Raw genomic sequence first — 60,948 nt, forward strand, 5'->3', positions numbered from 1 at the left:
AATGCGTAGATGAAGCTAACAGCCCAGTTTCACCCTTTGGGTGAGGCCACTAAATCCAATTATCATATAAGGTGGCATCACCCGAAGATAGAACCGCAATATCAAAGGCTAGCTCACTTCCCCTCTCCCTGAGAAGTCTATTTGACTGCCAAGTTGTTCCCTCCGTTAGGTCTGCAACCAACAAGTCCTTATTGAGGAGAGAAGGATGGATCACTCTTGGCTATTTGCACTAAGGAATTGGGAAAGTCCACACCCAGAATGCAATGGCTGTCACCTTCGACTCTCAAGTATCTAACTCGCCATACTTGGCCTTAAGAATTCGTACTCATGAAGCCTCCTCCTTGTTTAGCACATTGAAAATTATGTATCGTTTTAAGACTCCTAGGCCACCATCCTCCTTAAGGCAGGTGATTGTCTCGCAGTTAAAAAAAAAAAAAGTGGAGCCCTTTACCCTTTCCTTCTCCCATAAGAACGCTGTAGCCAGCTTAGAGATGGAATTAAGGATGACATCTAGTAGCCATGTACACCCTCAGCCAGTAAGTGGGGATGGAGAGCAATGTGGCGTTGATGAAGGTGAGCTTGTCGCCGTGGAAAGTAACCTGCATTTCCAATCGACGAGTTACTGACGTGCTCGATGAGACCATGGTGCTACCTAACCTTGACCTGATGCCCTGATATCAACATCCCTAGATACGCAAGCAGGAACTTGGCCACTATGAGCCTTGGTTTCCCCCTTAACTGACCACTCAACTCGGAGGTTGGATTATCTAGGTTCACCCATTGGGTTGGAAATTCTAGAGTAGAGCTCAAGACCAATGATCACACACACACACACACACACACACACACACACACACACACTACATTAGCGGTTGTGACCTGGACTGTAAGTACAGCTGACCACTCACTAGCCTACTGGGAACACCATGCGACGTAACGTACCAAGCACGGCCTCCTAACTTACCTTATTGTATTCTTTCTCTATGTCCACCTTCATTATCATCATCAGGTGTAGCTTGTCCATCGTCATCAAGTGCGCCCCTCCTGCACTGCCACAATTAATGTTGCCAGCAATGCTTCGTCTGGCGACAAAGGCCACCTGATTTATAACTTCCAGCTTGCGGAGGAGAGTAGGAGACCCTTTAGCCTTTTAACGGTATATATATATATATAAGCCCCTTTTATTTTGGATAATTTATATAAGAAAAGGTTCAATCGGCCATGCATGGCTTCACCTGCTTTATAACTTCCAGCTGCTTTATATAAGAAAAGGCCACCTGCTTTATAACTTCCAGCTTGCGGAGGAGAGTAGGAGACCCTTTAGCCTTTTAATGGTATATATATATATATAAGGTTCAATCGGCCATGCATGGCTTCACCTTTTGATTTAGATTTTAGAAGCTTCCGGTACTGTGTTAAATAATTAATCAATTCAAAAACTTAAGTCGTTGACTAATAGGCTAATATATATATAATATTTTTTAACATAATTGATCTATTTGATTATTCTTTAATATGATATATCATAAATTATCATGATCATGACCATATGAACAACAAGCATAGAAGTCAAACACCCACTTTGCTAATTAATAATGTTGGTGGAGGCTATTATATCAATATTTTAGAATACTATTTGATATTGGTATGTCCCGTATGTAGAGCTATGTCCATGATAAAAGAAATTATATATATATCTTTAGTGTTTTCTTAATTTCTTGATCATTTGTCTAGTACAGTGTAAATGGTCAATGGAACGTTACTTAATAACCGATTAAGTGGGTTGCTAACCCTCCATGCATGCATCATGCGCATGTGATTGCATGTTTCGAGCACATGAAGGCAGGCCACCATGCAATGCATGCATGCATGAGGTTGCCACTCAACTTTGTGGCATGCAGTACATGGGCTTTTCTAGTTCAATTTTGGCTAGCAATCTCTCTGCAAAATAAACAACTAATTTAGTGCTAAACATCGACCAGTTCTTGGTGTCTAGATTGGTTATGCCTAATAATAAGAAGTTGTATATATATAGCATAACTATCAACAATGTTTATCATGCTTAAAATAAAATTAAAATAATTATTCATTGAGGGTATGCGTAAAATCACACTCTTAAACTTGTATTTGTATATCATCGGCATAAGGACAGATGAGAAAAGGGAGACTGGTTACTACCCAATGAAAAGCCGATCAAAAGTACACGATTAGCCTGCTCATTTAACAAGGAAGGTAAAACTTGAGAGCATAAAATAAAAAAATAAGGCGACAAAGAGCCACCTTGGAGAATGCCACACTAAGGAGAAATCCAACTAGATGAGTGTGCTATTATTAATGAGCAAGGAAAACGTAGGTGGCTCAAGTAGACACCTTGACCCAATCACACCAAACCCGTAATAATCCCATGTTAGCAAGGACAAAATATAAATTTTCATTTAGGTCTGTCATAAGTTCTTCTTCTTTTCAATTAAGGTGTCTAACCTTGCTATTGGGAAGCAGAGAGAGCTAACCCGGATTGGCAAAGGCACAATCAAACCTCACCCATATTCGACCTGGCTCATCCTAATTATTACACCAGGTAAATAGTTTTCCCACAAAACTAAGATCACAGACCCAGCAAAGTCAACAGAATTACAAAAAAAACTTTGGATTGATCACCCAAAACCACATTACAGAAGAACAATTTATCATTTATAGACAACATTGCATTACAATCATTTGAGATAAACCAAGGTAATTAAAGATTATAGAATTTAACTAACTATTGCTTAGAGAGCTTGTTGTTCCTCCGAGTGGTTGCTAGCTTAGACTGCAGAAAACAACCAGAATTTGCTCTCTAAAAAAGTGATATGGTAATAACGTGGGCTATCTACCTGCCGAGACTCAGCCAGCACAGTTTCCTCACCCCATAGAAGTCTTACATGCCACGATTAGTCGAGGGTGCATGGGTTTAAAGAAGGATTAAACATCCTGGATTTTAATAGCAGATCAAGCATCCATCTACATCTATCCATAACTTCTTCTTTTTTCTACTGCTACCTCTAAGTTTCCAAATAATTGTATATATAGATTTAATAAATAAAATATAGAAAACTGAGGGAAATCCTAGCCATCCTCTCCACTCCTGGTGTCCCCCTGGACCGGCCCAGACAGATGCAACGAGGCATTGCCCTTTCCTTTAGAATCCAAGGGAACCTCGTAGGACTGCACATTATCCACCCTTTTGCAATCGATCGGATTCATTTTGGTCGGATTTTGACAGGACGTGGCACGAAAAGTTTTAGATAGTAGTAGCACATTGATTTTTATTTTCTTAAAGAAAAAGAGGAAATATATTAAATTTAGCTACGACCGGAACGAAATGCTTCGTGAGTCAGATATCAAAAACTGAAGTAGCTCAGCCAAAATAACTCTATCCCACGTACACTCGTACCATAGTTGTAACAACTCAGAATTTTAAAACATAAATAAATAAAATAAATAGAAATATACTGTTTAGAATAATGAGGAATTTTACTTTATCTTTTATATTTTAGGATTTTTAGATATATGTTTAAGATATTAGAATCCTCTTATTATATATTTTTTCAGTTATAAAAGGGGGGCATAGAAGTAAACCTAGAAAGATTTTTTAGGGGAGAAATTAGCGTACCAAAAAAAAAGAGAGAGAAAGAGATTATTCTTGGGGGAGATTAGAGAGAAAAAAAAAAGAATATAAAATAGGGGGTTAAAGATTTTATCATACCAAAGAGAAGAAAAGGAAACATAAGACAATCATGGAGCGCTTTGGAATCCGTGCAGATTACGATTAGGATGCAAAAATTAAATTATTTTGGATTGAGCGATCAAAGGCAAGTTCCCACTCATATTTTCTTAAATTTGTATTATATAAAAATATAATTGATGAATTATAAATATATTTATGTTTATTCTTATCTTGTTTAATTTTATAAGATAAAAAATTTACAATATAATGAAGTCAATTATGTGAGAAGTTAAGAAATTCGTTGTTTTAAGGATTTTTAATAAAAAATTAAAAATATTAAGATTTTGTATTTTATAGAAATTTCATATTTATATTTCTTGAAAAAAAATGATTTTATTGTTTATTATTTTTCAGATTTCAAAGTATTTATTTTTATTGCAGAAAATAAGATAGAAATTAGGAATATTTCAATTTATATAGATTTCGGATTCCTGAAAATAATTAATATTTTTTTTTCTAGAAAAATAAGATATAAATTAGAATTACTTCAATTTAAAGGAATTTCTGATTTAAAAAAAATATTTATTATTATATTTTATTTTCAGAAAATAGTAGAGATATTTATGCTAATATATTTTATTTTCTATAAATAAAATATAAGAGATCTTTATTTTTAAAATATGATCAAAAATAAAATATTATTTTTGAGACGTGAAATTTTGCAAGATTAAATATTAGATTATTATTTAATTGTGTTTTCCGACTTATTAAGAATGATTTATATTATATATATATATATTAGAGGAAATAGTAGTATTTGAATTTATGGATTATTCATGTATATATTGTATTTGAAGAATTGAGAATTTTGGTGATCGAAGAATTTGATACTTGAGATTCAAAATGAATCAGTATAGTTGAATATTGATAAAAGTGAGATTTGGAACCCAATTTATTTTCAAGAAGATAAGTCCAGGAAAAAAATACTTGAAATGTAACGTTGTGACGTGCTACCAAGTGACTCTGGCGGGATTGGGAAAAAGATTCATGAATTTTTGTCCTGTTGACTCTAATCTTACTCAACGGCTAGTGGAAAAGCCAGTAAGGCACTGCAGAGTACCTACTGTGACCCTAGACGGATCGACTATCTAGAAAAGTCATGGGCGCCATCCTAATGATGATTAGGTAGTACGATGTGGCCACGGGTCGAGTACCCAATTAATGTGACAATATGATATTTATCAATTTTGATGAGTTTCCATGGTAATACACTTTTGGCGGAGATCGACTGATTTTATATTGATTTATTCAAATTGAGATATTATGAATGATTTATGATTCAATTTCCATGATAGTACATTTTCAGCAGAGATTGATTTGTTTTATATTAATTTATTTAAATTGAGATATTATAAGTGATTTATAATTCGATTTTCATGATAATACACTTTAGTGGAGATTCGTTTTATGCTGATTTATTCGGATTGTGTTAATATGAATGATTTATGATTTGATTTCTATGAAAATACACGGAGATTGATTCATTTTATATTGAATTATTCAAAATGAGTTAATATAAATAATTTATGATTCTAATTTAGTATATATGGATTTTAAAATTCAATATAAGAGACAAGAAAATTATTTATTTTTCAAGTCGACTTATATATTATTATTATGATTTTTTTCTGCTACTATATGTATCATATCTTGATTTTTGTCATTAGACATATTATTAGTAGAGTGGGTTACTTGCTGGGCGTCTAGCTCATAAGAACTTATTATTTTGCAAGAATTTAAGAAGTCGCTTAGTGAGGACTCTAAAGACGAGTAACCGTTTTTACTGTGTCAATCTATTTTAGGATTTGATTACTATTTGTGCTTTCGTGTTTTCTCCGAGTTTTATACTAGAGATTCACGGCCACCGTGTTCTCGGATCGGTGCGTGACAATAGGGTACTACTCTCTAAGACCAAGAGGTCTTTGCAACTGCATTGGATATAATTAACTAGCAAAAAAGAATCTGACTCAGTTGAAACATTAATGAGACCTTTATCTTAGAGACTGAGACAAACTTACTTCGTTAAGAGTTTTATCCATTTAAGCTATGAACAAATCATTCCAATGTTTTCAATGAAGTCTTCCACTGATATATCATATGATCAAAATAGATAAATTAATACAAATTTATCTTCTTGCCCATTTCTGCCGCTCATTCATATCTTGCCCTTGGAATGAGTATAGAGAAAATAGCAACCAACGTGCATTAATCAGGAGATAATAATAAACCAATTCTATAAGCAGGTACTGTCTGCATAATCTCCGCAACTTGTTCACTTTGAGTAGTTACAATAATTTTAGTCATCTCTGCACCCTTCAAAATTGCTTTTTTTCAAGCATTCCCAGAGCCTCTCTTCCTCATTCCATACATCATCTAGCACAAGCAAGAGCCTCTTTTTCCCTTCGCTACTACCTCCAATGTTTGTTGAACTGCAATCTTTTAGCGGAATCGACAAAGCATTCCAGTAACAGATTCGATGATCACTTTGAAAATAATCGAAAGATCATAAGTTTGAGATATGTAGACCCATCCCTTGACTATGCCTGCCATGCCAACTAGTAAGCGGGAGGACGACGCTACGGCGTGCGGCGCAACGTCGCCGAGCGCCGCCGTCGCCGCTTCCTCGTCCACGCCAACGCCCGCGGCCTCGCCGTGGAGACCTGCCGGCGCCCTCGCCCGCGGGGGACGGGCCTCGCCGGCGGGCAAGGACAAACGGTGGGCGTCGGCGGGGAGAGGGAGAGAATAGAAGGGAGCGAAGAGTTGAGATGAGGGGAGGGGAGAATAAAGATTTAAGTTTTCTTCTTTCCAACGGTGCATCTAAGTCATTTAGTAACAGACGTACTTAGATATGACTGTCAACTCGACTAATTTTATACACTAACGGAAGGGGCAGAGAGTTCCGTAAAAGCCGAGTATAGTGTACACATAATTAACCCTTAAAAGTATGCCGAAATTGTTTTACTGAATCATTTTCTAAATATCTGGTATTAAGTAAAGGGTGCAGTTTAACTCGGTCTATAAATTTGGTGGAGGACTGACTGAGTTTGGTAAAAAGAGAAAAATCCTCGTAGTCAAGCCCATCCGAGCGGCGCCGTATTGCCATAATAACTGTATCTTCTCAGACGTCTGCGAAATCCAAGTACACTTGTCATCTTTTTGGAGAACTAAATTATTGAAAGGCTAAGGGCGTGTATATATATATATATACACACAACATTCGGCGGCGTCTCTATTGGCAGGAATTCTTCCTCTCTCTCTCTCTCTCTCTCTCTCTCTCTCTCGCTATTGGTAGCTCGAGCTTATCCCTGGATAAACCCTAGAAATCTCCTCCTTGCTCTCTCAAACTCCTTCGTGGTGAGCTCGGAATCGAAGAATTTTGTACGAATCTGGGGTTTCTCAGGCATAATACTCTGAATTTGGGGGCTTTTCTTGCTTCTTTTGGTATATGAATCTGCTAAGATTAGTGGGAGAGTAATGTAGTAGAGGTTTATGTCAAACGAGCACGATTGCGGATGGAAATTTTACTGATGGTCCGTTTTCCTGAATCAAGCCTGGGTTTGTTCTTATGGCTTTCTTAATTTTTCCAGTAGGCGGAGAATATCTGTTCGTAGGATGTGGGAGTATCACTCTGTTTCGGGTTTCTTTTGTTCCGTGTCGCAGCCTTTATGCTCTTCTTATAAAGCTTTCAAAAATAGTGTTGCTATTGTTTCATTTGCAAGTTTTTGGAATTCTAAATTACAATCAAGATTCTTAGTTTTTTTTTGTGTAAGGATAACGGAAGTATGAGGCCTCGCAGTAAAGTAAAGTAGTGCTATAAATTCTTGTTGCAGTTGCATTACTCTCTTAATTTGGTAGAGCCACTCGCACTTGTTCTTTCCAGGATAAGCCTAAGAGATTAATCCCGCTCCAGTGATTCAGATGAATGTAGCTGCATTTTTCAAGGAGCTGATATGAAGACTTCACAGGTAACGTTTTTGTCAGGTATACTGCTTGATTTGGTACTTGGTTAGTTTCCTTCCTTGTTTTGATCTATTTCTAGGCAACAATCATTCCAGAATCAACTACTTCAGTAGGATGATTGTTCATACCATGACTTACCCAGCCAACATATTTGTGATTCTTTTCTTCTGATATGCTCTTATAATTTGTTGCTGCTAGCATTCATTGCTAAGCAAATTGTAAGAAAGCTAAAAAGTTAAATATGGAACCTTAAGAGATATAAGTCATTTTTGAGGCTTCTCTGTTCAGGATTAAGTAGGACGGTCACTAGATAAGGCATTCTAACTTACACTTTTATGAAGGTGATCATCTTTGGAAGGATAACTCATATTTAGGGAGTTGAACACTTTCAGAGATCCTCATCAAAAAAGTTGTGAGAAACTAATGCCATTTTGCAAGTATAGATCCCATTGAAAAGATTTTTGACAGGACCTACGTTTATCTAATTTAAAATTGTGTCTCGTAATAGTTAGGAAGTGCATGGAATGAGATATGGCACAAACATCTCTAACCAAAGAACCCCATGGATTGGACTCCGATGCTTGCATGTATCTACAGTTCTACACCTAGTTGAATGTGTCTTCGTAAGAAGTGCTTGACAGGGGATTGACACACTACTCTCTAAGAAAACAACCCAATAGAGTTGAAATTCAATGACTGTGTTCATCTCAACCTTGCCAAAGCATTAGTTGGAACCAAAATTGAAAGAAAGATTATTTTCTTAAAGTAATTTTTTCGATAAGAAGCTTTTGTTTATGGAATGTCAGTGTGGAGGAGAGGAGTCTACTTCTATATGAGAGGATCTAAATATTACATAGGCTAATTTGGTTGAAGAAGTTGGGAAGAATTGCACTGAGGTGTGGAATATGCATTAGTTGAATATGAACAATCAAGTAGGTCAGATACAGTTTCATGGTCTAGATTTGGTTTGCAAGCTTTCTGAATATGTGCCTCAAAATTAAGAGCGGATGAATAACTTACGGTCCGATAAATATATACAGACTATCAACATAGTTTGTCACCGTATGCATGATGGTCCAATTCATCTAGACTGTTTTGGAAAGTATTACTCCTGATGAATATCCTTGGAAGAATAAATAGAATACTACATCTCTTTTCGGCATATAGGCCATAGTGCTGACACCCAAGAAAGTGGATATTGCTAATGAATTAGGTTGTTGGAAACCTACAAGAGGTAACTGAAGGTACTGTTGTTGTATTCTGCTTGTTGAGATTACTCTTATTACTAATGGGGATATTCTGTTGTTTCTTGTAACATAATGTCTTGACATGAATAGGGCAGCATTTTGCTTGATTTTGTCAGATATCAATTACTGTACTTGATTTTCTTATTGTCATGATCTTTCTTCCTTGTTTAATTTTACCTTTCTAGCATGCTTTATTTCACATAAGAAGAGTATCTGCAGGGTGCACAGAGCTCAACAGGAGTACAACATTCGGTACAATCTACACATGAAGTACAAGATAACCAGCAAAGTGCCCTGGGTCCTGAGGCCCCTGGAGCAGATTCTGGTAGTCATAAAAAGGTTTCTCATGACGATATTGAACTTGTAAGGTTCAATTTAAGTTACTTTTACTACGTACTCGTGGAAACTAGTTTTAAAAATTTTCAGTTAATTTAGCTAGTCAGTGAAGTTTCTTTTGACTTATTATAACTGTTTTACAAACTTTATTTTTCAGGTCCAGAATTTGATAGAACGTTGTCTACTACTGTATATGAATAAAGGAGAAGTGGTTAGGACTCTCTCTTCTCGTGCTAGAATAGAACCTGGTTTTACCACTCTAGGTGGGTTTTCTATCGAAGGGAACCTTTTCCTCTATCACTCCTTGCCAATATTCATTTATGTCTTTTCCTACATTTACTCACTGGAAAGGTGTATATTGATCGAATTTCTGGGAAACTGCTGTTTTACATGTACTTGCATGGACATGTAGCAAACATGGCATAACAGTGTTACATACACTATTGACGTGTATTTCTAGTACCATTTTCCTTTCATAGGCTTCTCACTGTTTTTGGTCCACAGCACAAAGTTAAACAACTCTTTAGACAGCATGTTTTTTTAACACCTTACATTAAGAAAATTAATAAAATACATGAAAAAGGATCATTCTTAATGTGCTTGTCTCACCATAGGGCTATGTACATAATACCTGTCTGATATTCTTCATCTACTATCAGTGTGGCAGAAACTGGAAGAAGAGAACCCTGAATTCTTCAGGGCCTACTATATAAGGCTGAAACTGAAAAGACAAATTATCTTCTTCAATCATTTACTGGAGCACCAGCACCATTTGCTAAGGTACCCAGCACAAGGTAAGGTTCCATTGTTTCCGTTGCAAATTGAGATTCATTCTATGCTGGGTAATATTTCTCTCTGGAAAGCTTCTCATAGTAACAGGACTTATGCAAATGTTAATCTTTGGGTTCTCTAATCTAACATAAATAGCAATGAGAAATTAACGTTCCTCTTTTGATAAACTGATATTTTGAGAAGCTTAGCCGTGATAAAGTAGTTTATGTGAAATTTGACCACAACATGATAGTCATTCATGTAACTCCAATGCCAAATTTTGATGTTTCTCATTCTTGAGATATTATTGCTTTTGCTAATGAAACTATTGCTTTAGTCAAGAGTTATCTTATGCAGTTTCCTTATGATCTTTATCATTCTTAATCATTGCCAACTTGTCTGCAGTACAGTTAACAACTTGCCTGTTGGATACCCAGCCCTTCACCAAACTCCAATGCCAACTCCAGGTCAGCCTCCTCTTGATTTTACAGTATGTGGGCAATCCGGATATCAGGTAGTGAATGGAATTCCTGCACCAGGCAGTTTTCATCGAGTTCAGATGAATTCCAGAAATGAGTAAGATTTTTTCTCATTTCCATAGCTTTGTCTCAATCCAATTTTAGTGTCAGGTGATGTGGTATTGCATGTCATGTTACGCTATTCTAAGGGTTATAGTCATGGATATTGAATATCCGGAAAGGAGGGTACATCTGCCTCCCAAATCTTAGATAACAGTTTCAATGTTTGACCATATGGTACCCAACTCCCCTCTACCCTCCCCCCTAGGATTGAATTAGTAAGCTTCCTTTTAATTGTAATGAACAAGCTTCTATGTTCTAACCATTCCCTCTCTAGGAATTGCATGCCTGTTCATTTCTTTGAGATTTTAGTTGTTTAATATTTTTGACAATCTTGTTTTTTGTATTGATATTTGATAGTAGGAGAAGACATAATTCACGGTCATTCCCATCTAGTTATGATAACAAAATTAGATTGTTCACTGAGGAACTGTACTGCAGTCTCACGTAGTCAAGCTTTTGCTAGCAGGTCACTGAAAATGAGGCCAGCTCATAGTCTTTGATGAGAGAATCTATAAGAAAAAGTCACCTTTATGTAGTAAAAGGATTACGCCATGATTTATATACATGAACAAAAGTCACTAAATGTCTAATTGGCTACTCAGCTTGTAAGCTATATACATACACTGGACTCACATCCTAGCACAGTCAGCAAACAGTCCCACAGATTTTTCCATTCTTTTGGTTCTAAACTTATCGATATATCTGTAGGGTCGATAAACTTTTGAAGTACTCATTTGCTGATCTTCGAATTAAATTAGTTCCTTCGGCAATTGACTTTTCTTGCAGTCAATTATCACTTGTTTTTTCGATTACAGATTTCTGTTGCATAACAAAATTGTCTTGTTTCATTAAATGTGGTGATCTTGAAGCATTATGATGAACAGAGGCATGCCTGAATCTGCACCTGCTGCCCCTTTGTTCAGTGCAATGTCACCAATGCCAGAGATGGCCGTGAGTCCTGCATCAGTCTCATCAAGTGACCCTTTTCCTTTTGATCCTTCTGAAATGTCAGGGATGGGCATGGATGCATCTACTCTGGATGCAAACTTCTCATCTGATATGGGGAGTACAACAGCTTTGCAACTAGGGGCAGATTGTGGGGATGGATCTTCAAGAGAATCCATGAGATCCTTAGGGCATCTTTGGGACTTCGATCTATCAGAACTGACGACAGAATTGACAAATCTGGGAGGTAACCTTTCTATTTCAGTAATCATGAGGCCTATTCTGTGGTGATACATCCTATAGAAATCTGTCATACCGCTTAAGTTAATACTAAGATTACTAGTGTGGCAGACTTCAGAAAGAAGATTAGTAGATCAAATGGCACCTTCAGTTGAATGTAAATCATTATACTATACCTAATTATCGTATAGATTTTCAGTTAAAATTCAAGTGCATCAGTATTGAAATAGGAAAATGTATGTAACATTGAAGATCTGAGTAGTCTATCTGGATCGAGGAAAAGAACAAGTATTTTTTTTTCTTTACACCATTCATTGTGGCAGGCCAAAAGATTTCATTGTTTTAAGAAGCATGATTGGTCAGAAAGATTGGCACAGGTTCTAATTGATGTGGCATGTCTTGTCCAAGATGTTTTTCTTGTACTGTATTCTTGCCCATTCTGCTGTCTCTCTCGTTGTACCCAGATCAATTAAGTCAGGTTCAGATCAAGGATGGCTGTGCCGACCAGCACGGGGCATGCCGGTCGGCACTTGCCGTGCCGGCGGCGTACCAACACGTGGCACAAGGGGTGCCGCATGGCACCCCTCGTAATAGCTTCGCCATTGACCTCGTTGTCGAGCTCGCTGTCGCCACTCGCCCGAGCTCACGTTGGGTGCCCTAGCTGAGTTTTAACCGATAAACTCTCTCTCTCTCTCTCTCTCTCTCTCTCTCTCTCTCTCTCTTCCCCTCCCTCAGCTAGGGCACTCGACGCGAGCGGCGACGGCGACGGCCAAGGTGGTACATTTTTCTCTCCTTTTCTTACGGAACAGCCGGCAAGTGCTGCGGCACGTGCTGTGCCGTGCCTATGGCACGGCCATCGTTGGTTCAGATTTAAAGATCTAATTCCTTTTGTTACACGAATCAATATTTTTAAGTGAGGGATTTTTAAGGCCAAAGTAACAGATATATTGGTAAATAAATATTGATTATCCCATACCTGTCGAAGGGCCGAAATTTGTAGTTTCACTAAATGTTGATTGTCTAGCATGTAAGCAGACAAATAATTTTAGGGAGTTATATTCAAAGTGGCATGGTGGCAACCTTTTTATTTTTCCTCGGAATTAGTGAAGAAATCCTGAAGCGTTCTATACCATGCAAGAGTTCTTTAAATTTCTCCTCAGAAATAAAACAAAAAGAGTTTATGAAATACTAACTTTGATTCTTTCTTTCTGTTCATGCTCGTATCATGTCTAAATGATGATGTGTTTTATATCAGACCTTGGAGATCTTGAAAACTACACCGGCTCTCCTTTCTTGCCATCAGAGTCAGACATCTTGCTCGACACCAAGGATGATCTAGGTAATTTTGATTTTCACTGCATATCACACTTTTTTTGGTCAGCATGGGTAATTCTTACAAGAAACTCTAGGAACGAACTTCGATTTATTTTTGATATTTAAGATTCTTTGAATTTGGAATGGGTTATCTGGAACTTGATTTTCTTATTAAGTGTGGCTAACTTAGGAAACCCTGACACCATTTGCATTCAATATATTTCAGTTGAGGAGTACTTTGCAGATGCCATTAGAGGGCCCTGCTCTCAGCCAGAAGAAAAGAAATCATAGAGAATAGGAAGGAGATATCTCTTGAAATGTTGCTATTCATGTTTATTTGCATAAATGCAACGGCCGGTACGGCGGTACCTCTACCTTGTTGGCCTACATCTATCATATCTAGTTGGCAATGAAAGCTGTTATTGGTATGTTACTGTTTTAGAATTTTTGTAATCATTAGCAAATGCTTTACAAAAGCAATGAATGTTGATGAACTTTTAATTAATACTTGTTGCGGTATTTTTTTTTACTATTTTTATCTCTATATCTGGTAATTTTGAACAAATTCTTAATAAGATTTGAGGCCAAAAACCTCTTTCTTACTAGCTAAATTAGTGCTATTTGCATGCCAAAAAAAAACTCATTAGGTTTTGGTAATATTAAGAATGAATTTTTAAAACCGAATATATTTATTTTCTATACTAGACACACCATTTTGTATAATAAAGTGTGCATAATTTATATAAACAATGTGCACAGGATACGATCTTTGTTATTTTAAGAATTAAGAATTTGTCAGTGCAAATGTCTCAGCTAAACTATGAAGCATTCTGTAGCTAATTAGATGACCTACCTGTGTGGACTAATCTTCTTGGATAATATTCCAATACTGAGTGCTCCTCTTGAATTACCCCATTCACCTTCATGGGGGGAGATAGAAACGACTACATAATACCTTCTTTAACTTTTGTAGCATCATCAAATAACAAAAAAACTTTTGTAGCATCATCTTCACGCATTTCAAGTTACCAACTTCATGTGTTGGAAATTGATGCCAATTCCCAATCATAGAAAGATTTGTGCAATGAAGGATGCTATCATGAATAGGTAAAGGAAGCATTTCATCAAAGTGGACTAAATATGGAGTAATGATTTAGGTCTGGCTTTCACTCGTCACCTCCTTGCCAAAAATCATATCTGCTTAATTATTTTCAATAGTGTTCATGGCTAACAATGAACTGCTACCTTCTTGTATTCTAGACTTACACTGGACCACTATAACAAGGAAAATCTGGACAAATTCAAATGGGTGCTTACTAAGAACCTACCAATCCCTTTACCATCCATTTCATATGAAATGCGAATTTACTGACTGGGACCCCTGGATGGAAGTGGCAGCTTTAGCATCATCTTCTTCTTCTTCTTCCTTATTGCACGGTTGTGCAGGATGGAGTCCAATGCCGAAACAGCTTCTATAATGTGTTCCCCTTTGTTCAACATGATGCAGCTCACACTGCAGGTTAAATGAGCATTTTTTTTTTCAGATCAATACAGACTAACTACAAACTATTCTTGTTATTGTTCTTCATGAAACTCAATTACCGGCAGAAAAAACTGAGAGCTAAAAGTTTACAACAAGTGAACATATAAATACAAATCGACTAGCAAAAGGAGTGATAGAATAGTTTTGCTAACTTACTTTGTGCCAGTGGCCATGTCTGTGATCTCAGCTCTAGTAGGGAAGCCAAACTTGATAAGAGATTCTAAGACCTGCGTTGCCCATATCACAGGGATGTGAGCAGCATTACATATTGCCATTATCTCATCCTGAATGTATGCCATTTGATCCCATCCACACTCCACCATTAGATCGCCTCTCGCGATCATAACTCCCAATGGATTTGAGAACTTCATTGCCTGGAAGATTAAAAGAGGCAGATTCTGAAAGGCTTGCCTTGTTTCTATCTTGAGCACCACTCCTAGCTTGTCAACTTTTCTCTTCTCAAGTTCACGTTGAACAAGAATCATATCATCAACGTCGCGGAGGAAAGATAGGCCGACCATGTCGGCGTGAGCGACAACGAAATCAAGATCAATGAGGTCTTTTGATGTTAATCCTTTGAGCTGCACCTCACTCTTTGGTATGTTTATGGACTTGCCGGCTCCAAGTCTTGAACCTAGTGGACTAGCATGAGTTACTAACACGATGATCTCATTGGCATTCTTGTCCTTGACTTCCCCCCAGATCTTACCATCATCAAATGCAATTGGCTCACCAAGCTTAACCGCATCGAAGAGACAGTCAGATGAACAAGTGATCCTTGCTGAACCTAAAACTGAGCGGTTGAGTCCTTCAATAGTAGTAGAGAAGGACTTTCTTGATATTGTTAGCAAATCTCCAGTGTTAAGCGTAATATACTGATCAACAGATGGTATCTTTACTACTCTTCCAACTGAAATCTTCCTGTCTTTCTTCTTCAGAAACAATTTTGTTCCGAATCCGATATAGGCAGTCTGGGAACACTCTGCAATATAACCAGAGTTGGCAGCACTTGGAGAGTCTCCCACACTACTACTGCAAGTAACAAGATGAGAGTTCTCGCAAATTTTAAGTGATCTTTTCCTTCCTCTCACATCAACAAAACTTAGTACATCGTCTAACTTGAGGCCATCCAAGAATTCTTGCTCCACACAAAGTACAGCACTTAATATCAAGTGCGAAGGAGGACTACTTCCTGCAGAGCATAAAAAAATAAGAGCCGGGGATGTCACATCTCCCTTATCATCCATTTGTGGAGATATCTTCACCACATTTGCATCCTTCATCACCAAGCCAGTTCTCAGCTTTGGGCCAGCAAGATCCATTAGAATGCGGCACGGTTTTTTGAGAGTTTGCGAGCTGTGTTTCGTGATCCTGATTATGGCATCCCAAACTTTTGAATCATCATGCGCACAATTGATTCGTATTACATTTGTTCCTTCTTTGAGAAGATCAGGTACAAGTGCTTCATTAGATATTGCCTCTCTTCCAACGGTTACCATAATACGGGAGATCTTATCTTCTTGATGTGGACCAAATAGTGCTGCTTCATGTGAGGACACCAAGTTCTTCATGGTAAAAATGGTGCTCTCACTGAGATTTTTATTTTCCCGAGCTATAATATAATCTAGATCATGCATCTTGTAACTGCTCCTTTTGCTGAGATGATTTTTAGATACTAAATTCTGCAGTAGCTTAATGCCAAGATTGGTACTTGCAAGAATGCAAGAATTTATGAACTCCATATTTAGAAGGCCAATGGAAGAGAGATCTTCTTTAAGTTTCTCGACATCAAGGCATTGTAGTGCTAGATAATGAGTTAAATTTGTTGCACTCTGCAGGTATATCCTGAATCCAGAAAAAAAAAAGTGATCCGATACGTAAAACTAAGATCTAAGGCAGTGCTCAACTGGATAACTTAATAATGCAGTGTGCAGAATAGAAAATTTTCCTCACAAAAGAAGAAAAGAAAAGAAAAAAAGAAATCAACGGGCACACCTGTGGCATAATTTTAGTCGTGAAGCATTCCAGTGTTCTGATGCTAATAGATGCAAGTGCACAGCCTTTAGTTTATCGAAAAGATTGACTGAATGGTACTCTTGATATTCAGAAGGAGCTAATTGCTTATGGAATGTGAGATCTTCAGATCTGTAGCCAGATTCACCAATTCGAACTGATGAAATTTCAGGCTGCAGATGATTTACAGAGCTCTGAGCAACTCCATTGATTGCATTGTAACTGGCTGAGATTTTCCATCTATCATTTTGAGCTTCACCTTTCATCTTCAATTTGGTAACATAGATATGATGTTTCTCTGCATTTCCCTCTACATGTATAGGCTTCTGTATACAAGCTGTACATGACGAGAAGTGGCCATTTAGTTTCATTGTTGTCATGTTTGATCGGCTAAACTCTTATATATATTTCCTGCAAAAATATAATGAGTTTGTTACTTCCATTCACAGATTATAAACTAAGAAAAGTCTTTTGTATCAAATCTATCTGATGTAGTAAACAATTATTGAGCATAATTCAATGCTAAGGCAGTGGTAACAGAACAACAGTCTACAACATTGCCATGCATGTAATATATTTGAAAACATTACATCTCCCTATCATTATCATTATTCTTCAATGAGCTTCCTCTGTGAAGAATTACATCCTCCTAAATTTGGATGAAAGACAAAGAAAGTTAATGCATTTGAGCATATACTAATGATGATGAATTGTGTCATACACTTAATTAACCAGCTCTTCAAGATAAATGTCATAATTGACATGTTCTAAACTTTTAAGTGTGATACTCATAAAATCGAATGTCAATGTATAAGTAGTCAAGCAACCCATAGTAATGCCATAATTCTGAAGATACCTTTTATGAAAAGACTTTGTGCATTCTTCAGATGTATTTTGAAGATACATTCTTTAGATATATCAATAAAGTCTTTATTTATTTGCCGTGCATTAAGTGTGTCGTGTCTTACTTTGTAATAATCCTCTGCAAGCTTTTATCATCACCTTCCAATCTCAAGAGAGCAAAAGTTGTGACAACACAATGCCCTCAAAGTTTCAGTCATAAGGTTAATTGTTAATCTCCTGGATTAGATGCTATATCATTGCTAATTAAGCCAAAGAAAGTACTAATGCACTTATCACAATCCTCAGCAATTTTAAAAAGAAACCAAGAGAACAACAAATTTTTTTTAAAAAAAGCTCCAATCTATGACATATTAAACAATTCAAAAGGGGAGAGAAAAGAAAAATTAATGCAAAGTTAAAACCAAGAGAAACATATACATTTGGAACTCTACCTGCTGGAAGAACTAATCTCAACTTCGGCTTTGGGGGCCGAAAGATTAAAACCAAATAGAAGCCCCTGCAGATTTATATAACCAAGAAAAAACCATAACGGTGTGTTCTCTGACGAAATCTATAAAACGTGGATGGATACATGTGTTTCACCTGTCTCTCTCTCTCTCTCTCTCTCTCTCGCTCTCAAATTTCTTTTGTTTTCTAAGTCATGTGGAGGAAGGAGAAGGCCTCCTTCCTCTCCACTTCACAACATTACATCGTTTTAACCTGATATGCTCATAGACTCATAGTTTTCATGCACATAATATGAAAGAACCGTACGTACTAGCTAGATAATATTAGTGTGCAGTTGATCATTTAAAGATTTCTTATTAGGCCTAAAAAAAATCCTGATACTCTTTCCAAAGTTAACTACAATACATAATACATTGAAGAGAGCCCAATAATTTTGATGACATTTATGATACGTTAAATAACATAGCAACAATTGTGATATTCGACAATTGTGTAAGAAGACCCCCCTTTTTTTTTTCTTATTCTCAAATGTACTATGGTATTGCAAGTGTATGATTCCTCTCATAAAATGTCATACATAATTCATTGTGAGTCCATTATGTGGATTGTGGAGGCATCTCCAAACATTTTGATAATCATTCTGCAGCATTATTCTCACTACTGCTAGGTACATTTGGTTCAATGAGAATATATATACAAATCTTCCAGCAAAATGGCAAAGAATCCTAAGAAATAGCTTGTGCTACCTGCAGAGAGAATTTGTCCAAACTACAGTAACAAATTGAGTAAGGCATCCAATTTCTGGCACATTTGATTGACCAATAAGAGACTTTCACTATAAATTAGGGATCTTTTATTTACATTTTGCTATTCCAACTTGAAGTTGGAATATGACATAGAGGACTTAACTATATTCAAGAGTATTCTTAATATTTAGCCTAATACTCCTCCTTATCCATATTTTAATAACCAAACACGTCATTATCTATAGTCACCAAACACAAAAGAACATGAATAAAGATAACTCTTCTCTAAACTATAAACAAAAAGCATAAGTACAATACATAGGTAAATTATCTTAATACTTTAGAGACTTGTAAATCCAGTAAAGATAACTCTTCTCTAAACATATTTATTTTATATACTCGATTATTTTTAAAATTTAAATATGAGATTAAGTATGTTAAGTGATTTAAATAGAACTTTTTTCCTAAAATTTTAACAAATATTTTTAAAGATTTAAAATTTTCATATATTTATGAAACTGCTGACTAGAATAATAATTTTTAAACCTACACCTAATAAAAAAAATTTAGAAATTAGTCAAAAAAGAAGAAGAAAGAAATCAAAAGTAATATCCCATGTACGTCATTAACCAAGTAGAATTCATCTGGTAATAATTAATTTATCTAAGATATATGGATATGGATAGGAGAAACCCCATCTTTGTGACAGCTGTTAGATAGAAGGTTCTTATTCTTTCCCATAAAGCAAGAAAAAGATAAGATATTCATGGTCCCCATGTAATAGATTATTTCGTCACATGCTTATTATTATCCATTACAATTAACTCCCCCAAACTCTTTGGCGATTGCAACTTGTGCGGGGATTCAGGGACACATCGGTCATTATGGTAAAATAGAAAGCCCAACCCCTCCACCGCCGCTATAAATCTCCCCCTGGCGATCTCCAGCTAAACGTCTCGAAGACGCTGGGAAAACTGAAAGAATCTCAAAAGGGGGGCGGAGAGAGAGAGAGAGAGAGAAAAAGAGAGGGAGAAGAAAAGAAAGAAAAGGAGAGAAAGGGAGAGAAGCGTAGTGGTGAAGCTGACCGCCTGACCCCTTCCTTTCTCTCCTGTCTTTTCCTCTTCTGCTCTCCTCCCACCTCTCTCGTCCGCCATTAGAGCGCAGGTAGAAGCTCGGACCTGATCGCTTCTGGAAACTCTAGGTCTTGGATCACTGGAATCTTGATTTTGTTCGCAGAGGCTGGGAACTCTAAGGAAGAGTTGGATCCATGGAGGGAGGAGGCGTCGGAAATGGTTCAGGCACGACGGCGGGGACAGGGGGAAGTGGGGATGATGGCGCCGTGAGGACGCTTCCTCCTTGTTGCCTCAAGGCGAGGGCTTCCGTGCCGGAGACTGATGCCAAGTGTCACGCCACTGTAGTGTCAGGGTGGTTCACGGAATCGCGGTCGGACAATGGTTATTATCTGTTGATTATATCGAGTTCTCGATAGTTTTCGTGATTTAATGATTGGGGTCCATTTGTCTTTTATGAGCATTTTTATGCTCTAATTTCCTTGTTTTTGTGGTTGTTGCAGATAAAGCTGACAAATTTCTGTACTACAATAACCCCATGTGGCCTGGTACTAGTTCTACCTTGTATAGATCTCACTTTAGATAATGATAAAGTATGTTTATTCTCAAACAGTTATCATATCATTTGTGCATATTATTGGATCGTTTCTGTAGGAGAGGTTCATTCTATAAAAGTGGAAAAGATTTTATATCGGGGGAAATCGCCATACCAAGAAGTCTTGGTTTTTGAGGTTTTTCTTGTTCTTTTTGTCTACATACCTATACCTTTGAGTGTGCTAAAATTTTAATCATTTCCCTGAGTTGCTTATTTGAGTTGTTTATTTATGCAGTCTTCCACTTACGGGAAAGTGCTTGTGCTTGACGGCATTGTACAGCTGACTGATAAGGATGAATGTGCCTACCAGGAAATGATTGCTCACCTTCCTTTATGTTCGATTCCATCCCCCAAAACTGTAAATTCACTAATCTCATATTCTCTATAGCTCATCATATTTGATAGCTGATAAGGTATCTAACATCATTGAGTATAGTTGTCTGTTCTTATTAATGTTTCTCTGTATTGGTTTGTGCTTTACTTGTTTTCTGCGGTATTATGTTGATATATTTACTCTGTTTGGTACTTCCGTGTTGATTATTTATGGTAACTGAAATATTGATACATAACTGGTGTGTGAAGGTATCCTTTTGAGTTGATTAGCCCTTCCATCAACTCACTTTGTACAGGACTTGAAAGATGTTCAGAGGCTAGTACAAGGATCCTTTTGAATTGTTGACATGGTTACTAGGTTTTAAGTATAGATGACTTTTTGGATGGCATATTAGCATTAGTGGTAATAAAAGAACTTTTTGCCTGGTATGTGTAGAAGAAAACAGAGAAATGTCTTAGAGGTAGGAAAATTCCATTCTTGATGAGAAGATGTATAGAGATCAAATGGATGTCTATAAGACAATCTACACATCTCAAATACATATATAGGAGAGGAAGCATGCACTGAAGAAAATACTTTTGAAAGGGAGAGTAAAATCTTTATATCTTGTACTATTGGATTTATAGCTTAATATAGTAAACATAATTGAAAACATGTGCTTGCTATTGGGTTTTAGTATCCAAAATAGCACACCATTGGTTCATGAATTCAGTATTTCTGGTTAATTTCAATTTATACAATTCTTCTTATGAGGGAACACACATTCTACCCTTTATTGGCATTGGTATCACAACCAAAATTGCTGATGTATAAAAACATTTCTCAATTGTTTTGAATGCAGGTTTTGGTTATTGGAGGTGGTGATGGTGGTGTGCTCCGGGAAATTTCTAGACACAGCTCAGTGGAAATAATAGATATTTGTGAAATTGATGAGCTGGTCATTAATGTAAGTTTCTTATTGGTTTCTTTACTATCAGATGCCATCACATATATTTTTTGTGTTCAAATATGTATAAATGTTATGTAGGTCTGTAAAGAGTTCTTCCCAGACTTATATTTTGGTTTCCAAGATCCTCGTGTTCGATTGCATGTTGGTGACGGTATGTTGTAACTTTCAGCCATTCATTGTCTATGTAGTATTAGTTGTCATTCAATGACCTACCATTTCTTTGTTTGCTTACATTCGTTTGGACTCCAATGGACTTTCAAGATGCAAATTAGACATAAGTTTGTACTTCTGATATCGTCTTAATTTTATATGTTTCATAAGTTTGTAATGAGTCACATTTGTTCCTCAGCTGTTGAGTTCTTACGAAATGCTCCTGAAGGAACCTATGACGCCATTATTGTTGATTCATCTGATCCGATAGGTGAGCTGCAATTACTTCTTTCCAGCTTAATTTGTGGTATAGCTCATAAGGAGCTTTTAAATTCTGGATGTCAATCCCTTCTCTCCTTGTTAAGAAAAAAGTTTGTTTCATTTCTTAACCAGCACTGCTTAGTATTTAATCGGGGTTAACTGCCTTTGATTCATGTAGTTCAAATACAGAGGTGGAAATTATTTTCATCTAATTTAGTTGGTATATAGTGGTATACCATATGTTATTTAACTTCCAAAAACTTATGACACTACTAAGGATGCTCCATGTTCTGCAACAAAATTTATTAGCAAAATGATCAGTCAGATTTTTAACTGATGTTCATTTATTCTGAATTTGCTATAAAGCTCCTGAGGAATAAAACCTCTACATCTCTTGAGGTCCATTAGCTGGTGTCATTTCTATATGATTGTAGTTGCACAATTTAGGCTATTTAAATTGTATTACAGCTTGCTTGTTTTGTGCCATCTATCTCTTAGGATCCAGCATGCAATCTGTGTGGCTTCTATATCGGTCTTGTGAGAAGTTCCATTTCTGGTGTCATTGTTCTCATATATTATGTGCTTGTAGGGTACACAATTGGAGGCTCTCTTAGCGGTCTTATCATATTATATCTTGCTGTTCTGGTGCCAGCTTACCTCTTTCAATGTAGCATGCAAAATGTGCTTTCTTTAGTGTTTCTTTGATTGTTCGTTTTTATCATATCTTGTCCTCTTTGGATGTAGCATACAATCTGTCTTTGTTTTTCTTCTTTGACCTTAGCTCAGATAAATTGTTGCTTCCTCTTGTTGTTTTGTTAGTGGTCGTACTCTTATGAGTGATTTATTCTTCACGCCTTGCTACTACTGACTGTCTAGTCTATCAGTTCCTTTCTCTCTTTTTTCTGCTTTCTTTCTTTTTTTATTTTATTTTTGATGGACAACAAGAGATATTTACTATTATTCTGTCCCTATAGGTGTCTCCTTTTATCCTTCTTTATCTGAGCTGTGCATATCTGTTTATAAATTTTCTTTGGGTGATAGGTCCCAATGTATTATGGGTTAGATGCTACAAGGGCATTTAGCTCCTTGCTTGATAATAGTCAGATTTTTTTAGAGTTAATTTTCTTTTGATTATTTATCTGTGGAGGCCACAAGTTAGATGGTTCTTCTTTGCTGGCATTATCACCATTGTAAGATATTATTAGTTTTTTAGTATTGACTCGATTAGTACAAGTATCAGGTGTAATTGGTGCAGATTTTTTTTTTAGTAAATTATGTTGACAATGTTCCTAGTAATAATATAGAAGTCATAAGTCATAACTGCCTTGTTTTTTCAAGACTTTGTATTGGCACTATCATATGCATATCAACACTATTATCAATAATTTTTTCAGTATGGCATTGTAAAAGCTACGGTTGTATACCTCCCTCATTTTGATATATTGATACAGGTCCTGCTCAGGAACTTGTCGAAAAGCCTTTTTTTGAAACAATTGCTAGGGCATTGAAACCTGGTGGGGTTCTGTGTAATCAAGCTGAGAGCATGTGGCTCCACACCCATCTTATTCAGGATATGCTTGCCATTTGCCGTGAAACATTCAAGGGTTCCGTTCGTTATGCCTCTACGAGTGTTCCTACATATCCTAGGTTCTTACACTGCTCATCTTATCTGTATTTGCTTATTTTTCTTCCTGCTGGAAAAGTAGTTTTTCCAATTTAGCTCGCCATTTGATTCTATAAAATCATAAATCATTTCTGGGCACAAATCATTAAAATAATGTTCCATTATGTTTCTCTTAACAAATGTGTAGCGGAGTGCCAAGTATCCCTTGAAGCTCTTGACATCAGGAAAAGCCTACTTCAAGCTGGGAGTAGGTAGACTTAATCCTTGGCCAGAAGTTTCTATTACTTTGATAGTCTGCCAGTGTGAGCATTACTTAATCATTTATATGCTTATAATTTGGCAGATTATGGAGGTCTTTGATCACTCGTTTGATATAAAAAAATGTCCTGCCAATGTGCTGCCCAGCATTTAAAATCATGTCTCTAAGTTGAGAACCATTATGGGTTACCACGAGAACCTCCAGATATGGAACTCTCAGTATACTAACCCCAATGTGGTGTTTTAATGCTTGCTTGTTTTTGTCATTTAAAGAGATTTTACTTGAATACCAACCAGCTGAATAGAAGTTAGGAAAGTTAAAATAGTATAGTTAATTTATTAGGAACATGATACATCACAACTTGGTAACTTTGACTTTGATTGTGAATGGAGTTTAAAGAATAAGCATCTTTTATAATGACATGATACTTTTTCTTTACAATTAACAAAATATCATGCCTTAAATCTAGAACTATATGCTTTCTTTACTTTAATCGTTAAGGCCTAAAAGTAACAAATCTCAGTGTTTATGTTCTTAGTTAGGTTCACTGATTTGCCCAAGGTATTAATGTTTGTGGATATTATATTTAGCACCATTTACTTTGAGTTTATTATGTTGTACTAGTGATTGTCGGCGCAATTGGCACCACAGTTTCGCATAAGTCAATATGTATCGTGCTAGTGAGTTACCAATAAGGATATAGAAAGAGTATCTCGATACTCCCTCATGCTGACGCATGCCAACTTGTGTCATTAGATATTGAGCATATCTTACTTCAAAGGGGCGTGGAATTGGGTCTTTTGTCCCTTTTGATACTTTATTGCTTTTGGTCCTTAATCTATACGAATTGCACTTGAAATTTCAGAAATCAAAGGTAATTTATGTTTTCTCCAAGTTATGTGAAATTTTGAATTGGAAAAAGTATAAAGAATTGGGAGAATTGTCAAATTAGAGTCTCAAATGATTCAAGCAGATGTACCATTTATTCTGAGAAATTGCACGTGTTACACCAACATCTTGTTCTAACTTCTAAGACTTCAAGTTAGCCTCTAAAACCTATTTAACTTTTATGGCCCTAAATAAGTTTAAAGATTGTTTTCTAGGCATATTGATTATTGAGATCATCCAATGTCCAACATCTTTTAGCAATGCATGTGTCACAATACGTGCCATGCCCGGCCAAGCCTGATAGAGGAACGACGATTCATGCGTTGTACACCTTATATTCTAAAGTCTAAACCTATCTACTTAAATCCAGGTATTTCATTGTTAATCACAAAGTACCCTCGTTAGTATAGAGAATCATGCAGGGCATATTCCATTAGCTGCCCTTAACGCAAAGTGACCTCAGCGTGCTACATTACTCAGAGGAGACCAAATAAATGACTTTTACACCTGACAATATTTCTAATATGCCAGCGTTTGGTTTTACCTTGTTAATTGTTGTTATGTTAGTTTTCACCTTAGGTAGTTATTAGGAATAATGAAAACTTGAGTAGTCATATAAAACATAATAATCGTAAGGTGTGTGTAACTCTAGTATTTTTTAATTCCTGACCTGACAAATGACCTTTTATTTCTGAAATGTTATTTTTTGTTTCCTTTCCATAGCTACTCTAACACTGGATATTTAATAAGCTGAGTATGTATAGATATAATAGTTCCTGACATAGGCTTGTTGGCTCAGTTTTCAGATGTTTCTATATCTCTTCAAATTGAGATTTCCAATTGCCACTTTGCTACTACATTCCAGGTGCTGAGTAGCCCATAGTTCTGTTTGTACAGACTTATGAATTAAACACTCTTTTGAGAGAGGTTTGAAACCATTTCCTGTATGGTTGTTCACATGCCTACCATTTTTGTTAAATATACTTTCTGTGTGGTATGCAGTGGCACCTACCTAAATACTCCATTGTTGTATTTCATACTAGTAATTTTCAACCAAGGATTGGTCAATTCTTTGCTTAATGCTATCTACTCGGGCATCTGCTGGTGGCAACAATTGGTTTAATGCAATAAATCGTGATGATTTTATCATTTTATCAATCATATGTTTAAAGTTGGATGTTGCTATTCTTGTTGTTGTATATGATGGATGTTTCTTACTCGTATCTGTTTAAATGGAGATGCAGTGGTACTATTGGATTTTTATTGTGCTCCAAGGATGGTCATCCAGTCAACTTCTTGAATCCTATAAACCCTATTGAGAAGCAGGAAGGAGCAATTAAGGGTGGAAGGGAAATCAAATACTATAATACAGAGGTATCACCAAAATTATGCATAGCCCTCACTTGCTCAATGACATTTTCTATTATATGCTTTTATATAATTTATCAGTATATATATGTGAGTGTGCGTGCATGCATACATATTTGTGCGGACGTATGTATGTGTGCATATGTGTTCTGCTGGACACCTCATCTCATCTCTCTCTCTCCTTTTTTAGTTTTAGGCTTCCTTTGGAAGCTGAAAGGCTTTACTTTTTGTAGAATAGATTCTAGGGTTGTCAGGGGAAGGGGGGATCTTTTTTTTTTTTTACATCGTATCATTTGTCTAGAAAGCCTGCCTTCTGCCAATTTAATAGCTGCTGAGAACTGATACAACATTTTCTGATCTTCTGAATTCTGTCAGAATAATTCTAATTGATTTTCTGACATAATGAAGTCCAATTCATGGCCAATCCTCAGATTTGGATGTGTTTCCTTTTTGTACTTTCTCTTTGCATCTTTAATCATTTAGTACCATGTCTTGCTGCATATACACTTGCAATATGCAAGACATATGTAACTGTGCATTATTTTCCTTGAACTTCATCAAATTTAGTAACTAACCAACTGATTCTGCTATTTGACAGATGCATAGGGCTGCATTTGTCTTGCCATCTTTTGCAAAGAGAGAGCTTGCCACTGTTTATACTTCCTGAGCACCGGTATGTATGTAGTAGCTAATGCTTCATATGTCGCAATCTTCCTAACATAAACTTATTTGTCATCAACTCGAGCAATTTGGGTTAGGGAGTCTCCAAATCCCTACAAATGTAGGATCCAATGAGTTGTTTTTTAACATTGTTTTAAAACTTCCACCTTAACGCTTAGGCTTCCACCTTAGATAGAATATAATTAACTAGGGTCCATTTAGGTTCTGCCTAGGTGGTCGCTTTAGCATCTCGTATCATATTTTAGTTTGTAGACAATATTATTGTACATGTTGATGAATTAGTGGATTCTAATGTATACTATAGTTCTTAACAAGAGTGATTAATATACCATTTATATTTGTATATATTAATTTTAATTACTTCCTTAAAGTTGTTTATATTGTTTATTTATTTTTTAATCGTCTTGAATTTTGGACGTCCGCTTAGGCACCCATCAAAAGCTTAGGTGCTATATGATCCGCCTACATTTCTTTTAAAACCTTGGTAGTTACTAATCATCGAAGGTTAGATTCAAATGAAAAGGAAACAAATACTAATTAATCCTTTCCAGCAATCTATTATATTTCAATCTTGCTTCATTGTGTAATTTTTCTTTTCTGAAGCAGAACCAGCTGCCAGTAAGGTTGTATTTTTGATATTCAAATAGGGTTGTCTCGAGTTGTATTTTTGATATTCAGATAGGGTCTGGATCCACTAGATAATGTTATCTCCTGTTTATGGTATGTATGATTATCTTTAATAACTATTCTTTTGGCTTAGTTTTGATTGGCATACTGTGGCAGGATCAACCCAAACAGGGTGAGGACATATTGAAAGACAAATCTAGTGATAAAAGGTGCACTGCTTCCTAGGATCTGAGTGTTCTCTCTGTTGAATGGAAACAATTATGATCAATTTGGATGAAAATAATAAGCCATGCCATCTTGTTGGAGTTATCTCATGAAGAAATATTGTATATCATAAATTTATTGCTGATCGATGAACAACAGAAATGTTGTCTTTTGATGATTGATAAGTTGGGAGTATATGATTTACCTTTGTGATTGTGTGTTATGCAGACACTTGTGATTTTGTGGAGCTTCAAATGAAAATAACAGTAGTCTTCTTGAGTAGCTTTAGACTTTTGGTTCATTTCCATTCCCCTTCTCTTTGTATTGGTTTATTATCTCTATTATGTGTACACCAATTCTGATGGGTCTCAAGGATCTTGTAGAACGATTGAGCAAACTACTTGTGTCAAGAAGCAGGCAAACATACAAATGATGCAGGTAACCCTGGTAAGTTATTGTTTGAACTTTATCTACAAGACTTATGCGGTTATGCTCAGTAAAGTTCATCTACCATTTCTGGTCCTAAGCCTGTCTGCTTACTTTCTCCTCTTGGTCAGGGATTAAATCCCCAGCAGCAGACTCGAACTTCCTACCTCACAGTAGCCAGGGTGGATGAAAGTCTCTATTACGGGGGCAATTAGACAACGAAGTTTAGACTAATCTTTCTTTTTGCTTATCCCCCCCTCCCCCTCCCCCTCCCCCAACAAAAAAAATGTAATGAAATAAGCAAAAAAATTCATTTCCCGGCCCATAGGCGAATAATTTATAAACTAGTTTAAAGCTCATTTCTTAAATTTGCATGAGAAATCTTATACTGGTTTAGATTATTATAGTCTTTAGTTGTAAATCAGTATATTGATGTAGTAATTATATTTGTGATATGACAAGTCATAAAATTTAGAAGATATTTTGGCAAATGATTAAAGTACCTTTTATAGTGGATGGATAAAGAGAGAAAAAGAGGAGAAAAAAGAGAGATTGAAATAATAATTTATTAGACAGAAGAGAAGAGAGAAAAGTAAATATTTATAAACTAGTATTGAGATAAATTATTATTCAGTTAGTAATGAACTACTATAGACCTAGCAAACCTCACTATAGTAGAAATAAGGTTATGCTTATTCTACAACCAACGGGTAGGGTTTTTAAGTTAATCTTAATGAATGATTGGACAAAAGGTAAAATACAACAGTTAGGTTTCTACTAGGGAGACCAGACTCCACAAGGGATGTAACAAGAAATCAGGCGACTCATTCAAGTGATTTTCATATTGTGAACCAAGTCTGCACACATATGTAATGTAAGAACTGAAACAAAAATAAGCTTATCGATGTCTCATCTTAACACGGAAAGATATATAAGAAGGAACAAAAAAAGTTTATACACATAAATGACAGAAGAATTACAGAATAAGCATTACACCATATAAACTCCCTGCTGCTACCCCTGTAGGATTGCTTCCTTATTTGATACTTTTGTACAAGACGTCGATAACACTCTGGAAATAAACCACAAGTATTATATTAAGTAAGCTGGCATGTTTCAATTAAGCTTCAGCAAAGAGAAACCTAAGCTTTCTTTTATTTTCTTTCTGGATGTTCTTTTTGTGCATGCCTTTTTTATATATATATATATTTGCAACTTGACTCTTTTCTTTTTCAGGTAGATATCCAGAAAAAAGAACATCCCCTATTAGTTCACAAGGAACATTATCAGTACATTCAATATTTTCGTCTAAGATAACCTCCTTTCTTTTCCTACCTTTGCCCAAAAAAAGTAGGCATTTAGTCGAAAATTTGAGAACTGGAGGTGATCATTTTCTAATCAATCTCAGACTATAGGAATCGATTTAAAAATACATCGAAAGGAGGATGTTTTTTGCAAAATGGGAGGTCATATATATAGCACTTATTTCCGCTCTTGAACTACAGCGAACCCAAGCATGTGATCAATCGATATAGTGCTCTGACATGAAGAAACTAGTAATGTAGAACAAAGAACCACCCTACTATAATCTACTACTCATCTTCCAATTCAAAGTATTCATTGAAATAGGACTTTTCTCAAAAAGTATACATAGATGGGACAACTAACCTGATAGTACTTGAGCAGTTGTGGTCGTTTCTTCTTATATGTTGGGGTCAGCAGGTCACGCTCCATGTCAAATGGTACTGGGTCAAGGTGAACAGCTTTTATGAACTCAAAACCTTTCAACTGCCAGGAAATATAAAAGTACTATTAAATATACAATTGATTACTACAGGTGCTTTTAAATAGATAATGGAAGCATTAGTAACAAATGAGTATGCTATTGGTGTACCAAGTGAACTCTGGATGCAAATAGGATACCTGACCTTATTTGCTTTTGCAATCTTTGTTAGTTCCCCAAGAATGTGTTCTTTAGCTTTGGGACTTTCACATACAGTGGTGAAATCCCCTATTATTCCATTTTCTTTTGCCCAATGCTCAAGAGCTTGCTGATTCGGATTTGCAACGGCAACAAGGGAAGATTCAAAACTATTTCCATACACCCATATCTGAGAATGTAGTAGAAGCATTTCTTGATGAGAGAATTTAGAGAACTCAAATATTAAGGAACTTCAGATTGGAACGTCAGATATTACTAGACGTCTTGCAAACTGCTGTAACTTTTTAATTAGTTGAGAACTACATGAAAAGTTTAACAAGAATCCATGCAAGGTTGCATAATAAAGCTTCAGATAAGAAAATGATAAAAAAAAATATAATGAATCGCAGATACAAAGATTGTGAGGTCTCTACCTGTAACAAAATCTTAAATTATGGCCCTTCCCTATTACCGGTTGGCTTCCTAGTTATATCTAAAGCCCTTCCTATGCTTAGAATAAGAATCATGTCAGTGTCTTTTTCCTTTAAGAAAGAGAAGAAAACAAGTGCACATCCAAAGATGCAGTTGCGAAACTTCAAATTGCATGTCAGATCAGGATACAGGAGTCCAATCTTTAAACAGAGGAAGCAGATATCAGGAAATTCGAATGAAACCCAATGCAAGTGTGTGTATGTGTATCACACACACACACTTTGGAAACCAAAGTTGACCACGTTTATAGAATGCCATTATTCTCTTAATTGGCACTCTATATGGGAATTCTGAATATTCCTAAAAACATGTTATCAAGATAAAACACCATGAAACATCTGACGTGAAAATAAAGTATCTTCCTTGAAGAAATGCAAGAAGACATACCATGTCTATATCAGGAAGAAGACCATAAATATTCTCCAGGTTTTCTACAGCGACATATTCTCCCTGCGAAAGTTTAAAAATGTTCTTCTTCCTATCAATAATTTTTAAGCTTCCATCTGGTTGCCATTCACCAATATCACCTGCATATCATGATTGCTAGATATATAAAATGAGAAAGTATCCAAACAATAGATACTGCAAGTCTCAGCCCACAGATGAATGATGTGGATAAGTATTGCGTGACTTAAGGTGCCATCTTAAACGATCATAAACTGGCATGTCTCTGTAATTTCAAAATCAAGTTACAACTATATGCTCTGTTTTGCCATACATGGAAATAAAAGCGGGGAATCTCAACAAGACCAAGCTGTTCAGACCACTAGTTTGATAATGCCAACCAAGTTGCGTAACTATTTCACTGTAATTGTGTATCAGGAGAACAACAAACCTGTGTGAAACCACCCATCAACCATAACTTCATTTGTCAGATCTTCTCTTTTGTGGTATCCTGAGAACAAAGTTTTTCCCCTGATGCAGATTTCTCCACGAGGAGTGCTTGAGAGGGCATCATACTCCATCTCAGGAACAGACTCAAGGCGCACATCAACGCTTGGTGCTGGAGGGCCCACAGTTCCAATCATTGATGGGACATTTGGTAGACAAACAAATGTTCCGGCACAAGTTTCAGTCAAACCTAAAACCAGGACAAAAGTAAGTGAATCATCTTTAACCATTCATTATACATTAGACTCAAATTTCAGAATGCTAAATTATATTCCTATATCTACAAGAGGATCACTATCTTCGTACTTCCAGAACTACGATAATTAACAATATGAGGATCTATAACCAAATTATGACAAATAAATGAGACTGTTACAGATAAGCATGAGCTATTCCGTCTTACAATTCCAGATAGCTCTGCAGTAAAATTTTATCCGTCTCCTCGTCATCATATCAAATAATCAGAATAGATGTTTGAGTAGTTGATAGTTTTAACTTTCAAGAAGGCATTCTGTATGTTACTAAATGACATCTAAATTGCAAACTACATGACGATGCTATGCCTGACTGCTTTTAGATCTTGACAAAGGAACAATGCTATTTGGACTTCTGTTATTTACAATTGGCAAATTTTTGGCACTTCTTGCACAGCACACTTAGCATCGCATGATATTCTTTAAGCTCATGTTGAAGTGTTCATGCTTGTTTCAGCAAGTTTTTTCCACTTGGCACTTTTTTTTAGCTTAATGTAAAACTTAAGTGTTGATGCTTTCCTTTTCAAATTTCTTTAGGTGTCCAAATATTTAAAAATTAAAATTAAATATCAGAGAATTTTTAAGAGGTATGCACCATTTTGTTTTTCAACTTTTTGTTATCACAAGTTAAACAAAACAATGATGGATGTACTAGTCGGCATGGCACGTGCCGACCGACACTTGTCGTGCCAATAGGATATCGGCATCAAAAGGTTGTGCTATTGGGGTGTTCGTGCCAGTCAGCACGTTATTGTGTTAACCCATGCTGGTCAATACAGATTTTTTCTTTTAAAAGTGTACAAATGATAGATCTAACTCAATTTTACTAGATCTATTATTTGTAAGGGGTTTTCAACATAAATCTAACATTTTGATGCTAGAGCTAAGAAAGATAGTTTTTAAAACGTAGGAATTAAAAAGAAAAATTTGATTTCTCCCAAATTCTCTCTAAATTTCAAAAAAATTGAAATTACAAAAATAATCTACCGATAAAAGACTCTAATATAGGCTTTAAATACATGTATTCAAATAAAAAAATTTAAGGATTGTTATGCCAAAGATACCAAAAACATCTCTAAATAATCTAAAAAATTGATTAGATGTGTATCAAAGATATGCCAATGTGTGTAGTGTATAAAAAAGATTTTTTCAATGGTCGTGCCAAAGGCACGCCGCGCCGGCAGAGGATCAGCACGTCCATTAAGAAAATCTTTCTTTAGACACTACAAATTATCAATGAGATTGTTTTCCATGAAGTAGGTATTAAACAATGTATACATTATACATAGAACAACTTTAAAAATACATAAATAAAGCTTTTCTTCAAATGAGCATATATACTTGCAAGAAATCAAGTGATGTTGCACAACCCATGTTAGCATAGTAAGTGCCAGTCTACATGAACCAGGCTACTACCATGTTGACATTAGAACTATGGCCTAACTTGGCATCACATCCGAAATATCAAGTTGTGACGGTCTTCTTATAATGTGCAGATACCTTGTTGACACAATGTGCCGAGTGGCATGAACTATGTTGCCTCGTGCATAAATCTATGATGTATAGATTATAAAATAAGTTCAATGAACTTCCATTGAGCATTTCAAGTTCATTTTCATTACAAATGCAAATAAGATATCTAATACTTATATTAGCAGAAAGAAAAAGTAACTCCAGGACATTCAACTACCCTGAGGTTAATAAGTAACATATACACTTATACCTTGTATCTTTGAAACTAGAAATGACAGCAATTGTGGGATAGAGATGAAGTAGAAATTAGATAGCTATTTATGGGTAAATGTAATTCCAGTAAACCATTAAAGAGTGACCTTTCTCCACTATATGCTAACAAATTAAGCAATACGAGCACAATTCTCCCATAAATACCAAACATAGGATTTCTTTAACCTATTTCAATAACAAATGGACTTTTCCATGATAGATGACATCACTTAGCATGGCAGCAAGGATTTCCATTTTTGAATCATTAAACTATTTCTCCAAAATTGGATGCGAGGCTGCTTACATCTTTCCTTATAATCCTATCTTTGGGGACCCTTGTGCATTGGGTCAAGGATTTTCATACAGGGTGTTCCTACTCTGTTGACAAGAAAAGGGCACCGACATATCTCGATACTCGCATGTTCACAACTCCCAACTTTTTTTGTTCCATACTTACCCCATGCAAATCAAATACTACCCTGTGTCAATAGTACAGATTTTTTTTGGCATGACAGCACAAGGCCTCCATGCCAACCATTTCACCAGCATGTACCATGCCAATGGCTAATCAGCACTGCCTTTTTCCACCTTCACAGCATACCTCGATTTGGACACCCTTTCACGTTTCCAATGATTGGGAACATAGTTACTAGGAGATCTATTATCTTTTTTCTTCAAAACAAAAGGAGATCCAATTAATACTGGAAAATTGGTAGGATGATACTTCAGTCATTTAATAAAGTGTGACTCCATAGTAAGATCTGTCATGCGCAATGAAACAGAACTTGACATCAACTGATAGAAATTGCATTTTACTCATTAAATGAACATAATGAAGAAAACATAAATAATCATTGCTGCATTTAATGTCGAATTTCAGAGAAATAAATTGCAAATCAGATTTATCTGATATAATTCAATAATCAATACCATAGCCTTGTCCAAGATGGGCGCATGTCACCACTCGTAGAAAGGTTTCAACGTGTGGAGCTAAAGGAGCTCCTCCAGAAAGGATAATATGTACATTCCCACCTAAACCTTGTTTCACCTAAATGCATGAGGCATCCAAATTTTAGATCAGTAAACAGAGATTAGATTGCTCCTGTTTTGTTCTATCAATTAAACAAACTCCTCAAGTACTTATTATATTTTTGGTCACCTTATTGAAAACTAATTTATCAAAGAAAGGAGCCGCCACTTCATGTTTATATCCCCTACTCATCTTCCAAAGCTTGCTGCAAAATTTCCATCTAAAATCAATCCGCAATCCAGAAGTCCAGATCAGTAGATAAGTAGACAGAAGTAATATAAACCAAATGAATATAAGATGGAAGACAATGATCTATGCAATGTTAACACTTTTAGAATGGAAATGAATTAAGAAATGCAGGTGAGATGGTTTAAGATAGTTTAATTTCATATCCACAAGAAACCAATAATGACAATAGTATACAAGTTGTAATCTGGATGTCAGTGTTTTATATGAACTTACTATTGGTAAGCAACTTTGAACACGAATTTCTTCAAGAACCCACCTGAAGAAATCTTGTTTTGCAGACCTGGAAATAAGAAGAGATAAAATAGGTAAAGTTTATTAGAAATAAGAGTTGGTTATAAACTTTCAGCAGTGCATCCTGTAAATACTAAATACTAAATACCATGATGTACTGTTGATATGCTTACAGTACAAGAATATTTATATACACGTCCACAATGTGTGCGCAAGTGTTTGTGAGGATATGCATGCACAGATATACTGTATACATGTATGAGATATTTTCAGATTTACTAGTATTATTGCAAACAGGGGATGAAGATTTTCCTTCCGGCAGGAATCTTAATCCTTAGTCTTTTTTCCTTGATTACAAAACTCTGATTTTTACTACTTATTTGAAATATGTTTCTAAGATTTTGATTCACAATAAAATTTAATTCCAAATATCTGATCTTATCTTGTCCCCTTTAGTCAATCTTCTCACAGCCTCAGATATAGTTCACAATGAACTTTTTAAATCATATGTTATACTAGTTAAACTTGTATATTAGATAAGATCAGAAGATCAAGAGGACTTGTGCTTGGGCTCCACGCTGAAGCTGTAATTATGTTTCTCTAATCAAACTCTGTCTGTGTATCATGTTCCTTTGCCATTAATTAGAAACACAGAAGTCTGAAGTTCATGGCTTGTGCTGCAAAAATGCAAAAGAATGATGAAGACATGCTGCTGCCTAGTGAGAGAAGAGACGCTATAAAACAGCTGTCCTTCTCTGGCTCCATGTACCACATGTTAAATTGTTAATTATCTAAATTCCAAAACAATAGAAATTGTATGAACTTTCTGTGGGAGAAATAAATTCAAAGGAGGCACTAGAATGATGTGTGCTGAAATTATAACATCCTATTATTGACAATAAGTATTACTGGCATATACAGATCTCTCTACCTTTTTTTAAAATATACACGATAAATTTTGAGATGTCAGACTAGGCTTCTAGCAGATACAAAGACATAATTGTGACCAAGAATAAAATTTAAGTTTGTGACGAAAATATGAAATACAAAGAAACAAAGAAACTATACAAAATATTGTCATTTACTTAACTCTGCAGAAATACATTTTAAAGTCCTGACTTCGTCTAACTATATCAATCCAGGATACAATGAATAGCAGTGAAGAAAGTTAGTTTTGGCTCTCCAATGTCTTCATGTGGAGTCATTTACTTGGCAATAGTCATAGTCTATGTAAGGTAACTCCCAAATTTGAAAACCTATAGCCGTTTAGCTAGCACTAACTTAAGAATTAGCAATTCCAAAGTTCTGACTTTACCTGAATAGATCCGATCCAGGACACGGGGAACAGCCGTAAAAAAGGTTGGTTTCAGTGCTCCAATATCTTCAACTAATAGCTTGACATCCTGGAATGATATTCTTCTATTAGTTAACATACTTATTGAAAGAATACCTTCTACTTGAATAGCTTACTCCACGCCAAAAACCAATTGAGGCCCCATGGGAAATGAACAGCTCCTCAATCGCTCGATCAAAGATATGTGCCAGTGGAAGATATGATAGGTAAACATCATCGTTATCCAACTGCATAGTAAATATGTATGCAACATTAATTGGGACAATTATTTACATCTGAAATTACCAATTCATAACTTGCAGATATTATATGTAGGATTGAGCTATGGAACTTTTTATGTTTCTTTACATGTGCATTTATGATGCTGCAACAGTTCCAAGGTTGATATGGACTTACCTTTTCATTCACATGGTCAAATAACAGATCTATCCCAGCAATATAAGAAATGATGCTATCATTTGATATCATTACTCCCTTGGGGTCACCAGTAGTTCCACTTGTGTACATTATAGTACAGATATCTGACTTCTTCTTTACTGGAAGATCAAATTGCTGAATATCTCCCTGGAACGAAACACAAGAAAATTCTCCAAACTTATAATCTTGCATGTTAGGAATAGAATATTCTTGTATTCAAAGTTCAAAACAAGCATTATTTACTAAAGTGAGAAAAGAAGTAAGGCACATTTTCTCATATTCTGCATACAACAAGGATGCCCGAACAGCCTAAGAGTGAAGCTATTTAAACTTGGAAGGTCAATGAGGAAAACGTTGGTTTCTAATGGGTAAGTAAAATAAGATCATCTTGATGCACGTTATATTTATCTCATATTATCCCTTATAAGTGGGCATAGTTAGACTTAAGCATGACAACGCATTTATTTTTCACAAAAGAATATTAAAGATCAAATATGTCATAATAGTTTGCTGTCATTAAATTTCATGTGCATTATTATCAAGGAAAAGTAATCATCTGAAATTTATTCTGGTAGGAATTTATTATGAAGCCATTCTTGTAGTCAAAATACAGGCAAACTATAATTGTCCTCAAACAAAGATGAGAGCATCAATATAATTCAAAAGCATGAGTTCTCTTCCCCTTGAGTTTTGAGCAAATGACAGTATGACAGTGATGTAGGACGGTCTAAGAGTAAATTTATATAAATATGAGTAGAAAAAAATAAATAGGACAAAATAAGCCAAACAATGATAGATTTATATCTCTAGATCTATATCTCTAACTAGAGGCAATATGTTAAACAATGACGTGCCTCTTTCTTTGGGATTTCCTCAACTTTGATATAAGCATCCAATAGACTAGACTTGCTAAGACATCCTTTGTACTCAAATGTTACAAAATCATAAAAAAATACAAGTTATCAACTTAGAAAATATAATGTGAACTTCAAGTTCGTTACAGGACTATTTACATGGGACAAAAGAGGATTGATCTAGTTTAGGAGGACAATTTCAGGAGTATGCCCAAGAATTAGTTGGAGTCAAGGATGGTCGTGCTGCTCAGCATTGGGCATGCCGATCGGCACGCCTCATTGGCATGATCTTGACACACTTTTAATAAAATTTTTAGGGTATTTAAAGATGTTTTAATCTTTAGTTTTTTATTTGAATATATGTATTAAAATCTACATTAGAGTATTTTAACTTTAGATCATTTTTGTGAATGACCTATTTTATTTAAAGATATAGCAATAGTCAAGTAAAACATTATTCAGCACATAATATGATTGAATACATTCATTAATTGATAATAATCTAATAATTAAAATAAATACCTAGTTGAACATAGTTAATTTAACATGTTTCTATATAAAAGTTGACCAAATTTGAATGAATTTGATATATTCATTTCAAAATTTTGAAATTTGAGGAAAATCTAATCATGCTAAAATTTTAGCTAAAATAATAAATTTTGGGTTCTAATCTACATACCAAATTTGACCAAATTTAAATGCATGTGACATATTAATTTTAATTTTCTTTAATTTGGGGGAATATTTTGGGCGAAATCATTTTCTTTTATTCCTACATTTTAAAGAGTATTTTTCATAGATCTAACATTTATCATTTGAGTTATATCATTTAAACTACTCTAAATTAGTTTCTAAAGTATAAAACAAAATAAATAAATAAAATCTTGTCCACCGACGTGGGTTGGCACATCCCAGATGGAGCTATGCCACTAGCACAACCTGTGCAGGGTGTCAATACTCCATCTAACTGACACAACTATCCTTAATTAAAATATGTTGATCTAATAACTAGAGGTGAAATGAAAAACCTAGAGGAATTATGTTTTGACATAATTTGATTTTCATGTGCCTCGTAAAGTGTCCTACATCAATAAATTACATGTCCAAAAGAAACAAACAAATATGCGGTCCGTAGTCACAAAGTATCATCCAGTACAACAAGAAGTTAATATGAAAAAGGGAGGAGTAAAAAAATGAACTAACCAAGAGCAAAAATTCTTCCCAAGAGTATATTGACAAACCATGATTTTCAACCTCCTCTTTCTGTTCAGGTGTGACATTCCCAAAACTGACAATTGCTGTTAGAAAAATGACAACAAAGAAGAAGATCAATATAACATGGATGGTACATATAAAACAATCGATCTGACAAACAAAAATTAGTGATGTATAACTTACTTTTCAAAAAGTTTGTCGTGTTGGGGAAAGTTTTCAAAACCTGGACAATAAAAGAAAACAAATAAAAATTGTGAGCAATATGTTGAGAAGTTCACAAGAAATGCTAGAAAGTGCAATAGACTTTGTGTAGCATTAAGAAATTGGTGTAGAGGTTTTAGTGTCTTTAGCTCCAAGCCTCCAACTAACCATTTAGAAACCAAATAATTTATAGTAATCTGAAAATTTATCTTCATGTCTGAATGTTAATAAGGCACGTACTGACTCACATACCAATTGCATTTAGTGAAAAAAAATGCAACAAAGTAAACAAGAATTTAATTGTAGAGAAGTCCAACAAACATTTCCAGTGCAGAATGCCTTAAATCTTTAAGGAATCCCTGTAAGATAGATGAAGAGAACTATACAGAATACTAGAAGAGGGAGGGCTCAGATGCTCTCTCTTATCATGAGATGCATTTAAAATTGCAGAAGGGGCAAAATGATTTCATGGAAACTCATTGGTATGTCACATGTCTCAATGCCATAGTTATCAGCAAAAGGAAAATGATTGTAGGATTTTTAAAAATATTCCATTGACTATATCAAGCAAGTGCACTTGCTTATAGTTTCTATTTGTATGGCTCTATTCTACAAAGACCATGAGATTTATCCTATAGCTCCCTGACATTTAGACTTAAATAGTTAAAAGTTGACTCTTAACATAGTTGATGAACAAAGATCCATACTTCATAGTACAGTCATTTACATGACACTCCAAAAAGAAATGTCAACTGTAAATAATTTATGATGATGTGAGCATGAGAACTAAATAGTGGAGCTTCAAGACATGCTATTCCATGTTGCATTGTCCTGAGATGCCAAAAGCATTTAACCAGAAAAATGAAGAGTTGAGGTAACATAGATTGAAGGACGTTTACTTTAGGCATTAACCATCTATTGCAGGGGAATTGGGCACACGGAAATATAAAGGTCATAGTAAGCAAATCAAAGGGATATACACAATAGCTGCTCAAATGAATAGGTGAAACATAATAACTAACATTTGGAAATTCTAAAAAAGAAAATATATAGTGGCATCAACATCATAGCATTGTAGGATATCCATGAATTTTTACCCTTGTTTAATAAGGGGTTTTTCTATAAAAAAACATTGTGTTTATGTGTGCTCTTGTATATCATATTTTTGTTATTGCTTGTCATGAAATACATCTTTTAGAGTAATTAAATATTTTTCATGTAACAACCTACAGGGATACAAAGTACAAACTGACATATTATGAGATGGAAAAGAATTTATAAGATAGATGTAAGTGTACAATTTTAATTACCACATACAAATGGTTCCGTAGAGAATATATAATCATTACTCATGAGTATAACAATACCAGTAGGAACGTAAAGTGCGCTTATATGCATAACATTATTAACCAACTAATAGTCTTATAAGAATAACTACTATTAAATAAATGAAAGGTAATCAAAAGATTATGCATATCATAGAATTTATGATTTATCTTATTCTCATATCCAAAGGAAAAGCACTAAATTTAGTCTTCTGTAACCATTAGAGAAGTTTTTTGAAGTCTGTAAGGACCTATCGTACAGTTTCATGAGAAAATGTCTTACCTCAACAATCTTCTTCTCGTCCACAAAAGCGATCTGAACCTCTGCATGGCATATGATAAATTCTACTGCACCAGCACCTATGTAAATACAGTAAAAACAAACAGAAGTTAATCACATATATCGGTTATATAAATGGAGGCAGAAGACATGATTTGCCTATAATCAGTTTCAGTTTTTCTAGCTAAGGATATGATTCAATCATGGAAAGTAAAAGCTGGCTAACATGGTAAGAATTTGTCTAACATGATGCAGGGGAATACACCAATTAGTCTCCAACTTCCTGATTAAAATAAGTTCTAAATCAGGAAATGGAAGGAAGAAAGAAAAGATCTAATTCTGATCTCAACTTCTCCAATGCAGGAATGCTAAACATTCATTTCTGGGGCAGAGCAAGGATTGCTATGGAGGATACATTCCATCGATGCCTTTGCACACTTGTTCGGCTACAGTAAGTATGACAACTTATATACTATTAAAATATGACAAACTAAAACTACAGTCTACAGTTATCTAATAGTTAAAATTTTAAAGTAATTGATAAGTGAATATGGTAACAAAACAGGAGGTCCCAAGTTCAAATCTCCACGGGGCACTAGGCCTCTTTAAAATATAAAACCTCTTCTCATTTAATACAAATTTATGTCTTGGGTGTATTAAAGTGTCTCAAGCCTAGAAGTAAGAGAATTAAAATAATAAAATATAAGAGATTAAAACTATCATTCTGTAACAGCTTTTAGAGTAATTGGTAAATTAGCACATACCAAGGGTATCATATAGGGGAACACAATAAATTCCATGAGCATTGCAAGCCTGCAGAGGTAACATAGCTTTTATAAGCCATATTTTCTTATTAATTAGCAATATATATTAAACAAGAGTACCTCCATACTGATGACCCATTGAGGACAATTGACACCATAAATACCACAACGCCCTCCCTAGAATAAAAATAAAATCAATGATGGTAAGTTCCACAATTTTTCTTATTACGGCACAAATCAACATAAACAAGATGTTCAAACTATATAGTTGATATTTAAAACTAAAAACAATCCTCTTGATATGAATTGGGTCTTGGTACTCATTTACAGCATGCGAATTTAGACCCAACAATTTAAAGATTATTAAATTAAGAAATTCACCTATTGAATATGAGAATCATAGCTCACTATTCCTAATATATAGACCATATTAACGGTCTCAAAAAAATTCTGAAAAGAAAAGCCAACAGCATAACTAAATAATGGACAACCCACATCCATTGTAAAAAATTATGAGCTCATAATCTTAAAAATAAAGAAAATTCTTAAAGCTTGTACGGAAAAATAGTCGGATGAAGAACTGCTTCTTATAAGCTCAAAATTAAATTTCAAATCCTGTGAGAAGTTAACTAGAAAAAATAAAAATAAATAAATAAATAAATAAATAAATAATAATAATAATAATAATGTAGCAACTTAATTTGATATTTAATTGTTTTCTCGTATGTACCCAATGATTCAGTTTCACTTTGTTGATAGATCTTAGAACTTTTTAACAGCTTTACTGCATGAGCAGGCTAGGAAGTCTTCCATCTGACAAAGAGCAAGCCTTAAGACTCCTCCAGATTATTCCCAGCTCCATATTCCAACAACTGAGGTGAGGATGAAGTTTCAATTTTCATACATCCAGGTCCTTCACTAAGAGAACCTTTCATCAGCCCTCGTCTAAACCAATCTCTGTCAATTTTTTGTTTCTACCTCGACTGATCTGCAAGAGCTTATAATTTCACAGTACTGCCTACTTAGCTGGACTATAACTCTTCTGGAGGTAGATGAAATATGCTTAGTTATGCTTGCTACTATCGAAGTTTGATTCAATGATTCCCTTTCGATTTATCTCCAATCTTTCTACTGTTATTTGCAGGTGAGTGTGATGTTACTGTTTCAACAGAGGAGCTATTTCCTCAGCAGATCAGGACATGGCCCTATCTGTTTATGCCCTCACACATCTTTTTTTTATTCTCAGTTTCCTCTTTCTTACTGATTTAAACTTTAAAGAACGAAAATCATTGGACTCACTTCTTTAAGTGGATGGCAAAGTTCACTGGTGAGCCACTAGATTTAAACAACTATCTGCACAGCTTGTTAGTATTTAAGAGCTCTATCCCACGTGATTACAAATTACTAGTTTGCCATTATACAACTCACTGTAACACATAATGATATAATAACTCAATATGAAAATTTTCACAATAATACCATATAAACAAAGCACATGGCATCATTAAAACTTCATTCAGTCGTGCATCTAACCACCAGTGCTTCCTCATCATATTAAATGCTAAATCCAAAGTTTATAAATATCAAATTTCACCATTCTCTATCAACTTTTAAGTTTTAGAGATAATGGTCATTTGACACACAGCAAAAAGTCTATTGATCTATGTTTAATTTGATTGATGAGTATAGTTATTCAAGTTTATTGATGTTTATATATGTGTTTAAGTTTATGCATGTTTAGTTGACGTTGGTAAGGAAATGATATTGGTTTTTTCTAAATATGAATTATTATATTGCCCCTATGAGATGTATTAGTTCTAAACTATTTAATATAACTAAATAGTAAAATAAGTTTATAAAGTATAATTATTAAATAGCATACTATCAATAAAATATATCACATGACCACATAAAAATGAAATATGCTTTACATAATAATAAATAGATAATTATATTTGATATTTCTGTGCTTAAAATTTGTTTAAAAGGTTACTTTGGTAAAAGGAAACTTACCTTTCTATAATGTATTCTTTTTATTCATATTTTATAATAATATTTATTGGTTTAGAGTGATGCTTATTATTTTACAAGGACATATTCGTTGGTTTGGATAGTGATCAACTTGAAGCAAGGTTTGACCAAAATTAATAAAACTTTGACGAATAAGTAACCTTGTGCAGGGATCAAAAGCCACCTAATTATTTGAAAAGGGAACAGTCTACCTGCTCAACTCCGCAACTCCTAATTGAGGCCCCCACTTTCATGACAATGTCATATACTTCCTTATAAGTCAACCAGATGTAATCACCCGCCTGCAGATTAGAGAAAACAAAAACAAGACCATCTAATTTGCTTCAATGTATTATATAAAAAGAAACTTTGAAAAAAGAAAAAAGAAAAATCCCCCAATAGAAATAACCTTCCCATCAACAATGGAGCGATGGCCGAGCATTCTATTCTTCGGATTCTTCTCCACCGATGTCCTGCATGGCAAACCGCAAACACGATCGATTACATGAAAGAAGAAGTGAGATACAAACATGGAATCCAAGACCCAATTCTAGGTTTTTTTTGTCTGACATATGGGCTGAAACCATACTAGAGAAGTAAGCTAATTGCAATAAAGGAGGGGCTTTTATTGCCAAGAAACGGACCGGAAGATATCCCAACAGCTCTCGACGCCCGGGGGCGGCGACGGGAAGCCGTCCTTGGCGAAGGCGCTGCGATATACTGGGCCGGCGGTGGGCCCACCGTCGCCGGTGGCGAGCTTCGCCGGCTCTACCTCAATCAAGTGCTCCATCTCCAAACGCTCCTATCGAACTGATGCAGAGCTCCCTGTGTTGTAGCTATGCAGAATATATATACCAAAAAGATGGAGAAATATTCATTTCACACCCTGCACTAGTACACTGTGTGTTTATTGTCCTTTACACCCTAATTTTTAACTATTTTTTTATTGGACCCATGTACTGTGCCGTTCACTTATGATTATAGTATTATTTTCAAATAAGCTTCTTTATTCTGATTTAATAACTAAATACAACTTAGCTTATTTTGACATACTAATTTATCATTTTTCCCCTCTTATTCCATACAACTTTTAAATTTTAATTTAATAATAATATAAATTTATTATTTTATCCAAAGTTATATCCAATCAAAAATATTTTCGTCATTTGATTTAAAAATATCACTATTTTCTATTACTTTAATATTAATTTTATATTACATTAACTATAAGCTTGTACTGATAATCTAATATTAAAAATTAAAATATTTTTTTAGAATTAATATTATTCTAAAAGTGAACGGGTAGCTTAACCATCCTGACGTTTGTCGTTTGATTTCAAAAGTACATCAGAAAGAAATAAAATGATAAAAAGATAGGGTGTGAATTGAAAAGAAAAAAAAAACTCCTAACAGAGGAAGAAAGTACAGAGAAGTAAGGCAGTCGTTTTCGTAGTTAACTCTCTTTCTCACTTTGTCGTTGGAGGTGGATTTGAGTTGGCAACCGGTAGATAGCTATTTAAACTTTTAGGTGTGAATAAGTGATGTAGTATAACCTTATGAATTCAAGTCATGGAAACAGCTATAACATTAGATGACCAGTTTTATATCTACTAGTTTAGATCTTGTGTAACAGGAGCCTCGTTTACTGGAATGATCTTATTTATGATAAGACGAACACACAAGTTGGGGATTTGTTGGATATTACATCGTCTCTTGGATGAAATAAAAGATATAAGCAGGATTTATATATATATTTGTATTCTTTTCTTCTTTTCTAAACAAATAGGGTTTAATTGTCAAATTATAATTCCTTAGAAATAAATTAACGAGAGGAAGGGGTGCTCCTTTTTTATAACATTAAGGCGTAGGCACATAGTTTCCATCTCTTTAATTGTTTGAAGTAAGATTGGCATCTCTATTTGCCAATGGGATATGATTTAGTTGGTTAAGAAAGCTTATATAGTATGAGAACATCTCGATTTAAATTTTAATGATATCGATATTTAGTGGGACTAAGTTTTCATTCTCTAAAAAAAATTAGTATTATCGGGAACTAGCTAGAGCAAGCAGTTGGCAGCTGGGATCGATCCCATCCTTTAAGTTAGTTAAAAGTTGGTGTCAAACAATGAATGAGACTGACATTGTTAAATAATTCAAGTCAACGAATACAATACGTTCTCCTTTACAGATAGATTAGATCTGACATTAGGGCAGTTGTCTAAAAAAAGAATTTATATAATATAATTATTCCTAAATTTTAAATACATCTCTTCTATACTCCTCATTTATTTAGCGTTATCTCTAAATACAAAATTATAGTCAATCGGCAATACTTGAATTATTCTAAATTTTTTAGCTAGTTCTCACATTCAAACAACAGAGAGAACGTGGCACCACACAAAGGGAGATAGAAATTAAGAAAGCAAACTGCTCACTAGAGAAAGATTAGAATTTCTCTCGAAAGATCAATTTAGTCGTTGCATTGATCACTCTTTACCAGCTTCCTCTCTACCAACTTATAGATGACTTCCCTCTTTGGAATCCTTTACTTCAGTAACAAAATATTATTATAGCAATTCACAAATATATAGAGAGGGGGCAGCCGTTGAATGGAAGTATCATATGATAATAAAAAATACAAAAGAAAAAAAGTCATACCAGCAGGCTTGCAATTTTTTCCTAACATCGAAAGCCAACTGATTCTTTTTATTTATTTATTATTGTGGACTGGCATTACTGTCTGTATCCAGCAACATCTGAGGCCAAGTCTTTCTGATTGCAGAGATACGCAACAAGGAGCGACCTCCTGTTGTAACCCCCTTTTACTTCTAAAAAAACAAAAAGCAACCTCCTTTAAACCTCAAAATTCTTTGCTGCTCAGTGAACCGTTCCCTTCTACCTGTGAACACCTGCAATATATGTTGTACTGATGTCAAATTGGTACCAGCATGACAAACTTGCAAGTATGAATACTTATGATTCTATGGTATAGAGATATTAGAGCAAGTGGCTACGTATTATGTACTACTCTCTATTGTCTGGTGTTCTTCTTTATACAACACTATTATCAAACTAAGGCCAATATTAATATAGTTATTCTAATTTTAAGAGACCTTATACCAATATAAGTTATTATAGTGTTTAATTGTATACTAGTATAATATATAATAATTATATTTGATGTGATATAAGATTAAAATTATAATTTAGTTAATGACTAAAATACCTCATAATTGATGGATGAGGATAAAAGAAGAGGAAGAAGACATAAGAGTGATTGAAGTGATGTTTCTAATGGATAAATATAAAAATATTAAATAGATGAGAAAAGAAAAGAGAAGTAAGTATTACTATACTAATATAAATCTAAGTAGTTGTTTACTTGCTATATCAGTATAAAAAGACTTATGTCAAACTAAGTATATTTTTATTCCACAAGTAAATAAAAACTTATATAACAAAACTTTGTTATCAACTACCAAAAGCAAATTTGGATGGCCTTGGTCACTAATATAATTCATAATATATTACATCTATATCTATTGCATCTATATATGTAGTTCATGAGCTTTTCAACCACGGATTCAAGTATCGACCAATCCCGATCTGTATCGCAAAAACGGATTGACGAATACGACCGATATGTATCATTTTTTTCAAGCATCCAATCTCAATTCTCCCCAATGCTTAGAACCTTGTTGTCAACCTTCCAAACAGCATGATTTCATGGTTTGTATCAGTGATCATTGTAAAGACTAAAGCAGATATTTGGCCACTTATATATAACTAACTAAAAACCTAATAAAACCACTTAATTTGAGAATATATTACATCAAACATCATTAGGGAGACATTAACTCAACCGTTTCTTAGTACAATCAGTATACCTAGAAATGTACAAGTTAAACCATGAGAGAAAATATATATCATACAGAATACGTATCATGAAATCGTCAATTTTACTTGATTAAATACATTTTACTGGTTCTTGTGTTGCGACCTGTTCCACTAGTCTTCACTTCAATTCAAACATTAGGTAGTTTATTCAAAATGAACGATAACAAGCCAAAAGGACTTTCTAATTGCTTATTATTATTTTTTTCTAGGAATATGTTTTAGCCAGACCACAAATTCTTGGCTGAAACCAAATTATACAATGGAACCGATCAAGACTAACCTAGAATTACACAATTTCAACATTTGACAGCTAGAGTTAGTTTCAGCTGATTGTTGCATGAAGCTTATATTACTCTTGCCACTCATACAGAGCAAGTATAATGCTGAGAAGCTTCAACTTATAAACTATAACACAATATGCAAATATTAAATGAGTTAAATGACAACTTGACAAGGTAATATATTGACAAATAAACAGGAACAGACTCTTTATCAGACTTACGAAGAAGCATTTATAGTTTTAGATGTACCAATAAGCAGTTCTGCAGCTTATTGTTTAACAAACTACTGAATATGTTAGTGTTCCTACTTTCTTCAATAAATATTTATTTCATTTTCTGCAAATTTCTTCTATAAAGTGGCATGCCATCCTACATGTGATATTTGATGCAAATGTACTCGGGTATCCCCAGACCCTGGCTCATCCACTGCCTCCCACCCTCACTCGAAGGTTCCTATCTGCTTTCCCTGTTTCCTATTTTTTTTGTTGCTTCCGTATTTGATATCATATAGTTTTCTTTATCATATAAATCTCTTCATCCACCAACACAGTAACTTATATTTGCCCAAGAAAATAAAAAATAAAACAAAAACAAAATTGAGTTACCGGTCTTGCTATTTTTCATCGCTAGTGATATCAAATATTGAGAGTAATATTTTCACTCCAATATGGGCAACTCATAAAATCTCTTGAGTTTTACATCCTGCGGTCCCTTCCCTCTCACATCATCTAAAAATGAACCCAGACCTCATTGCTAACTTTTATGTTCTAGGAGGTTGACTTGAGGGTAGTCAGACACCAAAAATTGTTAACAATGAAATTAAAATTAGAATCCTGTAAGAAATTAAACTGAGTTTGTGACATACAGGAGATCATGGATCAAATAAATTGACATTATAGTTCCTCATTGCTTCAAGAATATATTCCAATGATTGCTATAAATTGGTCCATCAAAACATTCCGCTCTCAAGTTCCAATTCAGCCTGCATTAAATTGCAAAGCTCTTGCTTCCTGACTTATCTATGAAAATGTACAAATTTATAACACTTCCAACTGTATCACTGAACTCTGAATTCAAGCAACCACACAGGACATAAATGCATAAATCAGTTCTAGATTTTTCCATCCAAAAAATCATGATATTTTCATGAAAATTTCAACATATTTAGCTACTCTGATCATGCGAAAGCGATGATACTTAAGAACCTAATCCATGTGTGTAAATCAGCAATGTATAGACCAGGTTACAGTTTTAACATTTTAAATCTTGGATCTCACTATAAATTACAAATAAAAGTACCTCCTTTCTCACTGCTTCCATTTGCCTTGGAGATCTAGAAATCCGAGCATCGACCGCCGCGCTCCCAATCGCCATACCGCGTGGGCTCGGGGCCTTTCGGCCCGCCTACCTCGCCGGTCTCCTTATTCGTATAGACGCCGCCATCTCCCTCACTTCCGCTCGTCTCCTCGCTAGGGTTTTCCCCGCTCTCCTCTTTCTCTTCCTTCTCGAGAGGCGGAGGAGGAGCAGTTCCCGAAGTTTCCTGCGGTTGCTGATGGCCGGAAGTAGCGAGGGATCTCGTCACGGCGGATAGGGAGGGAGCGATTGATTTGGGGAGAGATTGGGGTAGCATACGAAGGAGCTTGTACGCCGTCATCTTTGGCTTCGATGTTCTCTCCACGGGTGAGAATTGGGAGAGACGAGTACAAGAATAGGGATTTAACAGAGGAAAGGTCTATAGTCTAGCGTTCAAGAGTTTTTTTTTTCTTTTATCATTCATTAGCCAGAAGACTAAATATGGGCAAAGCGCCAACCTCCCTAGATACAAAGACACTTTAGGCTTCTACCGAGTTTTTAGCTATCTAGTCTAGACTTTAAGTATATGAACTAAATGTAGATCTGCTCTAAGTCGTTACATTGTCAAGCTGTTCTTTCAAGCTAACCACACTGCTGAGCTATCAACCGAATCGAACTAAGCTACCAAACTACCAAACCACCAACCACTAAATAATTTCTCCACAATATTATTTGGGGTTAGAGTTAAACTCATGACCATCAAGCAAGGTACCTATGGTCTAGCATTCAAGCGCTCGGAGACAGACACGTTTGCTAACGGGACGGCGATGAGAGCAGATCATCTCTAGGATCGGATGCAAGAAGTTTCTGCGAATAATTTGTCGGTAGCCTCTTAATTGACTGCGTAATTAATTAAGTTAATTTTTAGTTGACTTCTTCTGTATCCCTTCTTCGCACAGAAGCGCCAACGATTGAATAGCACCCACAGCTTCCATTCCTTATATACTTTGGATACCTCGTCGGCGGCGGCAGGTCGGCATCTCGTGGAGGAACTAGTGATCCTCACCATCCACGTACCACTTGCTGCGCTTTTAATTGAATTAAAAAAAAAAAGATTCTTGATCGTCCGCATGAATCTTTATATTCTTTTCTTCTTCGGTCACTCACTTTATTTTATCCTTTTTTTTTTCTCCTTTTTGTGTAGCTTGTGGATAGGAGACTCGTTTGCTTTAAGTTCAAAAACTCTTAAACTGATTTAGTAATTAAATATATTTTTATTTTTTTATATCTAATTAATTTTATTTTTTTAAAATTTAAGATTAAAAGATAATATAAGACTAACTAATTGAGTTGAGAGCTTAGCCACAAACTAAATAAATTCTTATAAGTTATGACTCATCTAATTAAAATAATTAAAAAAAAGAAGAAGGCCCTTTTAACTTAATTTCCACTGTGATATGACGGAATTCGAACCCGAATTCCTTTCAAGTGGGAATAAATTTCTATTACCCAAAAATAACGGAAAGTAGTAACCACAACAGTTAATACAATCATTAATGACTCATTAGCCCTTTACTGAAGTATTAAACTTCTCTAATATTTTCCTTGAAACTGGTACTGCATAGTCAACAAATTGGTAAAACCGGCTATACTAACTGTCCAGGAGAATTATAGAGGGGTATTAAACTATCTGCCAAACAAGAAAGCAAAGTAGAGTATATTTCTTATAAAAAAAGAGTAAAGTAAAGTAAAGTTTGCCTGGTGTAATTTGTTTGAGGTAGCAATTTCGTGCGATGTAATTATCACCTCTGTTATATCAATTTTGCTAAGTGAGATGTTGCTGATGGTTATGGACTATTGTCATTGTGGTATACAACAATGGAAGAGGTTGCTGAATTGAGGTGTGCCAAGAATTAATGATGATGTCGAAGGCATGATAAATGTCAATTTTAAAGATCTAATGTGCCTTTTTCTGTTGGTCTAGAATAATTTGTTATAGAAAAAAAATTTGAGAGAGGTTCTCTTGAGAATCGCTTAAGATAGAAAACAAATTTAAGATTAACCTACACCTAAATAGAAGGGGGGAAGAGCTCCGGCCGGGCAAAACAAAGAGATCAAACAAAACCCACAGCAAAGACAGCTAAATAATATTCTATAAAAAAATCTAGCAACACAACCAAAAAGTAAAAGTAACTAAGGTGGTTGTGGCCAAGAGGGTGGCAAGGCAACGTGTGACAAGTAATAGCATAGAGGGCAGAGTGATATAGAGCAGAGCGCGGATGGAGCTGCATGGCAAAGCGACAATGTGGGACATCAAAAAAGAGATGGGACTGAGCAAAAATGTGACACTATAAGATAACTATTATGAAATGGAAGAGGAATATCAACTAAAAATGTCCACAGAGTCACCAACAACCATACTAAAAAGGCCATAAGGAAAGAGAAAATGCTGGTGACGAGGAGCCTCTCTATGCATGGGAGGAAGAGGGCGAGTGAACCTTAGTAGAGCAACAATATGCCTTAAATTTTAACTCAACTAGATAATTTAAGCTATTAGATGAGGTAACCTGAGGACCTAACAACCTATATAAATCCTTTCAGTACTATTATTTCGTTGTAGGACTAAATCCCCGTATATAAATACTCAACACAGCGTGCATATGGGGTCCTACTTCTAATGTGGCTGTGGTTGCTAAGTCAATTATCCTTTACTACCATGTGAAATCACTTCAACAAACTTGAACTATAAATCGAAGATCCATATCGTATCTTAGCAAATCCTCTCATATGAACTCAATATCTCAAGTTTTACTTAGGTATCACGTTAAACTAATCATTAACTAAGCTTAAGCCATTACATATATAAAAATCAACAATATAATTGTATCATAATTTAGAAAAGAAAAAGGTCACTCACCTTTTGAGTATTACGTCAGGAAAACGGTAGAAAATAAAGAAGATGACAACGAACGAAGCATAATTATATGAATGATAAAGCTTGAAAGACCACACTCGTGTCTGCCACGATAAACATAGAGAATTTTAGTACAGGACAACATAAAGCTCCTTGACTTCTACAGACTTTAATTCCAATGGCTCTAATGGCAGTCTTCGTAGAAACTTCGTTTCCTAATATCGTAAGAGCGTGCCGTCTAAGCTACCCTCTGGTGGCTTCAGGACAATCTTATCTTCCTCACCCTTGCCGACCACAAAACTGTGAATCTACATGCCCTTGATTTCCTCAAAAGTTATGGTAAGAGTTCATTGTTCTACGACTCCTCGAGACCACATTTCGATCCTATCAATTCCATCTTTAACCACTAGAAATGTACTGCTTCCGAACCAAATTTAAACAGACAAGAGTTATGAGACAGGGAAGGAGGAGATGGGTCTTGTAGTTCTTTAACTAGTTAGTATATATCCAACCTTTGTAGAGCCAACTGAAAGCGAGGAAAAGATACCCAGCTAACTTTTGGGCTTTAGAAAGTGGCCATAAAGGAAGATCAGAGGTTGATCACATATTCTACCGAGACTTTTAGGGTATACAAAGTTTCAGCTGGTTTCACATGGTTGATGTGATCCGCATCGTGCCTTGTGTCCACTCGCACACAAACACTATATATAGGCATGAGTGGGCAGACTAGCTGATACAAACACCCACATAGATCGATATCCCAGGATTTTGCAACAATGTACAGAGAAAGGGACCCTTTGGTAGTTGGTAGGGTGATTGGAGATGTAATTGACCCCTTCAACAGAACTACCCCACTTCGAGTGAGCTATGGCTCAAGGGAGGTGACCAATGGACGCGAGTTCAAGCCCTCCCAGGTAGTAACCCAGCCAAGAGTTGAAGTTGGTGGGAATGACCTGAGAACCTTCTACACTGTTGTAAGTCTATTAGTTTGTATATGTATTATAATTAACCGTGCACGTATATACGTACGTAGGCCTGCTTCTCGAGATCTATTTATCTTGCAAGGTCTGGTTAATTATTTTATTAAAGCAGGTGATGGTAGACCCAGATGCTCCGAGTCCGAGTGACCCACATCTGAGGGAATACCTCCATTGGTATATTTATAAAGTCACTACCATAATTAATTATGTAACTAGCTTGTTGTGCTCCCTCGATCAGCAAAGAAAGTCTTTTAAAACTTTGATTTATTTTATGTTTTAATTAGGCTGGTCACAGACATCCCTGGAACCACAGGAGTATCATTTGGTGAGTAGTAACACCTAAGATTTTTTTATATATATATTAAGCTGCATTTCCTAGTACGACTAGTAAGTGTGTAGTCTGAGATCATGCAGGACAAGAGGTGATGTGCTACGAGAGCCCGCGGCCAACGATGGGGATCCACCGGTTGGTCTTCGTACTCTTCGAGCAGCTCGGCCGGCAGACGGTCTACGCTCCTGGGTGGCGCCAAAACTTCAGCACCAGAGACTTCGCGGAGCTCTACCACCTCGGTTCGCCGGTCGCCGCCTTGTACTTTAACTGCCAGAGGGAGTCTGGCTCCGGGGGGAGACGTATGTACTCTTAAGTGACTACTACGTATGTACTTTTAAGTGACTGCTACGTATGTACTCTTAAGTGACTACTACGTATGTAGTAAATGCAATGTGTCAGTAGCAGCTACTACTCACTACTTATAGATAGATAGATAGATAGATAGCTAGATAGATAGATTGATAAATAGATAGATAGATAGATAGATAGATATATGTGGAATTATGGAAATGGCATGAAGGCTCTACGCCTTACTATGCTGTGAACTCAATTTAATCGGTACCTCTATATATATATATATATATATATATATATAGAGAGAGAGAGAGAGAGAGAGAGAGAGAGAGAGAGAGAGAGAGAGAAATAAATGCATGGCATGAAACTGATAATTCATAATCTAGCTGGTTGCTTGCACAATTCTTGTTTTGCTTGAAATTTTGTTCAAGATTGACTCAGTCATTTAATAAATCAGTCGAATTCGAGCTAAGATTTGAGCTGAATATAAATGAGCGAAATGCAAGGAAAGTTTAGCTTACTCGTGATCATCAAAATATAATTTGAATATTATATAAATATATATTCTAGCATTACTAATTTTTCTAATGGCCAAAAACTTAATTATTACTTAATAGGTATATTAGCTATTAGATTGAGATTAATTTCCATAAGTTTATTGATTTAACTATAGCAATGGAGCTAAGCCGTGAACGAGCTCGACTTAGCTCGCCCAAGCTAAACAAGTTGAAAATGAGCTAGCAACAATTCTTTTTGAGGCAAACACAAGCTACAATTTCAGCTGATTTTTTTAGTTTAGCTCCTGATCGAGTATCATAAATTTAATTCTAAGCTAAACACAAGCAATGCCCAAAATGGTCAATAAAATATGTTTAATTAGTAAACTAATTATATATATATATATATATACACCACACGTATTTTTTCTTCGTTCAAGAGTCCAAAGGTTATATTTGGGCTGGACATAAGTCCAACTCTTTTTTAGATACAAAGTAAAACTTGCCTATAGAAGTTGAGTTACTTAGTTCCTGTTAAACTCTAGCAAATATACTAAATTGTCTAGTCTACGCTTTAATTTATATGCATTGTCGATTTATTGTTATGAAATATACGTTGCCAAGACATCACTTTAAATCGTCGTGCTATCTAACAATTTCTCCACCAAGTCACAATTCTGGTCGAACCATAAACTAATCCGAGCTAAGCCAAATATTAAGCCAAGTTATTAAACTATTAAATAAGTTTATCTATAATAATTATTTGAGGCTAAAGTTAATTCAGTAACCGATCTTAAGAAGGTATATACCTGTTATATACCACACTCGTGGCTTTGAAGTAAGAGATCTTCCCATCACATTGGGGAGCAGATCCACTGCAGCCCCACTACGGGAATTTCCTGCAATTGAAGTGCTTGGGACTATGATTGACTGCTGCCAGATCAACTGTGGCCGAGCTATGTCATCTTCTCAACCAAACTTTTAGGATCCTCTGTAGCCCAATCGGCTACTTTTTTTTTTTCATGACACACAGATTATGAGGTCAAATTCCTTCATGAGCATTAGCAATAATATTTAATGGATATATTAAAGTTTTCTTTTTGGAGGAATAATAGATATATTAACAAATTCATAATATATGAAAAATAAAGATAATTTCACTTAGGACTTCTTCAACTATTATATTCCTCCAATTATAATAATATTTTAGTATATTAATATTTTTTTTATTTCTTCCCAATAAAAGAATAATGGTATAAACACATGTAAATAACATGTATTATAGATGAAAAATATAACTAAAAACTAACTGAAGAGATATTTGAAAAAAATGTTTCATAAGATGTATGTATGTAAAAATGAGTGATAGTTTAACAATTTTAGATGAAATTATCTCTAAAAAACTATAATATAAGTGAGCTTTCAACCTAGTTGGAAGGATAGATCTCCGTTAACATAGCACCTAATGAACTTATATTTATCAAAAGCAATCCGATCTTACCGTCAATATATCAACATTGTTCTGTAAAATGATACAAACTGAAAGCATCAATGCAAGTAACATTTTAAGTCCCATTGAAATTATTTTGAATGAAGAAATAGTTGAAATTGGAGGGGGTTTTCTAATTTAATACTAGATACCAGATACACCCGCAATAATTATTACAATAGAGTACCTAGAATGATAGATACTTTTAGGACCTCACTTATTTGGCAATTATGTTTTCTCAAAAGATCGAGGACCATAGTGATAGTACTGCGGTAACCAATAAGCTCCCAAAGGACCCAAACTAGTTTGTGTTGGGTACGTACCCGATAATTTAACGGGTACGGATCCTATCCGCATCCGACCCAATTCGGATCCATCGCCGTTTGCCGCTACTACCTACAAAAAGGAAAGAAGAAAAACTGGGAGCTCAGTGAAGGGAAGGAAAGCAATCCCAAGAGAGTTTGGAACGAGCAAGAGGAGACGAAGCAAGGTTAGGCTTGTCCCTCTTTGTCTTCGGAATCAATGTTATTATTAGTAATTACTTGGGTTCGTTGTGCTTATTTTGATCCACGAAGAGTTGGAGAGACCGATAGTTAACTTGCATTGTGTACTCTAGGAGTTACAAATCGAACGCACCATCGTTGTTTAATTTTCTAGGAGTTTTTTCTTAGATCGTATTAGAGAATGCCGCCCCTTGAGGAGTAAAATTTTGTAGAATGGCACAGATGAGGGGTCGCTGATATTGCTAGGGTTTTTCCCAATTCCTTCTTTAGAGGTTTCATTTGGTACAAGAGCAGTTCCTCCTCTTGATCACAAAAACGCATTGCCCTTTTAAATTAAGGGGCTGTTTGGTTCGTTGTATCCAGGGATGCACATTTATTTAGTAAATGCATGCACACGTAGATGCTACATGGAAAACAAAAAAAATGCAAACTGTTGTTTGGTTTGTTGTATTTATTATTTAGTAAAAGTTGACATTCAAACAAATTTTCATCAACTCTCAGAACTGTCGATTTTTAGGCCCATTTAGTTTCTAGACATCTCAAATTGAATCATTTTAATAACACGGATATTGATAGAATCTCCCTCTTTTGCTTTGACTAGCATATACTAGGGCCTAACACGTATCATAATTATCAACTTTCTATGTTCTCGTGAATATACATTTAGTGTCGAAATATTTTTCTTTACTTTATGATGATGAAAACTGGAAACGTTTAGTTACATCTCCTGTTCAGTAAAGTTCTTATAGCATAACTTCCTGAGTTGTGGTTAGCCACATTCCAAACAGTGCCCTATGTTCATATATAGCTTATTTAGATCATCTTTGTTTTCTACTAAATGATTTATTTCCCTTCTACTTCCAAGGCCAAGTAGACGTATTTTGCAATACATGGTCTTGCTTCACCATGTTCTTTTCCCATTCCTCTTCACAGGATCCAAGATCTGCTCCATTAATTAAATAAGAATGATATATCTTTAAAACACTATTCAGGTGCACACTCACCTAGTGGTTCACTCCTAGAAAGGAGAAAATGATCTTAATCAGTAGAAGATTAACCCTTTCCTTGTAATGGCTGGAAGAAAACTTTGCGTTATTGGTAAGTAAACTCAAATTTCTGATAAAGATTAAACTGCCTGATTGCTACATCTAATAAGCAGTAATTGAATGTTAATATATCTTACATGTACCACAGATTAATAGTTATAATCTTCAGATATGATTGACTAAAATTAAACACGAACTTAGGCCAAACATATTAATCTGAGAAAAAAACTTAGACCAAATACAAATAGGAAAATCTCTTGTTCAAACCACTGGAAAATGATAATGGCCCAAACACTTCACTTATATACATTTAAGCACACAAACATCTAGAGATAAATAAGAACCCTAGTCAGGCAATAAAAAGGAAACAGACTAAGAACCTTACTTAGAAAATTTCAGGAGGTCAGTCTCACATCCAAGATAGTGCAAGGGGAACCTCTGGGCTGATGCGCCCATGTCCATGAGTTGAGTCGGTGGGTTGAGCTTGCCCTGGAAGAGCTGATCCAGGTTCTGGTGGGATGCGAGAAGCTTGTCTAAGATTGACCAATCTCCGGAAAACCTTTCTTGCGGAAAAAACCCAGTGCCACCTCCCGATGTCAGCTTCATCAGATTCTGAGAGCACTCAAGGTCCAATGAGTTCATGGAAGCTGGAGGCATAAACGAAGGGAGAGAAGATTCAGTGCTCAAGAGCTGAGGGAGATGCATGGAGGTATCATATGAATAGTCGCATGGCATCTGATAGTTATGCTTCTGCTCCATTGAAGTAGGCCCACTTGACCTTAAGGGAAGGAGTTCATCTTCTTCGAGCATAGCTTCCGGAGGAATGCCCCTTTGTTGGTTCTTCTTCTTGAAGACCCTGCATACAACCCATCCATCTTCCTACATAGAGAAAAAAAGAAGGATATATACCTTAGCACTGTTGATAGTTCAGAATTAATGAATGATTCTAAGGCATGAAAGAGTTAATGTTAGTAGTAACGATTAAAAGAGATTTGGAAAGACTCATAGAATAATTGTGTAGACAACTCAAAGGCAAAGCAAAAGAATTTCCATGCTCCTGGAAATTACAGTGTGTAGGCCTAGACATGATCATTTACAGTTGAAATGATGCATGCGTCAAAGTATCAAAGAAGGGCTACTGCCTGTTGGGTGTTATATAAGGAGCTAGCATTAAATAACTAGAGCATGCAATTTATTTCCTTGTCAGATTTTTGCTGATGGGTGCAAAGTTATTTATCAGATCCAAACTACTTCATCTAGTATAAGTGTATATGGAGATGCTCTTGGAGATCTAGGGCTCTTTTTGTAACGGTTTAAGTAACATCATGTGCTCTAGCTTTGGTGTTGGCAGTCATAACTCCTAAGTTTGATATATCGATCTTAAAACAACAGTATGGAAAATAAATATGCAGCCATTAGAACAGAAAAATTGTACCTGAACCTGAGCGAGCTCATCATTGAGGCGGTACTCATGCATGATCCATTCAGTCTTCTGGCCATGGGGAGCTCTACCGATATAGAAGACTAGAGTCTTCCGCATGCCGATCCTCTTTGAGTTGCTGAGATGGATAGCCTTGTCCCTCCCAGTGGCCTTCCAGAATCCGGCAGTTGTTGCCCGGTTGGTTCGCGTCCCGGTTGGGTACTTCTTGTCCTTGTGGCTAAAGAAGTACCACTCATTCTGAGGTCCTGATCCAATTCTACACTTGTCTGCATGGCATCAGATAAGTTCATACCAATTAGCCTGCATGATTCAAGCATGCAAGAAGGATACATATAATTGATCAACTGATCATAAGTTATTTAACCTTTGAGATCCCATGGCTCTAATTTGTTGAGATCAACATCTCTTATGACATCGAGATCGATGGATTCATAGGCCACCTTCTTCCTCAGATAATAGTAGAGCAGCTCCTCATCTGTCGGGTGGAAACGGAAGCCGGGAGGCACCGTCAGTGGCCCGTGGCTCTGAAGCATGCTTGCTTGTTGTAAGATCTGAGGAGTAGACCATGAGCACCCAAAAAAAATTAAAGAGAAGCTCTAAGGAGAGTGAAAATTTTTTTTTGCTACAGTTAGTTAGTATCGCATCATATATAGCAAGAACTCAGAGAGAAGGAACACAGACCTTGGAAGTACAAGCAAGAAGAGCAGCAGCAGCGGCGGAAACAACAACAACAACAAAAAAAGACAACCAAGAAAGCCAAGAAGCAAAAGGAAGATGTTGGCTTGGTGCAAAGAAGAAGGGTTTTAAGGGAGAGGAGGTAGGGTTAAGATAATGTGACAACCCACTAGGAGAAGCTTTAATGAGATATAATAATGGTAGGACTAGGGGGGGTATAGCTAGAAATATATATAATATTGTTAGTTTATAGGGTTACAGTCAAGAGTGCATGGGGTTTAATTTGGACTATGCTGCAAAGTCTAATGAGAAGAAGGGGGGTTGTCTGCTGAATAGGAGACCTGCCCAGAATTCGCCTCAGAAGGAGTAAGGAGATGTCCAGACCTGTCAAGGGGAGAAGAGAGAATCCAGATCAATCATGCAGTGGCATTTTCATGTGAGAGAGAATGAGGGAATTACACCTCTCATTCCATATTCCATATCAGATCTCTATTCTTCTTCTATTCCCTGGAAGGTGTTGTATTCTATTCATTTTTATATTTGTTCTCCTCTCATTCAGGCCTGGGGTTTCATTCTTATTTCAGCTCCTCCATAGGTCACAAGGTTCTATGGAAATCTCCAATTTGCCCCCCATAGGGCACTAATTATTTGGGGACTGGTCCTCAGCATTATTGTCAAATTACTCTTTTGACCTTCCTTTCATTTTTCTCTCTATTTTGAGCCCAGGAATAGTTATGTTATGACCCTTTGATTTTTTTTTTCTTTGGATCACTCGTATAGTTTCATTTTATCATTATTTAAGAGCACCATAACTTCAAAAATCCACAATAACTAGATTGGATTACTAGGTCAGCTGTCATGAAAATCTTTAATTATTTATCATATTCATTGTCTTATGGGAAGCATAATTTTTTTAAAAATAAATCAAGAGCTTATATGTTAATCATTACTAGATAACTAATTAACTCAAAAGGCTTAAATAGTTAAATAATGGACGAACAGTGTATATATAACGTAAAATCACATTGGCAATTTTTGAAACTATACATTGAGATTGGTGTGAGAGGGGCAAAGTTGGGCATTGGGTGGGGGAAAGAAGGGGTTAATTCTTGGGCTCTTGGCGCACGTGAATCAACGAGAGCAGGTAGGAGGGGGCCCTCAAAAGTCCGTGGGGCGGACGGGGTTTCGCACGTGCAAGGATCCCGCAGCTGCACTCCTCCGCGCCCTCAGTTCGAGGACGCCTCGGTGGTGTTAAACTAACCGCCCCTATTGCTGACCGAACGGATTTCTCACGCCATCCCTCCCTCCCTCCACAAGGTCAAACCTTTTCCTGGATGTATCGATTTACAAAAAGGCCCCTCCCTTCTTCTGCTAGTTCTCTCTATTAATTTACCATAGTTATAGTTTTTACCTAACCATTTCTAAATAAAATAGAGAATACAAGATTATTACTTTTTAAAATTAAAATTATCTGGAATACTCCTAGTTTGAAATTAAAATCTTAAGAAAACTTACTTGAGAATATTAAGCTCATTTATTAGAAGTAAAATATAGGAGTAGATATAATAAAACTGAACTTAGATTAAAAAGATTGTGCTGCCCTTGTATAAATTGTTTCAAATGGTTCAAGAATTTTGCTCAATATTATAGCACAAGAAAATATGTCCTTTTTTTATATAAGTCAAAAATTGCTGTTAAATAATTCACACTCTATACTTTAAAAAAAGAGTATTTTAGTTATCTATATATGTTGAGAGTTTATCAACTTTTAACAACATTCGGTTAGAAATTTTTTATTGGCATGCCCTTAGAGAGTCAACAGATTTTACTGATAATTATAATATTTGATAGAATGCGACAACAATTATACATGAAAGTTTCTGTG

At 35.5% G+C, this 60,948-nt stretch overlaps 6 protein-coding genes and 2 long non-coding RNA genes across 26 annotated transcripts; 4 read left to right on the top strand and 4 right to left on the bottom strand.

The window, feature by feature from the left end:
- Positions 1–6,988: 6,988 nt before the first annotated feature.
- On the top strand, positions 6,989–13,665 carry LOC140802777 (uncharacterized). 13 transcript variants are annotated; one of them, XM_073158389.1, is made up of 9 exons: positions 6,989–7,296; positions 7,647–7,731; positions 9,193–9,336; positions 9,467–9,572; positions 9,969–10,103; positions 10,491–10,656; positions 11,531–11,853; positions 13,102–13,185; positions 13,387–13,665. In XM_073158389.1, the coding sequence occupies exons 2-9, from the start codon at positions 7,717–7,719 to the stop codon at positions 13,449–13,451; spliced, it is 1,038 nt and encodes a 345-aa protein (XP_073014490.1). In that variant the 5' UTR covers positions 6,989–7,296; positions 7,647–7,716; the 3' UTR covers positions 13,452–13,665. The 13 variants fall into 13 exon arrangements, with proteins under 13 accessions (XP_073014490.1, XP_073014491.1, XP_073014488.1 ...); XM_073158390.1 differs by having other exon boundaries at positions 6,989–7,120; XM_073158387.1 differs by having other exon boundaries at positions 6,992–7,321.
- Positions 13,666–14,341: 676 nt separating this feature from the next.
- Positions 14,342–18,122, bottom strand: LOC140796234 (plastidial pyruvate kinase 4, chloroplastic-like). Its single transcript, XM_073149174.1, has 4 exons — positions 18,012–18,122; positions 16,699–17,127; positions 14,860–16,548; positions 14,342–14,673 (listed from the first exon to the last, which is right to left on the bottom strand). Exons 2-4 carry the CDS (start codon positions 17,094–17,096, stop codon positions 14,526–14,528), a joined length of 2,235 nt encoding a protein of 744 aa, XP_073005275.1. The 5' UTR covers positions 17,097–17,127; positions 18,012–18,122; the 3' UTR covers positions 14,342–14,525.
- Positions 18,123–19,604: 1,482 nt separating this feature from the next.
- Positions 19,605–28,065, top strand: LOC140783272 (spermine synthase). 6 transcript variants are annotated; one of them, XR_012108128.1, is made up of 13 exons: positions 19,727–19,937; positions 20,010–20,227; positions 20,347–20,391; positions 20,498–20,574; positions 20,674–20,796; positions 21,614–21,718; positions 21,800–21,872; positions 22,071–22,142; positions 23,584–23,779; positions 23,944–24,058; positions 26,148–26,277; positions 26,870–26,944; positions 27,736–28,065. XR_012108128.1 is itself a non-coding variant. In XM_073130094.1 (12 exons), exons 2-11 carry the CDS (start codon positions 20,041–20,043, stop codon positions 26,936–26,938), a joined length of 1,077 nt encoding a protein of 358 aa, XP_072986195.1. In that variant the 5' UTR covers positions 19,605–19,937; positions 20,010–20,040; the 3' UTR covers positions 26,939–26,944; positions 27,736–28,065. The 6 variants fall into 6 exon arrangements, 3 of the variants coding, with proteins under 3 accessions (XP_072986195.1, XP_072986215.1, XP_072986223.1); XR_012108126.1 differs by having other exon boundaries at positions 23,944–24,007; XR_012108127.1 differs by having other exon boundaries at positions 23,944–24,003.
- A 25-nt stretch (positions 28,066–28,090) lies between these two features.
- On the top strand, positions 28,091–28,593 carry LOC140783297 (uncharacterized). Its single transcript, XR_012108130.1, has 2 exons — positions 28,091–28,230; positions 28,341–28,593. It is a non-coding gene; the product is annotated as an uncharacterized lncRNA (long non-coding RNA).
- A 440-nt stretch (positions 28,594–29,033) lies between these two features.
- LOC140780466 (long chain acyl-CoA synthetase 4-like) lies at positions 29,034–44,251 on the bottom strand. 2 transcript variants are annotated; one of them, XR_012107515.1, is made up of 19 exons: positions 44,067–44,251; positions 43,832–43,895; positions 43,635–43,724; positions 41,533–41,589; positions 41,413–41,461; positions 40,652–40,728; positions 39,026–39,065; positions 38,831–38,925; positions 36,753–36,920; positions 36,473–36,583; positions 36,318–36,405; positions 34,985–35,051; positions 34,652–34,727; positions 34,423–34,540; positions 31,458–31,703; positions 31,010–31,149; positions 30,133–30,320; positions 29,878–29,997; positions 29,034–29,281 (listed from the first exon to the last, which is right to left on the bottom strand). XR_012107515.1 is itself a non-coding variant. In XM_073126046.1 (19 exons), the coding sequence occupies exons 1-19, from the start codon at positions 44,210–44,212 to the stop codon at positions 29,246–29,248; spliced, it is 1,971 nt and encodes a 656-aa protein (XP_072982147.1). In that variant the 5' UTR covers positions 44,213–44,250; the 3' UTR covers positions 29,034–29,245. The 2 variants fall into 2 exon arrangements, 1 of the variants encoding a protein (XP_072982147.1); XM_073126046.1 differs by having other exon boundaries at positions 30,138–30,320; positions 44,067–44,250.
- Positions 44,252–45,938: 1,687 nt separating this feature from the next.
- LOC140788698 (uncharacterized) lies at positions 45,939–49,342 on the bottom strand. Its single transcript, XR_012109079.1, has 2 exons — positions 48,900–49,342; positions 45,939–46,331 (listed from the first exon to the last, which is right to left on the bottom strand). It is a non-coding gene; the product is annotated as an uncharacterized lncRNA (long non-coding RNA).
- A 3,221-nt stretch (positions 49,343–52,563) lies between these two features.
- On the top strand, positions 52,564–53,431 carry LOC140798905 (protein VERNALIZATION 3-like). Its single transcript, XM_073152994.1, has 4 exons — positions 52,564–52,781; positions 52,900–52,961; positions 53,072–53,112; positions 53,202–53,431. The coding sequence occupies exons 1-4, from the start codon at positions 52,584–52,586 to the stop codon at positions 53,429–53,431; spliced, it is 531 nt and encodes a 176-aa protein (XP_073009095.1). The 5' UTR covers positions 52,564–52,583.
- A 3,701-nt stretch (positions 53,432–57,132) lies between these two features.
- LOC140798594 (protein SOMBRERO-like) lies at positions 57,133–59,571 on the bottom strand. The gene is made up of 4 exons (XM_073152490.1): positions 59,070–59,571; positions 58,753–58,939; positions 58,383–58,654; positions 57,133–57,826 (listed from the first exon to the last, which is right to left on the bottom strand). Exons 2-4 carry the CDS (start codon positions 58,919–58,921, stop codon positions 57,329–57,331), a joined length of 939 nt encoding a protein of 312 aa, XP_073008591.1. The 5' UTR covers positions 58,922–58,939; positions 59,070–59,571; the 3' UTR covers positions 57,133–57,328.
- Positions 59,572–60,948: the final 1,377 nt, after the last annotated feature.

This window comes from Typha latifolia, chromosome 1 (genome assembly GCF_019914945.1).
Source record: "Typha latifolia isolate L0001 chromosome 1, TyphaL0001v2, whole genome shotgun sequence".
NCBI lineage: Eukaryota > Viridiplantae > Streptophyta > Magnoliopsida > Poales > Typhaceae > Typha > Typha latifolia.

Bases quoted from the DNA above. Each gene is read 5' to 3' on its own strand.
- LOC140783272 (XM_073130094.1), top strand. From the start codon at position 20,041: ATGGAGGGAGGAGGCGTCGGAAATGGTTCAGGCACGACGGCGGGGACA. The intron at 21,719-21,799 runs GTAAGTTTCTTA...AATGTTATGTAG, and splicing joins TTGATGAGCTGGTCATTAAT to GTCTGTAAAGAGTTCTTCCC. The intron at 26,278-26,869 runs GTATCACCAAAA...GCTATTTGACAG, and splicing joins TCAAATACTATAATACAGAG to ATGCATAGGGCTGCATTTGT.
- LOC140780466 (XM_073126046.1), bottom strand. From the start codon at position 44,212: ATGGAGCACTTGATTGAGGTAGAGCCGGCGAAGCTCGCCACCGGCGAC. The intron at 39,066-40,651 runs GTAAGACATTTT...TTTATTGTCCAG, and splicing joins ACGAGAAGAAGATTGTTGAG to GTTTTGAAAACTTTCCCCAA. The intron at 29,282-29,877 runs GTTAGTTGTCCC...GTTTATTTCCAG, and splicing joins AACTGCTCAAGTACTATCAG to AGTGTTATCGACGTCTTGTA.
- LOC140802777 (XM_073158389.1), top strand. The intron at 10,657-11,530 runs GTAAGATTTTTT...GTGATCTTGAAG, and splicing joins CAGATGAATTCCAGAAATGA to CATTATGATGAACAGAGGCA. The intron at 11,854-13,101 runs GTAACCTTTCTA...GTTTTATATCAG, and splicing joins AGAATTGACAAATCTGGGAG to ACCTTGGAGATCTTGAAAAC.
- LOC140798594 (XM_073152490.1), bottom strand. From the start codon at position 58,921: ATGCTTCAGAGCCACGGGCCACTGACGGTGCCTCCCGGCTTCCGTTTC. The intron at 58,655-58,752 runs GTTAAATAACTT...GATGCCATGCAG, and splicing joins AGAGCCATGGGATCTCAAAG to ACAAGTGTAGAATTGGATCA. The intron at 57,827-58,382 runs GTACAATTTTTC...TTCTCTATGTAG, and splicing joins ATGAGCTCGCTCAGGTTCAG to GAAGATGGATGGGTTGTATG.
- LOC140796234 (XM_073149174.1), bottom strand. From the start codon at position 17,096: ATGACAACAATGAAACTAAATGGCCACTTCTCGTCATGTACAGCTTGT. The intron at 16,549-16,698 runs GTGTGCCCGTTG...TTCTGGATTCAG, and splicing joins CGACTAAAATTATGCCACAG to GATATACCTGCAGAGTGCAA. The intron at 14,674-14,859 runs GTAAGTTAGCAA...TTTAACCTGCAG, and splicing joins GACATGGCCACTGGCACAAA to TGTGAGCTGCATCATGTTGA.
- LOC140798905 (XM_073152994.1), top strand. From the start codon at position 52,584: ATGTACAGAGAAAGGGACCCTTTGGTAGTTGGTAGGGTGATTGGAGAT. The intron at 52,962-53,071 runs GTATATTTATAA...TGTTTTAATTAG, and splicing joins CTGAGGGAATACCTCCATTG to GCTGGTCACAGACATCCCTG. The intron at 53,113-53,201 runs GTGAGTAGTAAC...GAGATCATGCAG, and splicing joins AACCACAGGAGTATCATTTG to GACAAGAGGTGATGTGCTAC.